This window comes from Coregonus clupeaformis, unplaced genomic scaffold, assembly GCF_020615455.1.
Source record: "Coregonus clupeaformis isolate EN_2021a unplaced genomic scaffold, ASM2061545v1 scaf0922, whole genome shotgun sequence".
Classification (NCBI taxonomy): Eukaryota; Metazoa; Chordata; class Actinopteri; order Salmoniformes; family Salmonidae; genus Coregonus; species Coregonus clupeaformis.
This window is the reverse complement of record NW_025534376.1, coordinates 38,691-110,779: the sequence shown is the minus strand read 5'-3', so window position 1 is coordinate 110,779 and position 72,089 is coordinate 38,691. Positions and strand designations below refer to the sequence as shown.

The following is a 72,089-nucleotide window of genomic DNA, read 5'->3' as shown; positions in this document are numbered from 1 at the left end:
GTATGACAGTCAATATTTGTGGTTGAACGGGTAAGATGTTTTTAAAAAATGATTTGTGTCAATTAAAGAATTGGCTAAAAACACCACAAAGCGATTATTTGAGAGGTACCTATAAAGTCCAACGATGTGGTCCTCTGTAGCTCAGCTAGTAGAGCACAGCGCTTGTAACGCCAAGGTAGTGGGTTCGATCACCGGGACCACTAATAAAAAAATTATAATTAATTTTTAAAAATGTATGCACGCATGACTGTAAGTCGCTTTGGATGGGAGCGTCTGCTAAATGACATATTATTATGCGTGTGTATGAGCTTTCGCACTCAAACGTAGACGTACGTTGAGTGAGAAAGTAGAGAATATTAGCAATTTTGGTCAGTTGGCAGACGCTCTAGTCCGGAGCGACTTGAAGAGCCAATAGAGGTTTGCATGGAACTATTCTGTCGTGTTGGGCATTTGAATGGCAGAAGGTAAAATGTGTGTATGAGGAAATTCAACAGCGGGTATGAATGATAACCGGATACTACTTAGTATTTGGTTGGTTAAATGCTAAATAAAAGATTTGAGGCGTGGTTATGGGGTAACTAGGAAGACGCACTTATTCAAAAAGGAATGGGTGGAGAGAGTTTTTTTACGTGTATTAAAAGTTGCATAAGATAACTAGTAGTATTCTAAATAATCTATGAAAATATGTTACAAGTACGAATGGCATTATTTCCTAAGAAGGTAGATTGTAGGGAAGTTTCCCGCGCCTCCCCCATAATGTAGGAAGGAGCAGGAGAGGGGGGGTGAGAGACAGGACATCGTTCAAATGGTAGGAATGTCATTAAGTGTATGCTGATAAAATATCAAGCATTTGTTTTATTGATTGGGGCCGAATCAAATAACTTAAATATTTTGAATAGCGAACAGAAAATGAAAGGCATGGAATACAAATAATTGGAAAATTTTAAAACGATATAATTTATTTTCGTTACAAGGAAGCAAGTGGCATTGGCTGTTGTGCTGGGGGAATAGCGCCAGCCTGTGGTGGGTTCTGGATTTGTTATAAATAACTTTATATTTTAAACTAAAATGAATAGACTACAATTGGAACATCAGAAAAAGGACAATATAATTCGTAATAGTTATTATAATAATTATTGATAGTTATTGCAGTTATTATTATCCTGAGTGGCGCAGTGGTCTAAGGCACTGCATCGCAGGGCTAACTGTGCCACTAGAGATCCTGGTTCGGATCCAGGTTCTGTCGCAGCCGACAGCGACCGGGAGACTCATGGGCGGCGCACAATTGGACAGCGTCGTCCAGGGTAGGGGGGAAAATGGCCGGCAAGGATGGAGCTCAGTTGATAGAGCATGGTGTTTGAAACGCCAGGGTTATGGGTTCGATTCCCACGGGGGGAGGCCAGAAAAATAAATAAATAAAGATTAAAATAATAAAAATGTATTCACTAGGTTGCTCTGGATAGGAGCGTCTGCTGGGTGACTAGAATGTAAATGTATTATCATTGATTCAGTAATGATAGGAGGGAAGTAGCGATAGAGCTGAGAGGTTTGAGAGTTGAGGAAAAGGGAGTGATTTGTGGCTCTGGTTGGCGGGAAAAAGGAGAGACAGACTTAGAGAGACAGAGGAAGTTAGAGAGGGAGAGAATAAAAGAAAAGAGAGAAGGAAACTGTTTAGGTTTGAAAAACAAGCAGGCTGAGAGACAGAGATAACAGTTTCTGGAGCTTGAAAAGCAGAGACTAACAGAGTAAGAAAAGGAACAGACGAGAGCAGAGTATTTAATGGCCACTAGGGGAAATAGCTAAGAGAGGTACTACTCCAAAATGGAAGAGGAGAGAGATTTTACTAGGGGATGGATCAAATGATTGATAATGGATCATTTGAATGAGATCACATGTAGCAGATTTAGAGTAATCAATTAAATAATCATTGTATACTCGAGGAATTTTATGAAGTTAGGCATATTTAGGTCATAAGAGGGTGCTACCAAATTAAGTTGAGCCTAACTATCTTTGATTGTTATTTTTCAATTGGGTTTTTCAAATAAAATAAAAACACACCCAGCATGATGTTTATAAAGGGTTGTTATGTTGAATTTAGGGAATTTTCAACAGTTCATAGGTGGTGTTTACTATGCTGTGGGATGGAACGGTTTATTGGGTGATATTTGAAACTAAATTCATGGAATAAGCTGCAGTAATCAGAAGAATGTACAATCTAAGGCGAGACAACTATTGCCTAGATCATTGATTTAGAAATAGGGTGAGGTAGATAAGGACTAGAAAAAAAAAAGCTTGGGTCGTCATTATGTACTGCATACGGAAATCAAGTGATCTTATCTATGGGAAGGCAATGGCACCCCATGGTAAAATCATTTGGGACTCTGAGGAGGAAGAACAGGTTATGTTGTTGCTCTCTTCCCAAACAGTCTTAGCTTTTAATAAATATATCAGGGATGTTACCCAAATGGTAGAGAGTAAAGAGGGATGACATTGGTCGTGGTTTAAAGATGAGGTTTTTTTGGTGGGCTATTAGAGATAACTGGGTTAATCACGAACATAGAGGTTTTTATTCTTTGTTGCTAGGCAGAATACTTAAGTGACCTAAAAAAAAAATGGACTTGTCATGTCCAACAATCAGTCTTCAGGTCAAGCCCGGGAGAGCCGGGGTAGAACAGAGGTTGAACTAAACATGTGTTTTTACAAGATAAGAGGTTGTTTGATTGGATTACTAATTGATTCTGAACTGAATGAAAGTCGAATTTAGCCGCCATAAAGACAAAGGAAGTGGGAGGAGCAATAAAGAAGCAAAAAATAATCTAAAAAATGAAAGGCATGGCAATCGGTTGATAAATAACCTAAGGGAATGTTTAGGAAGGTGGAAAAAATTGACACATAAGCAGAACTATGTGTCAAGAGGGGGGAAGAGGCTAATTGTATTAGATAATATACGAAGGAGAGGACAAAATACTTTTAAAAAAAAACATTTTTTTAGATAGTCTAAAAAAGAGAATGCAGTCAAAAAATTGTTACATTAATCTGAACATGTGTGAAGATAGTTTATTAACCACACCCGTATGTCAGAGGTTTTGTGCCCCACAGGTGAACTAAAGGAGAAGGTGACCCACTATCTAACCAGGTGACTGGTGAGCATCCAGTCACTAGAAGGAAAACTGGAAGCAGGCCTGTTGGGAAGGGCCCTATCAGGTTATGTTGGTAACCACCTTGGCCATTAGAATAGCAGAGAGAGCAACCTGGGTCCATTTACCCACTGCAAGAAGGTAGGACCACATACAAGCACCGCTTAGCACACGCAGAGTTGACGAGCGGATCTGCGCCACAGGGTGCGGGGTCACCTCTGTCAACGAAGATCTCCTACCCAGACCTATCATCACTGTAGTGTGTTCCTAGGGTGTGAGTATGGGGTGGTACCGAGCAGAAGGACTCAAGACAGGAGAGGGTTGGGGTTTTTTGGGAATATGGGTGACCCTGAGCTGCATCATAGTCTCGGCAATAGTCGTGGTAGGTCAAAATCCACCACCACCACCTCGCACCAATTACGCTATGGCCTTACCATTATTAAGAAATAAAGGGAAAGCGACCCGACATACTGACCATCAAGGGCGAGTGATCTACAAAATAGGAGTCAGAGAAGGGTGGGGAGTAAGATTCAAAATTATGATTAGGGATCTTATCAGAGTGGATAAGCAAGCAACATGGGATTATAAGATCCCGTTGTATTTATGTTCAGCCCCCTCAGCGGATTGTTCCTGGGCTCAGGTATTTAGACATACTGGGGGAAGGAGATATGAGACGGGGGGGGGCTGGACGTCCAGATGGAGTCAAAAGATATAGAGGGAGAAGGTACTGTCATTAATCCATTAATGACAATAGACCGAGTAAATCAGTCAAGGGATGACGGAGTCAATTTGACTAACCCGTCCCACTATGAAAGATTTTCTCCTCCAGGAATGGAACAATGGGGAAGTGGAGGGGGTCCCTGATGAGAATCTCTGGTTAAAGTGGATGAAATACACGGCTAGGGCCTTGGGGGAGACCAATTGTTATGCATGCTCCATTGGGCGACCGACAATGTTGACCGCCCCAATGCCAAAGGCAATGTTTCCCTGTGTATTAGACCTGGGGTCCAATCAAAAAGAGCCAAATTGCACAGGGATTGGGCTGGCAAAATTGACATACTCGGCCAGCCCACCTAGATTCACTTTAACTCCTGGCGAATACCAGTGTTACAGACATAGAAATGGCACCCGTAACTTGGGTGATTTTGATGGCTGTAAGGAGATAATTAATGTGACTGATTTAGATAAGGAAGGAAGAAAAAATTTTTTAGGAACCTAACCATCCCTTTGACTGATGTGTGGTGGGCATGCACTAACAAAGGGAGCATTCGGCAGACATTACCAGAGGGATAGGTGGGTACTTGTGCACCAGTATTGTTGGTCCAACCTGTAAGAATTGGTCATCAAAGACCAGTGACAGGAAGAATAATTAGGAGAAAAATAAGTCAGGAAGGAAATAGCCCAATTTGGATAGATGGTATAGGCATCCCCAGGGGTGTTCCAGACGAATACAAAGCTATAAATCAAATATAGGAGAGTTTTACTACAACATTTTTCTGGTGGGGACAAAAAAAAAATATGGATTGGATAAATTATATCTATTACAACCAACAGCGATTTATTGACAAGACTAGAGATGCAGTAAGGGGATCTCTGAGCGATTATCCGCCATTCCGCTCATAACTTAGTAGAGGTTGGTTCTAGATCAGGCAGAAAGTGCCGGTGTCTATAGAAAGATAAGCCATTGTTGCATATTTATCCCTAACAACACCACACTGGATGGGACAGTCACCAGAGCTCTTGCAGAATTAACTGCACTAAGTGAAGGATGAACTGAACTCAGAAGTTAGTACATTGTGGATAGATGGTTTGATGAAATATTTGGTAAATGGAAAACCCTAACAGCCACCATCTTAGGAGCGATCAGTGTTTGTATGGGTATTCTTGTATTATGTGGTTGTTGTCTTGTCCCCTGTGTCCGAGGATTGGTGAGTCAGGCGTTGGTGAAATGCAGTATCTAAACAATGATGAGAGATGGACTGACTCCGGACTCTGACCAGGGGAATGTGAAAAACGATCCTCCAGGCTTGGTGGATGACGAGGATTTGGACCCTGAAAGACCGCAATTGGATGAAACGTTTATTGGTTCTGATGTATGAAGGTCATAGGGAAAATCCTAAAAAGAAGACCTATGATTGGATGTAGATAAATAGAACTGATCTCTGAGATTAAACATGTTTGTAAATACATTTATCCTGAAGATGAAACCATTTAGTCAAAAGGGTGGATTGATAGATGAATTTGTGTATTAAAAATAATGACTAAAGAATTTCACCCCAAACACAGTATAAATGTTAGAATTATCATGTAGTGTCAACCCACTAACAGAGGGGGCGTTACTAACCATTCAAGGGGGAAGGCGGGAACTGTTTAAGAAAGGTGGGAGGGGCATAGTGCCTTTGTTTGTCAAGGAGTATAAAAAAACAGGATATTTGTGTTTTTGAGCAGAGCTCTCCATGAATAAATGAACTAATAATTACTTGTGGATTGTGGACCTTGAATCATTGATGATTAAAACCGGAGCTTTACAACCTCTGGTAATGATTCAAGCTTAGGGTGAATTAGAGATAAAAATTCACATGACAGTAACGAGCTGAGATTAGGAGCACACTCTTAAAGGGAGTGCTCCTAATCTCAGTTTGTTACCTGTATAAAAGACACCTGTCCACAGAAGCAATCAATCAATCAGATTCCAAACTCTCCACCATGGCCAAGACCAAAGAGCTCTCCAATGATGTCAGGGACAAGATTGTAGACCTACACAAGGCTGGAATGGGCTACAAGACCATCGCCAAGCAGCTTGGTGAGAAGGTGACAACAGTTGGTGCGATTATTCGCAAATGGAAGAAACACAAAATAACTGTAAATCTCCCTCGGCCTGGGGCTCCATGCAAGATCTCACCTCGTAGAGTTGCAATGATCATGAGAACGGTGAGGAATCAGCCCAGAACTACACAGGAGGATCTTGTCAATGATCTCAAGGCAGTTGGGACCATAGTCACCAAGAAAACAATTGGTAACACACTACGCCGTGAAGGACTGAAATCCTGCAGCGCCCGCAAGGTCCCCTCTGCTCAAGAAAGCACATATACAGGCCCGTCTGAAGTTTGCCAATGAACATCTGAATGATTCAGAGGAGAACTGGGTGAAAGTGTTGTGGTCAGATGAGACCATAATCGAGCTCTTTGGCATCAACTCAACTCGCCGTGTTTGGAGGAGGAGGAATGCTGCCTATGACCCCAAGAACACCATCTCCACCGTCAAACATGGAGGTGGAAACATTATGCTTTGGGGGTGTTTCACCGCATCAAAGGCACGATGGACGGGGCCATGTACTGTCAAATCTTGGGTGAGAAACTCCTTCCCTCAGCCAGGGCATTGAAAATGGGTCGTGGATGGGTATTCCAGCATGACAATGACCCAAAACACACGGCCAAGGCAACAAAGGAGTGGCTCAAGAAGAAGTACGTTAAGGTCCGGGGAGTGGCCTAGCCAGTCTCCAGACCTTAATCCCACAGAAAATCTGTGGAGGGGAGCTGAAGGTTCGAGTTGCCAAAGCGTCAGCCTCGAAACCTTAATGAGTTGGAGAAGATCTGCAAAGAGGAGTGGGACAAAATCCCCTCCTGAGATGTGTGCAAACCTGGTCGCCAACTACAAGAAACGTCTGACCTCTGTGATTGCCAAGGGTTTTGCCACCAAGTACTAAGTCATGTTTTGCAGAGGGGTCAAATACTTATTTCCCTCATTAAAATGCAAATCAATTTATAACATTATTGACATGCGCTTTTCTGGATTTTTTTGTTGTTATTCTGTCTCTCACTGGTCAAATAAACCTACCATTAAAATTATAGACTGATCATGTCTTTGTCAGTGGGCAAACGTACAAAATCAACAGGGGATCAAATACTTTTTTCCCTCACTGTATCAACATAATCTGAAAGGCCGCTCAGCAAGGAAGAAGCCACTGCTACAAACCGCCCTAAAAAAGCCAGACTACGGTTTGCAACTGCACATGGGGACAAAGATCGTACTTTTGGAGAAATGTCCTCTGGTCTGATGAAACAAAAATAGAACTGTTTGGCCATAATGACCATCGTTATGTTTGGAGGAAAAAGGTGGTTGCATGCAAGCCGAAGAACACCATCCCAACCGTGAAGCACGGGGGTGGCAGCATCATGCTGTGGGGGTGCTTTGCTGCAAGAGGGACTGGTGCACTTCACAAAATAGATGGCATCATGAGGAAGGAAAATTATGTGGATATATTGAAGCAACATCTCAAGACATCAGTCAGAAAGTTAAAGCTTGGTCGCAAATGGGTCTTCCAAATGGACAATGACCCCAAGCATACTTCCAAAGTTGTGTCAAAATGGCTTAAGGACAACAAAGTCAAGTTATTGGAGTGGCCATCACAAAGCCCTGACCTCAATCCTATAGAAAATGTGTGGGCAGAACTGAAAGCGTGTGCGAGCAAGGAGGCCTACAAACCTGATTCAGTTACACCAGCTCTGTCAGGAGGAATGGGCCAAAATCCACCCAACTTATTGTGGGAAGCTTGTGGAAGGCTACACGAAAGCGAAACGTTTGACCCAAGTTAAACAATTTCAGGGAAATGCTACCAAATACTAATTGAGTGTATGTAAACTTCTGACCCACTGGGAATGTGATGAAAGAAATAAAAGCTCTAATATTATTCTGACATTTCACATTCTTAAAATAAAGTGGTGATCCTAACTTCCCTAAAACAGGGAATTTTTACTAGGATTAAATGTCAGGAATTGTGAAAAACTGAGTTTAAATGTATTTGGCTAAGGTGTATGTAAACTTCCGACTTCAACTGTATATTCAAGATGCAAACATCTACATTTGGCCTATTATACCGTATGCCACAAACTGGTGCATGGCGAATTTGCGTCCTACAATTTTGGGCTCGAAAGAAGCGCATCAACTGGGTACATAGGGTAGGCTACTTTAGATTCCACTGGGTTTTGTATTTTTGTTTATTTGACTGGGTTTTTTGACTGTGATGTCACAAATATTTACCACCCATAGAGCAGGTTTAAATATGAGGGCATGCAGTTCAACACAGGTAGGTCACATTGAGTGCGTTCAGTAAATTCACTCTGGCTATCTACTCCGATTTCAGAGCACTTTCATCTGTGTGCCAGAGCACAGAATAACTGATGAATTTATGAACGTGCAACACCTGCAAAAAAAACAGTTTTTCGTGATATCCAATTGGTAGTTACATTCTTGTCCCATCGCTGCAACTCCCGTATCGGACTCGGGAGTGGCGAAGGTCGAGAGCCATGCGTCCTCAGAAACACAACCCTGCCAAGCCGCACTGCTTCTTGACACACTGCTCGCTTAACCCAGAAGCCAGCCTCACAAATGTGTCGGAGGAAACTGGCGACCGTGTCAGCGTACATGCACCCGGCTCGCCACAGGAGTCACTAGAGCACGATGGGACAAGGCCATCCCAGCCGGCCAAACCCTCCCTAAGCCGGATGACGCTGGGCCAATTGTACGCCGCCTCATGGGTCTCCCAGTCACAGCCAGCTGCGACACAGTCCGGGTTCAAACCCGGATCTGTAGTGACGCCTCAAGCACTGCCATGCAGTGCCTTAGACCCGCTGCACCACTCGGGAGGCCCCAATTAAATTGTTGCCAGCAGCACAGTTAGTCACCAACACTCTAGATAACATGAAAACAGCCTAACCTGCTCTGCTAGGGCGAGTAAAATGGTCAGAGTCAGGTGTTCTCTCATTTGTGTCTAGAAGTAGCTAGCAGGCTAGCCAACTTTAACCAGTTGCTTGTCTGCCGTTGTGAGTTCAAAACACTCAGATCAACCCTAGTCCTGGGCCAGAGCATCCACTGTGCACTCTGAACTCACCAAGAGCGAAACGCTCTGAATTTATGAACTGACAATCTGACAAGCTCTGAATTTACAAATGCCCAGAGCACACTCTGAGCTCACTCTGGCACTCCACAGTGAATTTATGACCACAACCATTATATCACCATTTTGCACAGTATTGGTCCATTATGACATCACAACTATAGCCATGATGTCACAATCAACACATTCCAAACATTACGTTGGAACATTCTAGTGTGGTGCCTGACTACTGAACATAGAACACCAGTATCAAGACAATCTAACAAATGTATCCTGAGATAGTTATCACCATAAAATATAGAACATGCTACTAGATGAAAACTTGAGGTTGAAGACCAAGGTAACAGAGATAACAGTTTTTAATGTGTAGTGTTGTATTCACATGGCTGAGGCAACTCAATGTATTTCCAAGATGAAGCCATGTGAGCCCTGTGGCCGGTGCTTCGATCCAAACAGTCTGGAGAAACAGCGAGATCTATGCCAAGGTCTCCTCCAACACACCAGAGGGATATATGACCACCAAGCACCGATTCAAGGGCACCAACTTTTTTAAGAACAGAAATGACTGCTTTTTGTACTTTGGATTGGACACAGACCACTGAAGAGGAAGTACTGCTAAAAGGAAGTAATATTGTATCCAGAACCATCCAAATCAACTGTGTACAGCAGTTCCTCAAATCCAGATTAACACCTGTATTTATTTAATGAATGAACGATTCAAAAACATTTCTGTAAGTTGTTCAAGCAGATTTGTAAATACTGCAGAAAGGTAGAGGAAATTAAGGGAACAAGGGACTGTATGTCAAATCTGAAAATGAAATATATTTTATCTTAATTTGAAATGTATTTGATGTTAATCCCCATCTTAAATGGGGAATGTAGGAGTCCAACTATCTATATTATAATACCATAGGCCACAACCTGGGGTGGACTTGCATCTTACAATTTGACAGTTTTCTTAATTTTGGCCTCAAAAGAAGAGTCACCAGGACCATGGGATAGGCTCCTTTTCTACTGGAACGCATCCAACTTTGAGCTAACAACAAACAGGGTCGTGCTCAGTAGGGCACAACGTAGCAAAAATGTTTTGCAACGGAAAAACAAATATGTGCATTCTTATTATACAAAGTTCAGGTAATTCCGTTTCAATGTTTTCTCTATTGTAAACACAACCCAAGTAGCATATGAGAACATAACCCAAGACACAAAAGACATGACAACAGTTTGTTCATTTCCAGGCTAACCTACTGTTTATTTAATGCAAATTACAGTACCAGGTAACTATTTCTCTGAACCAAGTCACATAGACAGAAATATCTACAGGGAGAGGGGACATTAAGCATACCTTCACAGAAAAAAAAGTTTATATTCAAAATGAAATCAAAATTTCAGTCACAAACAGAGGCATTCAAGTAGTAGTAATGTTATAGTTTTTTGTTGTAAATTCTTAATTTCTGAATATAACCAGTCCTTTTTTTATTTTTATATTGTTTTTTAAACATTGTGTTTTGTACATATTATATTAATCCTTAAAGTCACAAGAAGTGGTCACATTGTTTGTTTTACAGGCCAGGTGATTGGATAGCAACACATCTACGAATGCAAATATTACAAGCAAGCATACAAATATATGCTTTAAAAAAATAAAATAAAAACAGGAAGGATTGGTGCTACATGACATCTCTCCCAGAGTGCTGTTGAGAATGTGGACACACAAATCCTACAGACAAATTGTTTATTGCCATAGTTGAGAAAGTAATACTGAATACGATAAGACCCCCCGAACAGTGTGGGGTTGTACGTGCATCTCATAAATCCATAAAAACATATTTTAAAACAAACCTTCCTGAAAAGAGAATGATTTTCTCAGATCCTTTAAAAAGACAATGAGACAACTCCCCCAACCAACCACAAGCAAAGGGGATCCCAAAGTCAAAGACACAGAGCCAATCATACAAAAAGAAACAGTGATGAGGTGGAGGGGTGATGTGATGAGAGTGTGGTCTGTGTGGCGCCTGGCTATTGCAGTGCATTGTGGTACATGAAAGATCAGAGGTGGAAAGGGGAAGTCAACAGCACTCCAGGAAGGAAGAGGGTGAAGTTGCCCTGTATGCTGGTCTCGAGCCAGTTTTGCATTTTCCCCACTAAAGTTTATGGTTATAGGTTTGCCAAGCTGATCTCTGCATAAGGGCAATTTCACACCGGAGCCTCCAGCTAGGACCATGGAGGGAGGGAACCTGGGGAAGAGAGGAGAGAACGAGTGGAAGCAAAGGCACTCCAACCTATAGATACACTATACATTACTGGTTAGTCTTACAATGATACAGCTGGCACCTACTGTACAGTCGAGATTGAACTATATGGCTGGAGGAAAAAAAAGCAAAGCTGATCTACAGTTTGACTATACAATAACTTTTAACCTGAATGTTATTTTTTTGTATTCTTCTTTATATCGTTCGTCTTTGTTTTTGCTCGTTAACAGTTCTTGGGTCTGCCTATTTACATACCATACATACACAGGAAGACACGCACACGTAAGCCAGTTTGGTGAGGAGCATCTACATACATAAATACATACACATTTGTGTGTACTTTTTGTATAGGTCTTCAAAGTGTTGTGTTGAGGGATGGGATGGAAGGACTTTCAGTTTCAAAAGGAAAGCAGGAAAGGCTGAAGTCAAAATGAGAAAGGACTTCCAAAAGTGGTTTAAAATTACATGGGGCTGCGTCTGAAATGGCACCCTATTCCCAACTACTTTTGCCCAGAGCTATGTGGACTGTGGTCAAAAGCACTGCACTAAATTAGAGGGAGCAGGGTACATTTGGACACAGAATGGTAACAAAGAGAGATCGTGATGAAATGCAGCACAATCAACAGCAGACTCCTTCATCTAAGCATCCTTCATAGCCAGTCCCCAAACCCACCCTAACAAGAAACTGAACAATACCAGGCTTTACTAGTCACAATGTCTATCTGACAAGCAGCAGGAAAAGTAAAACAGAGGTCCTGGTCTGAAAGACCAGCAGAATCTCTTTCTTGCTCTTAGGTCTGTACTGGCAAAGTTCTGTCGGTACTGCATTACCCTTCGGAGAAAAACGGGGTAAAACTCATTTATGCACCGTTTCTGGGAGCTAAAAGGGGGACGAACCCAAAAAAAGTGATGAGGTGCGAGACAACTGTTGCCTTACGAGCAGAATCACAAAATGGTGCTGCATAGCAGAATTATGATTTCTGAAGTGGGAGAGAGAGTAGCTGACACAATTCTACAACATATCAACTGTGTATGTGTACATTGAACACAGACACAGATATCGAGGTCAACCATTACAAGTCACGACGTCATCAAGGTCCTCAGATGTATATACATGAATGGGTGGATGGGGTCGACAGGGGCCCCAAGGGGCCACAGTCTGAACGTAAGGCTGTTGCAAGACGCATGTAGGGGCCTCTCCTACACAGAGAGTGGGATGACTATAGCTAGCATAAGAAAAAAGGGAAGATTGTCTATGGAAACAAACACGTCAGAGTACTTTTGTATACTTATATAGCTATACATTATCTCTACACTAAACACACCCGCTTTCGGTCCCCTCCTCTTCAAAGCACAGAAAGATGCAGAGCAGCTCTGAGAACGTATCACGGTTGTCCTTTTGTACAAATAAATAAACAAACATTAAAAGCGATGGGAGAGGAGAGGTTCGGGTGGAGGTGGTAGGGGAATCATGAAGTTCCGATTCGGTTTTCTTGTGTTCATCTTTGTCACGCGTCAGTTTTCTTGCTTTGCTTTATTAGTTGGTTGGTGTGCAGCCATTCCACTGTTGTTGTCCAGGAGCTGGGGCATGGGCAGCGGGCAGACGGGTCAGGAGGAGGTCTCAGGTGGAGGCGTTGGAGGCGGAGGCAGCGTTGGTGGTCTGGCCGCGGTCTCCGCTGTTGGCATCTGGAATGGGAAGCAGTACAACAACACGTTACACAACTCGCCTTTAATGAGGAGAGCTCTGGGCCCTTATTCACAAAGCGTCTCAGAGTAACATTGCTGATCTAGGATCAGGTCCGCCCTTTCCATATAATGTCATTCATTATTATCTAAAGTGGAAATCTGGTCCTAGATCAGCACTCTAGACACTATACTCTGGGACGCTTTGTGAACACGGGCCCTGGTTAGTACTGGGGAAGAGACTCCTAGCCAGGAGTACTGAGAGGTAAGGGTGAGGACAGAGGAGGAGAGAGAGGTTCCCAATCCTCCACTGCCCCTAGCCCCTGCCACAAGAACTCTAGGTTACACCTATCCAACCCTGTCAGATCTACAAATGTGTCTAGGGGTCGATTTAGGAATGGCAATAGAGGGAGAGGCAGAGAAAGGGTTAGAGAGACAGAGACAGGGTGAGAGACAGAGACAGGGGTGAGAGGGAGAGAAAGAGAAAGGGGGGTGGGGGGTGTACTGACCTGAGGGTGCGGAGGCGTTGGTAGGGGTGGAGGCCCCGGGCTGATTCCCGGGCGTGGGGCGGGGATGAGGATGGAGGCTAGGGAGGGGTTACTGGACAACTCTGGGGAAGCAGAGAGAGAAAGAAACAAGACGTCAGACACAATCACCTATAGACAGACAGCACATCTTCTATTTACAACTACAGACCCAACTATCACATTCACCACCATCCTACCTGAGTCACAGCATGCATTCACTATGATTATATCGTAATCAATCACCATCATCAAATTCAGTAAGTCTATGGACCAAATTTACATACACCCAAAGTTTGCACTTGCACACTTGGATTGGTGTAAATAGTGACTAGAGGGCATTTCCAACAATATCACATCCATGACAAGAAGTGTGAAAGTGCACACTTTGTGAGAATGGTGGAGAGTCAGGATACAACCACATCTACCATTTACAACCACAGACCCAACTACCCAAACACAGTTACCTATCGACACAAATTCTACCATTTGGCCTACAACTACAGGCCCAACTTTCACATTCACCATCATAGCATATTTAGCCTTTATTTTAGCAGGGGCAGTCCCATTGAGACCAAGGTCTCTTTTACAAGGGAGCCCTGCATTACAAAGCAGCAAGGAATAGTGACACAATTACATCATAGTCACAGCATTAATTCGCTGTGATCAAATTTAAATCATAATCCTCTAATGGAGTAATAGCCACATACCCCATTATCATGTATAGAAATACAATTACTAGAACGGACATTCCTATTCAAGTCAAATTTCTGTGATGGGTAAACTGGCATCCATATTGAGTGGTCCCATGAGTGTTTCAGTCGATTTGCAGTGGTCTGAGGGGCTTTGTCCGTTCTAGTAATTCTGTAGGCGATACAGAGCTATGTCTGAGCTCCATCCATACCATGTGTGGAGAAGTTGAAGAGCAGGGGTTTCTCACGCCCGTTGGGCAGCTTGAGGTTGGGGTCCCGGAGCTCGTCGAAAAAGGTGTGGGCACAGGCCTCGAGGGGCGTGAAGCGCTGTGGCGTGTACTCCAGCAGCCGCGAGCACAGAGCGATGGCCTCAGGGGCGTGCGCGGCCGGAACACCTGAGAGCCAATCACACAAGGCTGAAACCGGTCAATGACACAGGTTAGAGGTGACACGTCAGCTAAAGCGCCTGGGTGAAGTTTCCCCCTAGGTACAGATCTAGGATCAGCTTCCCCCAATCCTAACCGTAACAATTAATGGGGAATATGCTAAACTGACCCAAGATCAGCGTCCAGAGACAACTTCACCCTACACCTGCTAAAACAATGACAGCTAAATATTACACAACGCCTGTGCAAAAACCCAATGTAATGATTTTTATTTATTTCAATCTAAGGCAGCAAAATGTGAAAACTGTGCAAGGGTGAAGACTTTCACTAGGCACTGTATATACGACACTACAGGTAGAATGACAGGGTTATAAAATGTGGTCCCACTTTAAACAAACAACTTCACAAAGCCTTATATAGCATTCATTACATTTTCATAAGCACTGCATATATGCTTCCCATTCATACACTACCGTTCAAAAGTTTGGGGTCACTTAGAAATGTCCTTGTTTTCGGAATAAAAGCAATTTTTTGGTCCATTAAAATAACATCAAATTGATCTGAAATACAGTGTAGACATTGTTCATGTTGTAAATGGCTATTGTAGCTGGAAACAGCTGATTTTTAATGGAATATCTACATAGGCGTACAGATGACCATTATCAGCAACCATCAGTCCTGTGTTCCAATGGCACGTTGTGTTTGCTAATCCAAGTTTATCATTTTAAAAGGCTAATTGATCCTTAGAAAACCCTTTAGCAATTATGTTAGCACAGCTGAAAACTGTTGTGCTGATTAAAGAAGCAATAAAACTCGCCTTCTTGAGACTAGTTGAGTATCTGGAGCATCAGCAATTGTGGGTTCGATTACAGGCTCAAAATGGCCTAGAAACAAAGAACTTCCTTCTGAAACTCGTCAGTCTATTCTTGTTCTGAGAAATGAAGGCTATTCCATGCGAGAAATTGCCAAGAAACTGAAGATCTCGTACAACGCTGTGTACTACTCCCTTCACAGAACAGCGCAAAATGGCTCTAACCAGAATAGAAAGAGGAGTGGGAGGCCCGTGCACCACTGAGCAAGAGGACAAATACATTAGTGTCTAGTTTGAGAAACAGACGCCTCACAGGTCCTCAACTGGCAGCTTCATTAAATAGTACCCGCAAAACACCAGTCTCAACGTCAACAGTGAAGAGGCGACTCCGGGATGCTGACCTTCTAGGCAGAGTTGAAAAGAAAAAGCCATATCTCAGACTGGCCAATCAAAATAAAAGATGGGCAAAAGAACACAGACACTGAACAGAGGAAGATTGGAAAAAAGTGTTATGGACAGACAAATCAAAGTTTGAGGAGTTCGGATCACAAAGAAGAACATTTGTGAGACGCAGACCAAATTAAAAGATGCTGGAGGAGTGCTTGATGCCATCTGTCAAGCATGGTGGAGGCAATGTGATGGTCTGGGGGTGCTTTGGTGGTGGTAAAGTGGGAGATTTGTACTAGGTAAAAGGTATCTTGAAGAAGGAAGGCTATCACTCCATTTTGCAACGCCATGCCATACCCTGTGGACGATGCTTGATTGGAGCCAATTTCCTCCTACAACAGGACAATGACCCAAAGCACAGCTCCAAACTATGCAAGAACTATTTAGGGAAGAAGCAGTCAGCTGGTATTCTGTCTATAATGGAGTGGCCAGCACAGTCACCGGATCTCAACTCTATTGAGCTGTTGTGGGAGCACCTTGACCGTATGGTACGTAAGAAGTGCCCATCAAGATTGTGGGAGGTGCTTCAGGAAGCATGGGGTGAAATCTCTTTAGATTACATCAACAAATTGACAACTAGAATGCCAAAGGTCTGCAAGGCTGTAATTGCTGCAAATGGAGGATTCTTTGACGAAAGCAAAGTTTGAAGGACACAATTATCTCAATTATTATCAAATCATTATTTCTAACCTTGTCAATGACTACATTTCCTATTCATTTTGCTATATTTCCTATTCAAACTAATTTCATGTATGTTTTCATGGAAAACAAGGACATTTCTAAGTGACCCCAAACTTTTGAACGGTAGTATATATATATATATATATATATATATATATATATATATATATATATACACACACATACATACACACACGGCATAATCCTATGAATGGTTTCAGAAGCATTTAGACTTAAAGGGTTTATAAGTCGCTCTGGATAAGAGCGTCTGCTAAATGACTAAAATGTAAATGTAAATGTCAGTGACTGTTTAAAGTGGGACCTAAAATGTCTAGTAGATTCACTTTTATTCAGAAGCCCACAGGCCAGAGGACAGTGCAGTACTACACCACCAGAGGGAGTGTAAACATGTCTTAAAGGCGCTGCATGATCAATCCGATGTCTGCATTGGCCGTGCAGCATTTAAGGTTATATGGCCTCTGCAGAAGTCAGGGCATTCATACTTCTTGCACTTCACAGAGCAGCACAAAGCTGTTGAAGGAAGTTGTCAAGGAAGTGAGTTTGTGTTTATACAGGACCTCCCACCCTCACCTACCGTCAACCAATCATGTCAATGCGGAGCTATACGGAGCCCTCCGCATTGTTACAACATTTGAGAGGCGCGCATAGATGCGGTATGGAGCTCAAGTTGGCCTCTGAGTTCCTCCGTCGGCTCCGCAATTGCGTCACACCATCCATACGGCACCTCCGACCACATTTTCGGATCAAGCATAAATTGGCTCTTACAGAGGGGAGAGCTGGAGTAAAACTGTGGGACAAATACGCGGTCCCAATTTGCTCCCTACCTTTATCCCTTCCCCTTGGCCCTAACCCTTCGATGTTTGCAGATTTGTAAGATGGAATACTTTCCCAACCCTTCAGATCTGGAAACATTGAAGGGTTAGAGCCTATGGGGAGAGCAATAGTCAGCGGATTTGGACCAGCTGTCCCTTTTGCCACCAATGTGGTGAAGTACATGCTGTTCAACCTGCAGATTCTAGAACAAGCTCTGTGTGAGTATGTGTGTGTACCCTGCTGTTCCTCTGCTTGCCCCTGGGGCTGGTGAAAGCGTTTAACATGCTTAAGAACACTGGAGTTCACTGATGCATGAGTGAGATTTGAAGACGGGGGAGAATCCGAACTTTCTCTTAAATTACATTTTCACTCAGTGACAGAGTGAGAGACAGTCAGATGTAGGCGACAGAGATTTTAAAATAGTAAAAACGGTTCCTGTACCTGTTGACTCACCTTAGTCCATGGGTGTGCCTTGATCTGAGGGAACTTAAACTCAGTGTAGTTGGGATTCATCTCTCTGATCTGCTCCCGAGTGGGAGTGCCGAGAACCTGGGGAGACACGGAGACAGAGAAACCGTTTGCCCATCGATACGTACAACTATGTACATTTGAAGTATTTGGTGTGTACTTAGTACTTGCATGGCAAAACAGAAGTTTATCACTCATTACATTACCAACAGGGTTGTTCTCAATTCAGAATTTGGGAATTGACTCCCATTCAACTCGAGTTGAAATTCTAATTGGATTGGCCACACCCCACAGGATGTAGAGTTTGAGTGACATGAAATATAATTTCATTCAGTACAATTCAAAGAAATTCCACTCAGTCATAGAACATGGGAGTTTCATTGAATTTGACAGGTCACACTTCCAGACACCAAAGAATACATCACTTTTCTCTGGAAACAATGTTCATACTCTTTTAACCTTAGTGCTTAGAATAGCCAATTATATTTCCACCAACCATTTAATTTGTTTGGCTTCTTTTCGAAGGCTTTAGGGTCAACTTGAGGGATAAACAAATGTAAGTGATTAATGAAATATAATAACTTAGAATACTCGCATACAGGTTTTGTTTAGCTTGAAAATCAATTGTTTCATCAATATTTTATATGCATGTATATAACGAATGTTTTATGTTTTATGTACAATATGTACATTGAACAAAAATATAAACGCAACATGATAAAATGTCAACGATTTTACTGAGTTACAGTTCATATAAGGAAATAAGTCAATTTAATTAAATAACTTAGGCCCTAATCTATGGATTTCACATGACTGGGAATACAGATATACATCTGTTGGTTACAGATACCTTAAAAGAAAAGCTAGGGATGTGGATCAGAAAACCAGTCAGTATCTGGTGTGACCACCATTTGACTTATGCACACATCTCTTTCGCATAGTTGGCTTTTGATTGTGGCCTGTGGAATGTTGTCCCACTCCTCTACAATGGCTGTGTGAAGCTGCTGTAAATTGGCGGGAACTGGAATAAGATGTCGTACACGTCGATCCAGTGCATCCCAAACATGCTCAATGGGTGACATGTCTGAGAGTATGAAGGCCATGGAAGAACTAGGACATTTTCAGCTTCCAGGAATTGTGTACAGATCCTTGCGACATGGGGCCGTGCATTATCATGCTTTAACATGGAGGTGATGGCGGCGGATGAATGGCACGACAATGGGCCTCAGGATCTCGTCACGGTATCTCTGTGCATTCTTTTGGTTGACTGTCTGTTTTACAGACTGTCTGTCTAAAACAGACTGTCTGTCTGGCTTACCATCTGTCCGTCTTACGTCTGTCTGTTGACATTTGAAGGCAGGTGTTTTTACCTTGATGATCTCCACCAGCTGATCCACCCCACTGTCGCCGGGAAAAATGGGTTGCCCTAGCAACAGTTCTGCTAGAACGCAGCCAGCGGACCATACATCTGCAGAGGATGGAGAAATACTGTGAGGACTCACACACAGACACACTAGTAGTGGGAGTGTACCCTGGAGGTGTAGTTGGTGTAATATGTAGGTAGTCAGTGTAAGGTGTTAGTAATGGGAGGTGTAGTCAGTGTATGGTGTTAGTAGTGGAAGGTGTAGTCAGCGCAAGGTGTTAGTAATGGGAGGTGTAGTCAGTGGAAGGTGTTAGTAGTGGAAGGTGTAGTCAGTGTAAGGTGTAGTAAGTGTAAGGTGTTAGTAATGGGAGGTGTAGTCAGTGTAGCGTGTTAGTAATGGGAGGTGTAGTCAGTGTAGCGTGTTAGTAATGGGAGGTGTAGTCAGTGTAGGGTGTTAGTAGTGGAAGTGTACCTATGCTGGAGGTGTAGTCAGTAGTGGAAGCGTACCTATGCTGGAGGTGTAGTCAGTGTAGGGTGTTAGTAGTGGAAGCGTACCTATGCTGGAGGTGTAGTCAGTGGCCCCAAAGATGAGCTCGGGGGCTCTGTAGTACCGTGAGCAGATGTAGGACACATTGGGCTCACCACGGACCAGCTGCTTCGCACTGCCAAAGACAACCAATGATGAGTGAAGGAAGGAAGGAAAGGAATGAAAGATAGCGGGTAAGGATGGTCAAAAGGAGGATTTAAGACTTCAAGGATTTGAGTTGAAACTGCGCTTTCTTTTATGTATACCAGTTAGTAGTTTCCTCAATTCCTCTCAAATAAAAAAAGGACGTAGGAAGCAAGGATTTGACAGCTAGTAATGTTTTCAGACACAGCCCCAACCTAACCCAGCTCATAGAAATATAATTACTAGAACTGAGGGGCTTTGTCCATTCTAGTAATTATATTTCTATGAGCTGGGCTAGGTTGGGTCTGTGTCTGAAAACATTACTAGCTGTCAAATCCTTGCTTCCTCCATCAATACGGCTCCATTGTATTTCAATCTTCCAGCCCACCTGCCAAAGTCACAGAGCTTGAGCACGGCTGTCTCCGGGTCCAGCAGCAGGTTCTGGGGCTTGATGTCCCGATGGCAGATCCCAAAGGAATGGATGTAAGCCAAGCTCCGGAAGAGCTGGTACATGTACAACTGCAGAGAGAGACGTGGAGACACACACACAAATTAGTACATGCTCTAAGCTAGCTAAACATAATGACATGAGTCGTAGGCCTATAGAGCAGCAGCAATTCCTCCTGCCTCGTAATCAATGGGCTAAAAATAACAGCGTGCCAGTGTCCAAATCCCCAGAAAGCCCCAGCCAGCAGGTAGCGGTCCCTGGCTCTGACTCCAGTCCAGTCCTTTGTTTATGCCACTACTTCCACTTCCTTAAGTGGCAAGTTGGAAAGGCAGAGACGACGGGGTGCTATAATAAGGCCGCTGACGCCATCTCAACTGGCCGCTACACGATGACGCAGGACAGCATGGTGAGGAGGACATGCCCAGAGGAGTCTGTCTGCCCAGACACACATAACCACATGCACTTTTGGGACAATTCTGTACCGAGCAAACGAAATCAAGAGCAGCTCAAGTATTTGACATTCGTATTTGACCCAGGTCTACCACATAGTGCATCTAGAGCAGTGTTTCTTAACTCCAGTCCCCCAGTACCCCAAATAATACACATTTTTATTGAAGCCCTGGACAAGAACATCAGATTCAACTAGCCAACTAATCATCAAACCCTCGATGAGTTGAAACTGGTGTTTTTGTCCGGGGCGACAACAAAAATGTGTGCTGTTGGGTGCTCGACCTGAGTTGAGAAACACTGATCTAAAATGAACATACAGAGAGAGTAGTACCTTGAAGGGATAGACTCGAGGTGGTCTTACCTTCACATAAACCATGGGGAGGGTCTGCTTGGCTCGGCTGTAGTGTCTGGCCACTCTGTACACCGTCTCAGGAACGTAGTCCAGAACCAGGTTGAGATACACCTCGTCCTTCTGTAACACACACAGACAGAGAGGACATTTAGAGTATGGGTCAGACTTTGGGAAAGTGGGCTGAGGAGGTTAGAAGCATATATGAATTCCTTTGGAGTGATCACAATGTAACATGGTTCATGTTCATTAGGCACCAAACGAAAGAAAACGGACTGAAACATTGGAGGGGCTAACGGGTCTTGTCCAATAAGAAAGGCTCATTTTTCGTTTTCTGTTGCAAAATACACGTTTCATTGTGTGCCTAATGAACACTACCCAGGCCTCGCTGGGTGACTAAACAGGCCAGACCGAGAGAAAGAAAAACGGTTACTGTTTGATCTGGCAGAGACACTAAGCTAGACTTAACATCAAGGGAGTCAGATGTTGTTTTCTTTGGCAGGGCAACAGACGAACAGATGACTGTTCTAGTGAGGGCAATGGGATATCACACTTTCTCTATGAATCCATCCCTGCAGATGTCTTCAATGAACCGCTAAAAGTTCAAGAACGATCACATATACACGCAGTGTAGAAAATATTAAGAACAGTGAGTTGCCCCCTTGTCGCCCCTCAGAACAGCCTCAATTCGTCGGGGCATGGACTCTACAAGGTGTCGAAAGCGTTCAACAGGGATGCTGGCCCATGCTGACTCCAATGCTTCCCACAGTGTCAAGTTGTCTGGATGTCCTTTAGGTGGTGGACCATTCTTCATACACATGGGAAACTGTTGAGTGTGAAAAACCCAGCAGTGTTGCAGTTCTTGCCACAAACCGGTGCGCCTGGCACCTACTACCATATCCCATTCAAAGGCACATCAATATTTTGTCTTGCCCATTCACCCTCTGAATGGCACACACACAATCCATGTCTCAATCTTTAACCGGTCTCCTCCCCTTCATCTACACTGATTGAAGTGGATTTAACAAGTGACATCAAGTGTATATACAGTACCAGTCAAAAGTTTGGACACACCTACTCATTCAAGGGTTTTTCTTTATTTTTACTATTGTCTACATTGTAGAATAATAGTGAAGACATCAAAATTATGAAATAACATATGGAATCATGTAGTAACCCAAAAAGTGTTAAACAAATCAACATATTTTTTATATTTGAGATTCTTCAAATAGCCACCCTTTGCCTTGATAACAGCTTTGCACACTCTTGACATTCTCTCAACCAGCTTCACCTGGAATGGTTTTCCAACAGTCTTGAAGGAGTTCACACATATTCGAGGGGCACTTGTTGGCTGCTTTTCCTTCACTCTGCGGTCCGACTCATCCCAATCCATCTCAATTGGGTTGAGGTCGGGGGATTGTGGAGACCAGGTCATCTGATGCAGCACCAAACTACTTTCCTTCTTGGTAAAATAGCCCTTACACAGCCTGGAGGTGTGTTGGGTCATTGTCCTGTTGAAAAAATTCTAATGAAATCACAGACAGTGTCACCAGCAAAGCACCCCCACACCAGAACACCTCCTTCTCCATGCTTTACGGTGTGAAATACATATGCAGAGATAATCCGTTCACATACACAGTGTCTCACAAAGACACGGCGGTTGGAACCAAAAATCTCCAATTTGGACTCCAGACCAAAGGACAAATGTCCACCGGTCTAATGTCCATTGCTCGTGTTTCTTGGCCCAAGCTGGTCTCTTCTTCTTATTGGTGTCCTTTAGTACTGGTTTCTTTGCAGCAATTCGACCATGAAGGCCTGATTCACACAGTCTCCTCTGAACAGTTGATGTTAAGATGTGTCTGTTACTTGAACTCTGTGAACCATTTATTTGGGCTGCAATTTCTGAGGCTGGTAACTCTAATGAACTTATCCTCTGCAGCAGAGGTAACTCTGGGTCTTCCATTCCTGTGGCAGTCCTCATGAGAGCCAGTTTTATCATAGCGCTTGATGGTTTTTGCGACTGCACTTGAAGAAACTTTCAAAGTTCTTGACATTTTCCGTATTAACTGACCTTCATGTCTTAAAGTAATGATGGACTGTCGTTTCTCTTTGCTTATTTGAGCTGTTCTTGCCATAATATGGACTTGGTCTTTTACCAAATAGGGCTATTTTCTGTATACCTTGTCACAACACAACTGATTGGCTCAAATGCATTAAGAAGGAAAGAAATTGCACAAATTAACTTTTAAGAAGGCACACCTGTTAATTGAAATGCATTTCAGGTGACTACCTCATGAAGCTGGTTGAGAGAATGCCAAGAGTGTGCAAAGCTGTCATCAAGGCAAAGGGTGGCTATTTGAAGAATCTCAAATCTCAAATATATTTTGATTTGTTTAACACTTTTTTGGTTACTACATGATTCCATATGTGTTATTTAATAGTTTTGATGTTTTCACTATTATTCTATAATTTAGAAAATAGTAAAAAATAAACAAGAACCCTCAAATGAGTAGGAGTGTCCAAACTTTTGACTGGTACTGTATGTTTAAACTGTATATCATCTGTTCCTACAAACAGGAAATAAAAAAGGCTAAGTCAGGCTTAGAGGTGTTTGCTCCCTGTGCTCAGCCTTATTAAGTCTTCTCAAGACACACACAGTCACACGCACGCACGCACACACACACAGAGACACACACACACACACACACACACACACACACTTTCCGATAGACCCATGCACTAAAATAAGCCCAACACAAAGGATTGCTCACTCTCCTGCCTGCCTCACTACGGCAACAGCAGCTCCTAAATTACCCCTCTGATTGGCTCATCGGCTCACACAGAAGGCAGGTGATTGGATCCACGCCTTGCTCCCTCCTGACCATGTAAATAGCTGATTGGTTTGACAGCAACAGGTAGTGACTGCTCAGTGCTCTGCCGCAAGCGACAGTGTGTGTGGTCTCCTCCTGTCTATTTTCTGCATTTGCCAGTATTCGCTAAATGAACTCAGAAAAACATAGGTCATCTGTTAATCATGTGGTAGGCAATGTTATTAGACTGGAAAAATGTGGCACAAATGTTATAAAAATCATTTCCTTTTTAGATGGGGTATGTAGTTTGTGTGCCAATTTGTGCCATGGCTGCATGAGTCTAAATGAGATTCTGTTTTACAGAGTCTCACTACAAGCCTTGTATATACTTATAATGACACAATGCTGTGCTTCCCCAATCAAGTTAGGAAAGGCAAATCTGTTTCAACCAGACTACGAAGAACCCTGATTAACCATTAGATGGTGGGAATTAAACAGTAAACAAGTAGCAATTTTGTGTATTTTCCGGAATGGTACAGTTAAGCAATAACGCCCGAGGGGGTGTGGTATATGTCTAAGGGCTGTTCTTATGCACGACGCAAAGCGGAGTGCCTGGATACAGCCCTTAGCCGTGGTATATTGGCACTATACCACAAACCCCGGAGGTGCCTTATTGCTATTATAAACTGGTTACCAACGTAATTACAGCAGTAAAAGTACATGACATATCACGGCTTTCAGCCAATCAGCAATCAGGGCTCGAACCACCCAGTATATAATAGATATTAGATACTATAGGAGAAAAATACCTGAGGGGTGGGATTAAAGAGCTTATGTTCAATAATGTATTATTGTTATGTGATTGCTGAATATAAAAGTACCATGTACACTACCAGTCAAAGGTTTGGACACACCTATTCATTCAAGGTTTTTTCTTTATTTTCACTATTTTCTACATTGTAGAATAACAGTGAAGACATCAAAACTATGAAATAACATATGGAATCATGTAGTAACCAAAAAAGTGTTAAACAAATCAAAATATATTTTATATTTGAGATTCTTCAAATAGCCACCCTTTGCCTTGATGACAGCTTTGCACACTCATGGCATTCTCCAAACCAGCTTCACCTGGAATGCTTTTCCAACAGTCTTGAAGGAGTTCCCATATATGCTGAGCACTTGATGGCTGCTTTTCCTTCACTCTGAGGTCCGACACATCCCAAACCATCTCAATTTGGTTGAGATTGTGGAGGCAAGGTCATCTGATGCAGCACTCTACCATTCTCCTTCTTGGTAAAATAGCCCTTACACAGCTTGGAGGTGTGTTGGGTCATTGCCCTGTTGAAAAACAAATGATAGTCCCACTAAGCCCAAACCAGATGGGATGGCGTATCGCTGCAGAATGCTGTGGTAGCCATGCTGGTTAAGTGTGCCTTGAATTCTAAATAAATCACAGACAGTGTCACCAGCAAAGCACCCCCACCACCATAACATCTCCTACTCCATGCTTTACGGTGGGAAATACACATGCAGAGATCATCCATTCACCCACACCGGGTCTCACAAAGACACAGCGGTTGGAACCAAAAATCTCAAATTTGGACTCCAGACCAAAGGACAAAATTCCACCGGTCTAATGTCCATTGCTTGTGTTTCTTGGCCCAAGCAGGTCTCTTCTTCTTATTGGTGTTCTTTAGTTGTGGTTTATTTGCAGCAATTCGACCATGAAGGCCTGATTCACACAGTCTCCTCTGAACAGTTGATGTTGAGATGTGTGTTACTTGAACTCTGTGAAGCATTTATTTGGGCTGCAATTTCTGAGGCTGGTAACTCTACTGAACTTATCCTCTGCAGCATAGGTAACTCTGGGTCTTCCATTCCTGTGGCGGTCCTAATGAGAGCTTGATGATTTTTGCGACTGCACTTGAAGGAACGTTCAAAGTACTTGATATTTTCCGTATTGACTGACCTTCATGTCTTAAAGTAATGATGGACTATCGTTTCTCTTTGCTTATTTGAGCTATTCTTGCCATAATATGGACTTGGTCTTTTACCAAATAGGGCTCAAACGCATTAAGGAGGAAAGAATTTCCACAAGTTAACTTTTAACAAGGCACACCTGTTAATTGAAATGCATTCCAGGTGACTACCTCATGAAGCTGGTTGAGAGAATGCCAAGATTGTGCAAAGCTGTCATCAAGGCAAAGGGTGGCTATTTGAAGAATCTCAAATATAAAATATATTTTGATTTGTTTAACACTTTTTTGGTTACTACATGATTCCATATGTGTTATTTAATAGTTTTGATGTCTTCACTATTATTCTACAATGTAGAAAATAGTAAAAATAAACAAAAACCCTTGAATGAGTAGGTGTTCTAAAACTTTTGACCGGTAGTGAATGTCTGCTGCAGAGAGACAAGAGAGAGCATGAGAAAACGGGCTTTAATCAGTCATGGAAATAAAAGTGCTGAAAACAAATTGGCTCACTATTTAAAAATAAGATGGAGAACAAGCTATGAAGGAAAAATAGTGGAGTTTTGGTGCAGGTACAGCAGACTAGCGCAAAAATAATATTGCCATATTGTCTAAAATAATATCTGGAGTCAAAAATAATACCCCGATAGCTGTATTAACTTTTTCTCCCATCACAAGAGGAGGCGAGGAAGCCACTTGAGAAGCACCCGTGGTCAGCCAGAGAGACGTAATCCCATCACTGGGCAGAATAGGACAGCAGCCTGTGGTCTGGTCACATAGCAGGCTCCGGTTTCCTCTGGCCCACATCCAGAGGCCAGACACCCAGCGTCAGCATACCCACCACATTGTGCCAGGCTGCAGGATCACATCACATTAAAACACATACGCTACAGGTCATAATGGCAGACTGGCTGTGTCTCTCAGTCTACGGAAATAGACCTACACTGCACACCACCATTGGCCAGGTCAGTCTGTCTAGCCACAATGACACAAATACCATATACATTAGGATTTACTTCCCCAATCCTAATGTCCCTTTGTTAATGTATATCCGAACTAGGGCTGTCCACGACAAAAAAAAATATCTTGGTCGTCTGTTCTTTCGACCAATCGATTGGTCAACATTTTTAAACATGTATTTTTTCATATATTGACACATCCTATGTGTTTTAATCAAATCAACTATATTCACTGAGCTTGTCTGATGCTTTAAGCACACTGTTTGACTAAATAATTAAGACACACAAATGACTTGAGGGAGTCCGACCAGCAATTGATTTGATTGTGCCGGGCCGGGCTCAGACTTGCTGCGGTGTAAAAAAAGAAATGACCAAGTGACTGTGTGACTAGCACCCGTTGTCGCTCTCTCCTCCCTGCTGCAGTCACCACCACAGAACATCAAAGTGTTTATCGCGCTGTCCATGTTGCTGAAGCTGCAACATAATTACAGCCATTTCTGACTGAAAAGTTCTGTTACCGAAATCCCTCATTTGTTTAGGAAAAACATTCCCTACTCCCTCAACCCTTGCTCTCTTTACGTGACATGTATGCATCGCATGCACATGACCAAAGACCTATTTGCACGGGACTAGTATTACTAGAGAACGTTGGTTATGTAATTATTACTCCAGAATGTCCGTTATTCCAGCGGACGGGATCAGTTTTTTTCCAAACTGCCCCCTGTAATTATATATTTTTTTCTAAATTCACAGTTACGACGGAAGCCTGGAGGTTTTTATTTGAGGCGTAAAGATACAGTATTTCAACATGTCCAGGTGATTGGGCCACAATGATAACTTGAGCTTGGTTCCCAAGTTTCTAAACCATACCAAACCATCTTTGGTATAGTGTCGCCATAATATTTGAATTGAGGAAGTGTGATCATAATCATTAGGATATTTTAGCGATGCGCAGTATGTCCTAAATGGCCCCGAGCCTTCAGATGTGAGCTAAACAGTGCAATTGCACTTGAGATGCGTTTTAAGGCTATGGATGAGAAAGTTAACTTTTCATTTCCAAACGTTTAGGTCAGTTGTATGCTGCTTTGCGATCTATTAACAGCAAAGGCTGCATTAAACAGGCTCAATATTTTATACTGATGCATTTGGCAATATTCAATTCATATGCACAAAACATAAACAACTGTGAAAGTTGATAGGCTACATGTAGGCCATTCATATACAGCTTATGCGCAGCACTTTATCTAATCAGTTATTGTTTTCTTGCGCAAACCGCAAGCAAAACCTGCCAAACTCAGATATTTCTCTCAAAACACTGGGATGTCGATTCGCTCGGGACTAGTATTATCAGAGGACCTTGGAGTTCGCCAAAAAAACAGTAGGTTATTCTGGCTGGAATTGTTACTCTCCTGCCACGTAACAATTACTGCCATGGTAGATTTGGACGGGACAAAGATTACAGATGTGGTGTTTTGTGCTCGTACACATAATTACATTACCCAACCTCCCCCAGTAAAACTAATCCCATCCGAATAGGGCACAATAGGGCATGACCTATAGCATATCATAATAACATTAATAAATTGGTTATAACAAACTCTGAACACCGTAACACGTGACAGCAAAATGGATGCAGAGGACGTGATAAATAAACTCGCAACGGGGGAATGTTTACTGGTGGCTCAGGAGGTAAAGGGAAAGTAAGTGTTATGGTTATTTGACTAGTTGTGGAAAATACTGGAGATCAAGAAAAAAAAAGATAAGGAGCAAGCGCTGTTTTTTCTGACCGTTTGGAACACTAAATAAATTATAAGCGTACCAGAGAGTCTGTTGTAAAGTTTTTTTGGTAAGCCTTTATTACAGCAAAGACTAAAAACAGTTGCATTCATTCGTGAATGTAATTTCTGAAATGGAACGGTTTATTTATTGTTTAAGCTAATTATTCAAGGCTAGCTTTATTTTAAAACTAAAATGCTTGATTGCATTTAAAATCATGAATGACTCGTATGCTGTGTGATGACATGAACGAATGAATGATTGATACAGTAGCCTATATAAGTATTGAAATATAGGCCTAAGTAAGTTACTGTATTAAGACTAAACAGGATGCGCTCTTAGGCCTACAGCTCAGTGGTGGTTACACAAGGCTGCTATACTAAGCCTACTAATGAGAATGACATTACTTATTATAATAATAATAATAATAATAATAATAATAATAATAATAATAATAATAATAATAATAACAATAAGAAGGAGATCAAGGAAAAGGAGCATTATTATAAATATACTTTTCTGGACAATTTGGAACAGTGTAAACACTAAATAAATTAGAAATAATACCAGAGGCTGTTCTAACGGGAAAAAAGTGTAAAGCCTTTATTACAGCAAAACAAAGATTAAAAACAGCCGAATTTGTGAAATTGTTTACCTGACATGTTGTTGCGTGAGTACGGAATCAGTAGGCTATTAAACAAACACTCAAACTGGCAACAAAAGCAGGATCTGTCTTATTTCTATAGATATATTGATGAAGCCAGGCACATTTAACAGTTAGGCTATTAATTATAGACCTAATTAAGTTGGGGTTTCCTCTCTCCTCTTAGACAATAAGGCAACGGCTTAGTGGATCAGTCCACTCAGCGCCAATCAGACAGATGATATTATTATTATTTTTTTGCTACTGCTCGACTAAAGAAATCTCGGTCGACCAACAGCCTATTGAACAAACAATCGGCCAGTCGACTAAATGGGGTCAGCCCTAATCCCAACTATATAAAAGAGTATAAACCTAAACAGCTTAACTTAATATGGAAATCTTCACAATGGAAAGAATAAGTGGTATAAACAGTGTCAAACAAAAACTTGGCGAATAGTGAGTCTCCATCATCTGCAACAACACACAGAGACAGACAGACGTATGAGCAGCGACCACCCACCTTGTCTCCACTGGAATAGAAGAAGTAGCGTAAACGCACTATGTTGCAGTGGTCCAGTTTCCTCATGATCTGCAGCTCCCGGTTCTGAGACGTGAGGGAGAGGGGGGGAAGAGAAAAGGAAAGAGAGAGAGAGAGAGACAGAGAGCGAAATTGAGAAAATCTGACAACCAGTGAGCATTAGAGAAGTCAAACAGGCTAGGGAAGCTAGCTTCCCGCTGTGAGCTAGCTGCACTCTTACAGACAGTATTTCTCCCAGAACAAACTTTCCTCTGATTCTGGACCAGTCAGACACACTCTCTTAAATTAGTCTTAAAAGGCTTTTGAGGCTCATCTGAGAGGGGCTGACTGATCCAGGATTAGAGAAAAGACTGTTCAGAGGGAGAGAGCGAGACCGTAACATGGAGCATCCAGACTTCTCCCCCAAAGCCCTCAATCAGTGTTTCCCAAAACGCTCCTTGAGTACCCCCCAGCCTAGCAGCTCCACTTATCAGATCTAATCCAGTACTAGCACACCTGGTTCAACTTGTCAACTGGTGGGTTAAATCAGGTGTGCTAGTATTAGAATAGATCAAACAAGGGGAATGGCAAAGGGTACTCGAGGAGAGGTTTGGGAAACAGCTAAAACACAACCTTGGGTGTCTATCACACAGCTAATGAAACGTTCAAGATAAGAATCTGAGAATATGCAGACTGAGTTTGGCACCCTATCACTGTTTTGAATTAGAAGCCCACACATGGTTCATTTAGGGCAGCTACAACAATCATAGAACATTGTAACACAGTGACAGCCATAACTGAATGGGGGTCAAATCATGTCAGTGATATCTGAACAGGAAGCAAATGACCCACAGAGACACATTATAGACATCATTATAAGCTATTTCAAACACTGGCACTATGCAGCACTTGTTTAACACAGTTATGTCAGTCATACTGTAGGCTACATGCAGTCCATTCAAGATGACTGAGGAAATCCATGGGTTGAGTCTCCTTTAGGGTGTGACAATAGAAGAGATGAAGAACTATTCATCAACTCAACGCTTGAGCTGAAGCTGGACTAGGGAGGGACGAGACTCCGCCCGTTTCAGCTCCAACAGGGAGGGGTGTGTTTCACGAGACATGACATCACTGGGGACTAGGGGTGTCATGCTCAGGCCGACTTCCAGGATGATTACCCAAATGCCTATCAGTGTGGTACGGCAGGCAGTGCTATGCGATCACCATGAGAGCAGTCTCACAGTGGTAAGTGACCTGACTAACCTCCTAAAGTCCACTCGTTCGAAAGACAGTAGAAAGACTGCTCCATTTAAATGTGAGCTCATATGAGCTACGGATAAAAGAAGGAACAAAGACACATTGTAGAAAACACTGAGAAGGCTCTTCATTTTTTGGGGAAGAAAATCTAAACACTGTTCCATCGAGGGATCTAGTTTCAGTGACGTCATACTGACCGCGACTCAATGACCCCAAGACAAAGAACTGTTGTTACTCAAAAACACATGGTGCAACAAGAACTGTCATAAAAATACATAACAACTGATGTAGTCTTCTCTGCAGTGAAGTGGTCCTCACCTTGAACCTCTTGTCCTGCAGAACCTTCTTGATGGCTATTAGCTCCCCAGAGTCACACAGCTTGGCCTGGTAGACCACGCCGAACGAGCCGTTACCGATGACCTTAGTGTCTGTATAGCTGACTTCCTGCGGCCGGTCGGGGCCCTGGCCTGGAGTCGCTACCACCGTGGTCACCTTACTGCCATCTTTGTCTCCTGAGAGAGAGGGAGAGAAAGCAAGAGAATAATCAATGTCATACAAGAGGTGCAGTATAGGACAACTCATTCACCCACACAGTCTTTACACCAAGACGCTCCTGTAACATTTCTCATCCTCTCTCATCACTGCAGCTCTACACGTAGGCTCAGACTAAAGCCTGTAAGCCAGAAATAGGAAGCTGTACTAACCCACTTTTCAGCTATGAGTAATTTCCAAGAAGCAGGGCTACCCATGTTAACTAGCTCTGGCAGACACAAATGACGACAGCCTGAAAGTACAGTAGAAGGATAAAAGGCGTAAAGGTTGTGGTGAAAATGAGGATGTAGTTTTAGTCTCAGATACCGTGTGGGAGGGTGCACTGGAAACGGCTAAGCACTTTTCTAGTACTGTTCCTATTTTGAAGCAGCGCTGCAGGCAGCAAACGTTTCCACACATAACACCTCCAATTCAACACCTGCACTTCGCAACTTCTGACAACATGAAAATGAAAGTCTACTGGAGGTGTAGCTTAAAAGACAAAGACGAACACTAACAGCCGGTCCCAAATCGCTCTTTACCCATCCCGCTTGGCCCTAACCACACGTTGTTTGCAGATCTGAAGGGCCCTTCTAACCTACCGTTTATGGCCGGCACCTGGTCGTGGACCTCAACACAAACCCAAAGAGCACCAAACAATCCTAGATTGCTGTAAGCTTTATCAATAGCAGTGACTTAACCTGTCAATCACAAAAGTACAAACTACTCTTCTACCAACTAAAATGTGGTTTAACGCTCCAAGAAGTGCGTCATCATGACAACGTCTACCACAATGCTGTTTCTGGAAATTGACAAGCCAAAACGACATTACATAGCCTAAAACTGCTAGCAAACTCCACCAGCGTGCCCCATCAGTAGTCATGCAACATTCCAATTGGCATGAAGAGCATGAAAGACACCAGTGGCGAAGTACTCCGTAAAGTGAATGATATGCTGAAGGAGTTTGGTCTTCAAACATAATGAATGAAAAACCAGATCTCACAAGAACAGCTGGAGCTCTGTCCATGAGTGACTTCACAGTCCCCCTGCATAGGAATTAGCAACATTAGAAATGGAGAAGATCCATTTTTAACAATGAGCCTTTCTACGCCAAGGAAGACACGCGGAGAAGTTTAAAATCCATTACTTGTTTGGAAAATATTAGGCCTGTGTATCCATTAGACACCAAACGGAATAAATAGAAAACACTCTGGAACAAGGAGGGACTACCTGGAAATGTCCAATAAGAAAAGCCTCATTGCATTCCTTGGCAAAATGTTTTAAAGCATTCCAGATGCAAGTCTTAATAACCACTCTCACCAATTTACTAGAGATAATTTATCTTCTCAGATCTTGTAAGGAACGTAGGCAAGTGGGCTTGGTGGTTTGTTAAATACAGGGGGATTCTTTTTTCCATTCAATTTAAAAATGGCCACTCCATACTTTAAAGATTTAGCTCTAGGCCTATATTCTAGGGATTATACCTTGTAGGAGCGTTGGTGCAGCACTGACCTCTTAGCAACCTGCAATCTGTTTTACAACCAGCACTTACATAACTCTGCGGTGTGCACACACACACACAGTGTCCTAATGCCCCTCTAACAGTGACAGGGTCACCTGACCTCCGATACTACTGCCTTGGCTACTGCAGAGGCCTGACAAGGGAAGAGACAGTGCAGCAGCAGAATTTCACAACAGGTCCAACACAGCTATGTCGAGGGATCCAGCACTGAACTCTGCACTCTCTCCAGCGTTGCTACCGTCTGGGTCAGAAGTCAAGGGATAGAGGAAATACTAGAGTCTTAACAAGCTGTTAAATACACATTATCAATGTGTCAATCCTGTCTGAACAGTATGAAGCCACTGAGCTCGTAATGCGGTAGAATATATGGGAATTTGGTCTTGGGGTCGGACCACTTAAGGTCACACACACTTCCTCCCTTTCTCTGCTGAGTAGCAGGAAGTGGAGCAAAATGTCAGCGCTGCCAAAGCCTAACGGAGCAGGGTGGGACGGAGCAGAGTGCTGCCAAATTAGGCATCTCCTCCTCCTCTGAACACACACACACACAAAGAGAGCAAACACCCAACCGGAAGCCTGACACCATGTTACTACTGCAGGGGATGGAATTGTAATGAGGACGATGCCGATTATGATGGTGATCGCTGAAGTTAGAGATCATGACAATCAGAGATTACAGATCTGATTAACTTTTTCATTATCCTAATGCGTTTGACAGTGTCTAAAGTCAATGACTATTGTTTACCCTCAAAATGTCAAAAGAGAAACCCGACACCAGGGAGTAGGCCGCAACACCTCTCCCTGTGGTAAATCCTCCAAAACTACCCATGCCTTGGTCTGAAAGGAGACAGGGCAAAGCACATTAGAGCAAAAGGCCCTTAATGACCGCTGCATCACGCCCTGGGCAGCTGTGCAATAATCCTCTAGTCACACACTGGAGCGTCTATCCATTGGCTGCTCTCTCTCTCAGCTTAGCACTGCATGAAGAGATTGGGTCTGACAGACTGGCCAATTGGATTCCTACCATAGAAATGCAATTACTAGAACAGACATTCCTATTCAAGTCCTGTTCTGCGATGGGTGGGCCTGGCCGATGGTCATATTGAGTGTACACGTAAGTGTTCCAGTCAAATTGCCCTGGTCTGAAGGGTCTCTGTCCCTTCGAGTAATTCTATTTCTATGGACCTGCCCCTGAGTCTATCCATCCACTTTAGCCAGTCAGTCGTCACCACCACCTGACTACTGTGCAGTATGTCACTGCGACAGCTGAGAGCCAGCAGTCAGACTAGGCTAGCCTACAGATCACATGATCTGATCATTAGTTCAAAGGCCTACTGACCGCCCAACCCTCCCTTCATTCCTACGGGGGACTGACTGACTGGCCTTATAATAGCAGGAGAAGGGACATCCCCTAACACAGACAGCTTCCCATTTCCTTAGAGGAAATTACCCCTAGTATGAGGAATGATTTAAGGTCAGGGCTAGGATGTGGTCAGCCCCACAGAACACATGGAAATAATTGACCAGATATAGCTTTGTACCATATCTGATCAAAGGGTTTAGTATTATTGCTCTGTCAACAGGTTTACACCCCTTGTTGTGGGACACCCTTAAGGCTTAGATCGGAAAGGCTTAGTTTAGACTGCCTCAAGTCCAGAGAAAAATATTACCTCTTGCTGAACAGACTGAGATACTGCCTGGCTGACAGTCAGCGTTACAGGACTGTCTCAAACAGTGTCACAGGATATATTTTGCCATATTATGTTGATAACTTCAGATTAATATTATCCCCCATGAATTATCATGGGGATTAATATTGAGATAATAATATTACTATGTCTAAAAATTGTTATGTCACCGATACACTTTCCATGGAATGCCCAACGTTCTGCTGTGACCTACACGTGAAAGCCTGGCATCTTATAACTTTTAATTAGACATTTTTCAGAGTTGTGTAATGGAAAGGTCATGCGAAACCTCTTGGATTGCAGAAATCATGTACTGTGTTCCTGGTAGTACTGAGTTCGGAGCACAGATACCTACATTTACCTCCCACATTCCAGAGCCTGGCTGGTGGTGAGCCATTTCCCCCTCCCTACAGGGGCCAGAGGATCGGCCCACGTCAACAACTACATCAAAGCCTTTCATTTCCTTCTGTACACTGACTCACACTATCATCATCATCCCATCACACTGGCTACCCTTATCAACACTGAGTCAATACGCTACCCAGACGCACATTATCAACACTGAGTCGATACGCTAACCAGACGCACATTATCAACACTGAGTCGATACGCTACCCAGGCGCACATTATCAACACTGAGTCGATACCGCTACCCAGATGTACATTATCAAATGTACGCAGGGAGGGATGCAAGCAGAGAACCATTCACAGAGAGTTGCAGCCGGCGCAAACAAGCGGACGCAGACAACACATGATGCTCTTCGGTTGGAAACGATAGAGATCTGGTTTCAGAGACACAGCTGCCATGTGGTCACTCAGTTCTCGAAAACATGCTTCGCAATCAAAACGGTCTTCCTCCTCACACAAACACAGGGTTGGGGAGTGAATTATTACATGTAATCTGACTACAAAACAACAAACTAATCAGTTACGTTACCAGCAAAAATATTGTAATCAGATTACAGACACTTTTGAAAAACTAGATGATTACTTCTTGGATTACTTTTACATTCAGAAAGGATGTTTGCGAAAAATACATTATGGCACCTTTGTTTTCTCAATGACATTCAATTCAGCTTTAAAACAAGGCCCAAGTCAGAGACCACTATGATGACACAACAAATATGTTTGATAGATCCTTTTTGTCTTCTTCTAATGCCTGATGGAAAGTAATCCAAAAGTAACCAGTGATCAGATTACATTACCGAGTTTGAGTAATCCAAAAGTTACGTTACTGTTTACAACTGTGGACATGTAACTAGTAACTAACATTACATTTAGAAAGTAACCTACCCAACCCTGCACACACACATTGACTACAGTATAGATTGCGTTTTAAGAATCTTTATAAGGGCAGGGGATAAAAGCTAAATACTTTTTTTGTTCTTGGCCAGCTGCTTTGGAAACTCCTCAGAGGGGGCAGGATGCAGAGCGAGTAACTAAGCAAGCGAGTCTCAAGTTGTTCTAGGTTTGCAGCTGCATCATGTTGCTGCTAATACCAGTTCTTCAGATCTGGGGTCGCGTTCCCAGCCGCCACGTTCAGCAGACAGACTGAGACCAATGCGTTCACACAGACAGACAGAGGGATGCAATTATGATTGGAGCGCAGGCCTGCAGGGCCACAGCTGGGCCTGAGCACTATACAGTTAGCTGTTATATTACAAGGGGCTACCTTCGGTACACAGCAGGGCAGTGCACTGGGGAGAAGGTGAAGCCCAGAGTGGGGGGTGGGGGGGCTCCATCGCACACGACAGCTCATCCACTGGAAAATGTGTCACTTCAAAGAGGCGAGAGGATGAATGCAATGACTGTTTGATTTGCTTGAGCAATCCTGTAAAGGTATGGCTTGTGTTTTTGTGTCTTAGCCCAATACTGCCAGAAGCTGGTGTGTGTGAAGAGAACTGAAACAAGTTGGTGATACTACTGTAGGCGTGGGTGTGTGAGTGTTTAACGTTGCCCTCCAGCATGTGTTTGATTAGGGCCTCTGGATCAAGGGCTGTTCCTTGGACAGCCAGGTGAGCAGTGACGAGGAGCCTGATACCTGCTCAGCACTTTGCTATGTGACGAGTCAGTGCAGAGCCTGTGACAGCACAGGCACATTTCCCACCCACCCTATCTCTGACACACACGAGCTAGGCTGTGAACAACCTTCTTCATACAGAGCCACCTTTTTTTAACCAGAGGGTATTGCTATTATCATCCAATTTTCTAAGCTTTTTCAGTTTACCGGTGAGAGATGGGTGGAACCAGCCTTTTCTTGCCCTCATTCAGAATGTTGATGAGCAATACTCATAAGCTATCAGACAGAAATTCATAGAAATTATGAATTTCAGCTTTTTTATACGAGAATGTATCAACACATTGGCATCCTTCTCCAACACAAACCATACCCAGGTGAGGATGTACCCTAATGCTGCTTGGTTTGTAGGTTGCCATGGTGCTTCTGCCACGGTGAGTCAGCAGGTGATTCCCTCTGATAAGGTGCGGTTTAGCACAACGGGGAGGGAAAGAGCACCCGTACCACTAAGTATAGTGTTATAAGGGGAGGATGCTTCACTGTTGCTACATACACACATTCAGCCCAGACTACTGCCCTGTAGGTGAGGCCAATCCCTTGAAATAAACAGAGATATACCCCATAAACTGAGACCAAGGGCTTAACACCTGTGGGATGTAATGCAGTAACTGCTCCCCCCAAAATTCCAAAACCCTTTTCTTTGACATTGTGTAATGTAGGGGTGTAACGATTCGTTTTAACAACGATTCGATTTGTATCACGATTCGTGGTTGTCGATACGATTCAAGGGACGATATTGGTTCATTTCGAACGATACGATCCGAAACGATTCAGTGACTTGAAATCGATTCAGTAACCTTTTAGCCAAAAAATTCAACCAGTGTGACTGAAATAAATACCTGGATACTGGACAGTGCAGGTGAAGTTTCCTAGATTCCTGTTTCTTGTAAGGACCGCAATGGTGGCTTGATAATTTCTCGCTCGTCGGCTTCTCCTCTGTCGTCCGCCATGCTATGTTTTGTTGTCTTGGCGCCTTTGCGCTGCTGCTGGCGCGATGACGTCACGGATAGGCAGACTGAATCGAGTAATGTTTAAAGCCTTTATCATTAAAAGTGCTAAGAAAAAACATCCATATAAAGTCTGACGTGCTTAAATCCAATGGGTTATTTCCTAGTATCGATACAATCGATTTATTACATTTTAAAACGATGTTAGATCGATATATGTTGTCCAAAAGGCCAACTCGCCGAGCACAGATCGATGTAGTTGGATCATAGGAATATAAATCGATACATCGATGTAGTAGATGGATCGTTACACCCCTAGTGTAATGTGTATATTCCGCCAATAAGGACCCCGATATATTTGCGGTTCCCAGCTGGGTTAATCCCAAAGGCCACGGGAGAAGCCCTGACGCCGGAGCAGCAGTAGCTCGGCAACAGGAAGGATACAGGACACCAGAGGAGACGCACGACCCCGTGACAGTCAGGCCGTAGTAAGCCTGCTGAGAATAAACGGCGAACGTGAAACCTACTTTTCATTCAAAGGAGAGTAAGTCAGTGCGAAAAAAAAAGGCCAATTCAACGAGCCAGACAGCTAGCGACAGTCTTGAAGGATTTGCTGAGATCTCATGTCTGGCTCCAATTTTCTCCCCTTAGAGTTACTAACATGCTGACTAGACCGGGCACACCCGTGGCGTCCCGCATGTTGATTTTGTCCAACCACACCAGACGCGATCAGGACGCGCAGGTTGAAATATCAAAACCACCTGTATTAATTTGGGGCAGGCTCGAAATGCATGAAACATTCATGGCCATTTAGCTAGCTAGCTTGCTGTTGCTAGCTAATTTGTCCTGGGATATAAACATTGGATTGTTATTTTACCTGAAATGCACAAGGTCCTCTACTCCGACAATTAATCCACAGATAAAAGGGTATACCTAGTTAGTTTCTAGTAATCTCTCCTCCTTCAGTCTTCTTCTTCTGACTTTATATGGCGATTGGCAACCAACTTTAAGGTGCATTACCACCACCAACTCGACTGGAGTGTGGACCTCAGTTCAGCTTTCAATCACCCACGTGGGTATATGGTCCTAAAAACCAATGAGGAGATGGGAGAGGCGGGATTTGCAGCGCATCAAGCGTAAAAATATAACCAAGTTCTATTTTAGCGCCTGGCTACACAGACGCTTGTTTACGAACGCAAGCAGTTTGGATGAAATGATTGAATAACATTTATGTGTACATGTATTTTGTTATGCGAGCGGTGTGGTCAGCATGTAAGAGTAGATCAAGGGCAGCTGAAATGGAATTACATAACGGCACGTCTCTTCTTTATGAGTATCTCACACTGCGTTATGCTGTTAGCATAGCCAAGACCACATGGAAGAATGAGACAAATTAAGAGCTTTTTGATGATAACATCTGGGCGTAAATAATATACGATGACTTGAACAAACCATAAAAAAGGCTATTTTTGAAAATGTGGTGGACTTTGGTCTTCTCATATGATCCGAGGAGATGAGGACTTTAAACTTACATTTCCCTTCAGTAGACTCCCAAGTCAATTAGGGTTCTTTATCAACTGTTTTAACTGCATCACCAAGGCTGCGTTTACACAGGCAGCCCAATTCTGATCTTTTTTACACTAATTGGTCTTTTGACCAATCACATCAGGTCTTTTCACAGCTCTTTTTCAGAGCTGATCTGATTGGTCAAAAGACAAATGAGTGAAAAAAAGATCAGAATTGTGCTGCCTGTGTAAACACAGCCCAAGGCATGTTAACAGACCTTCATTACCATGGTTATGTTCAGTAGGACACACCATAGCAAACAAATGAAAATTTGCATTTCTAATTGGACAGGTCCAGGAAGTTCCTCCAGCTTTAGGGAAGGGTAAACCTAGTCAGTTGCACAACTGAATGCATTCAACCCAAAATGTGTCTTCTGCATTTAACCCAACCCCTCTGAATCAGAGAGGTGCGGGGGGCTGCCTTAACCGACGTCCACGGCGCCCGGGGAGCAGTTGTTGTTCGGGGTTAACTGCCTTGCACAAGGGCAGAATGGCTACTGGCCCAACGCTCTTAACCGCTAGGCTACCTGCCGCCAAGATTAGGGTTTACTCCGTTTTCAACCGTTTGGTGCCTACTGAACGTTTCCCTTGCCTTGGAAATGATGGAGAATGTGTCTAATTAACAGTCTTCTGATCAATGCCGCCACCTCACCCACCCCCATATCACCCAGTCATTCGTCCATTCTCACATACTCAGCCTTCACATCATCCTTCTCCTCCTCTTCCCAGCTGGACATTACATCTGACACTTTCTTCTCCAGATCCCTATTTCCATTTCCTCCTTAGTCCATGTTTCCTTTTCTGCAGTGGCTAGTACACAATAGATTATGTAATACACCACTGGGGGCAAAGCCTTCTCCGAATACAAATGAGGGCTAAAAAGGTCATCTTATGGTGAGCTATTTCCCAACATCTTTGTCCAGGTTACTTAATTTGTACATCAGCAAGCAAGCAAGCAAACACCAAGACCTAGCTAAGTCTGGGCTCGACATTAACGCTTGTCCTATTGTCCGGGACAAGTAAAACAAATTAGTGGACAAGAAGAATATAGATTTAAGTTGTCCGAATGGACAAGTAAAAAAAACTATAAATCGCACAAAAATCACAATATCACACAATTACTCAGATCAGAATAATATTCAAATCTATTTTTCATATTACAAAAGCCTACATGTCAAAGTGTAGGTGATATGCATATCGGCTACAGTCTCATGTCCAAACCGATGCTGATATGAGGAAAGCGCCAGAAAATGTGGTCAAAGTTTAATGAGACTTTTAATTACATAAATATAGGTTAAATACCAGTCATGTTTGACAAATATAATGAAGGATAATTAACATTAATGTCTAAAGGCTTGACTCTGTCGACATACTCGAGGCACGGTTGGTTCAGATCAAATGGTCACAAGACCGGAGAGTGAAGGACAGTGCCTGTTGCACACCGCACATCATTCACCTTGAATCTGAGCGGGGCGGTCAGCATTTTGAAACTATTTAACCATAAACGTAATTGTTTAACACCTGAACGTTTTATGTCATTTTATGAAGCATATCTTACCTTGTGACAAAGTAGCCTAGCTTAGCCAAAATACAACCACAGAAATGTTGAGGGAATTATTTTATAAACACTTAATATGCCATTGAAACCACCATTTATCTCATGTTCTATTGGTTTTCAAATCTATTTTATTTTATTGTCCAGCAGCCAAAAGGTATGATCCAAGTCATATTAGTAACCCATGCTAGTTGATGCATCTTTAGATCTCCCCTCTTTCTTAATTTCTAAAGGATATTTATCTCTGTCACATGAAACCACTCGTGCATGCGGTATGCTTTTGAGACAGTGTTTTTCCGCTTATTGTATTTTGGAACCTGGCCTACAGCCAGGTGCGCATTTTGAACGTATAAATGAATAAATAAATATTTATCAACATTTTAAGCTAAACGGTCTGACCTGCTGCATCAGCCTCATTGCTGTGCAGTGGTTGTATGAATTTTGGATCCGTCATCCCAGAACTGTCCCACAGTCTGTTTTGAACTGTCCCTTAATTTCAAGACATAAGTATTTGGTTGTAATTGTAATGTTGCAATATTTTATAGGCTACCAAGGGTGGCCAACCATCCTCCAGGAGAGCCTTAAAGAGGCAGTGTTGCATTTTGAGACAGGCTTGAATATGCACAAAAAAAAGCAAATAGGCAGAGTGTAGCCTACTTTTTTGTCTGATTCTCTATGGTAAAAAAAGATAGTAATGTATTTTATTTTGTAAAGTGGACAAGTACTTTGAGCTTTAGGACAAGTAAAAAATAAAATAAAAGTCCTACTTCTCCAAAATGTGGCTAAAAAGTTCATGTCAAGCCCTGTAAGTCTACACTGATGTGTGAGAAAAGAGCATAGCCCACTGTCATCTTATGTGCACACATAAACAGGATGACTCTCCAAAGATGGTAACTTGGTTTTGGCCTATTTTTAATGTCATTAAGTCGAAGTGTTGAAACTAGACAGTTATCCGCTCTCCAAGGGTTGACCAGGCTTTTCAGTAGACAGACATTTTAAAAAACACTAGTAGGTCAGGAGGACTGACTGTGTGGAGTCATATGACCAACCATGGATACCTTCAGAAACGTAGGCAGACACCAGATTCTGCGGACCAATCAGAAAGTCCCGGTGCTGCCCCCATTGCCTGGGGTTCGCTGATGCTGCACGGCAGAGCATTGGCCAGCAGCACTCCATCCGCTGAGCAACTCGTCAATTATTGAGCTGAACAAAGTGCTGATGAGCTGTGTGACCTGGCTGGCTGGCTGTGTGAAGCTCCAACAGTAGTAGACTGAACTTCCCTAATTTACCAGATGTTGAAGCTTTATTAGAAGTAGACCTATGAAGCCAAAGCATCCAATATAGAGATAATTTAGTAAAAGGCTGATGCTCCTATGTGCCAGTTATTCTTTTGATGAACTAAGCAATCTCATATTGGCATTAGATTTGAGTATAATGACATGGAGCTACAATGGAATCCTATGGAAAAGTTAAGCAGCGTTTTAGGTTTTTATCCCACTTTGACAAACCCTTTGTCAAAGACCAATGGTCAGACACCGTGGGTCACAACTGACCCAACAGTCTAGCAAAACCGACCTGCTCTTTAAGTCCACTGATCTGGATACATTCTGCAGCCCTGAGGCTTCATCTAACCAGCCATGTCTGACCTACCCCTGCTCGATACCCGAGAGTGCTCGATCAACACACCCGTGGAGCTGCATGCTGGGATATGAGAGGAGCGGACATGACAGTGTTCCTCTATCCATGCCCTATCAGCTCTTTCACCAATCCATTATTTCAGTGGTCCCAAAAACCGAGGGGTCCATAGATGGTCAAATCTCTAGAGTCTAGTAGGGATGGCTTAAATGCAGTGATCACCAGAGGCATTTTGAGTAGCTTACACATGGAGCACTACAAGCAAAGTTACTGGTTGATAATAATAATCATCAGTGATCATTTGGAAAGCTCCAATGGTATCTTACCACCCATTTACATTTTGTATGATCACGTTTCTCAATAATCCCAGACATATGCTAATAACATAATGTAAAATACCAGACAGTGGCTCTAAGTGCACTGGTTGGGTCTTGGTGACAACGGTTAACTAAGCAAAAGACTTGGACAGTGAATGGGAGAGTACTGTCTGAAAATATGGGGTTATTCTATGTATGGACCCATTTGGCATTTCAGTATTAAATGTGCATTTTAATGAGTTAGGCTAGGCCTAGTCCACTCAGATAAATATTTACCCTTGTATCATAATAACAGCAGCAGAGTATTATGACAGAAAAGCACATAGAAAATGTCAGAAAATGTTTTGTAAGCTAGCGTTTAGCTCTATGGTCATACTTACTGCTGACTTTCATACTGCCAAATGCTGAGGGCTGCGGCAGTGCCTTGCAGCTCTCTGCAAAGGAGGTGGTTCTGGGCCGACCCGACATATTCCAATCCAAGATATCCCTGCTTCGTCTTCAGTCGAATCGTACTTTTCCCAGTTCTATTAGTCTTTGACTGTCCTCTGTAGAATGCTTTTTAAAAATAAATTTGAAAAGAAAATTGGTAGCTAATTCCACGATAGAGGTCTGCTTCTTCCTATATCGTTCTAGCACGAGCTAGCCAGCCAGCTAGCTAGCAAACCAATTTCGAACTGGTCAGCTGTGTCAGGTCTCGAGCTGTCGTCCAGCCACATTCAGCAAGAATCTGTCATTTATTTTATTTTGTATGTTCTTTTCACTTACCTAGGCTAACGTTATAAAGGCATTCTATAAAATAACGGCCTGAGCCAGGTGTCTCATGAATTGGGCCTCTCAAAGTTGCCAGTACATAAAAAACACAGCCGTAAACTGGAATAGGCTACCTACACTGGCATGAACGACAAGTCTGCTTACGTTTAATGATTCTCCAAAAAAAACAATATCAGGTCCAATAGCTAATCCTCATATTCTTATATTGAGACTAAAGGATCCGACAGCACCAGCCATGGCGGCTCCCAGTCTCAGACCGACCAACATTCAAATCGGACGAAATGAACAAAATTCCCGATTTCAGGCCGAAAGAAACGCACGGACGTTTCTTTGACAACTTCGCCCCCATAAACACGGAAGTAATTGTCGATAGTCCTTGCTGGCTGACGGCGACGTGAAAGACTATCCCAAATGTATTTTTTTGTTCAAAATAGTCATGATATAGCTCTACTAAATGTGAAATTCTCTTTTGATTCCTTCTTTCTCTGTCTGCTATTTCTCTTTGTCAGACTACGACCAATACAACGCAAATTACTTAAACTATTGAGTGGGTGACTCTCTTTGACGGTTTCACTAGATAGCACAGCCACAAAGTCAAAGTGCCTATATCGTAAAGATTCAAGAAAAGAAAACATAGCTTTTTTTGGTCTTCATTTAAGGCTATGGTTAGGCATATGGTTAGCTGTGAGGTTTGGATTAAAAACAAATGTTAAGAAGATACATTTTAGAAGTGGGCGGGGTTTGTGACTTTGTGGATGTGGTAACTAGTGACGACCCTCTTCGACGGCCTCTACGCAAATCTTAAACTACGGGAATCTCGAATTGTGCACGCGCAGGCAGACGCGAGGATGTCACGTCGACCAATCCAAAGCGAATCCATATGAAATTTGGGTAGAGACCGCAAGCCCAATGAGCGCGTTGATGTCGATAGCCTACTGCCGCTATTGTCAAGAAAAAGAAAAGGTATTTCGACATAACCACAGAGTTTATAATGGTGCAGTAGAGTGTATTCATGGATGCCAAGGAAAGCCAGGCGTCGCCAAATATTTGACAAATAAAACAATTTAAACATTCTCTTTCGTCTCTCTCTCAATAATTTTCCGTCAATTCGCAAGTGTCACCGGAAAAAGCATCCAAGCGAGGGAAACAGCGCCCCTCTGTCTAAGTATGTGTAGCCTATGTATCTGATGCTGTCTGGACCAAAATACTATGTTACCGCCGTAGCATCTGATTGATTGATGCCAGCAAGCGTTTGGCCTCCTTTGATTAAATAATTAGCCAATCAGCGTTGAGCTGAGCTCAACTGTGGGTTGTTCTGGTGCAGCAAAACGCCCCCCAAGGGAGGCTTGGTTTTACACCAATAAGTGTACATTTCCTAAACATTTGATGGAGATGGGGAGTTGGGCTTAATTCTCTGTACAGGCCAATGATTATGACGGCAATTCTGATCTAACCATTAATTAATATGTTGTGCCACTGGCCTGAGACGATTAAAGTTCAATATGTAGCTTAGTAGGCTTATTTTTTTATTTATTTCACCTTTATTTAACCAGGTAAGCCAGTTGAGAACAAGTTCTCATTTACAACTGCGACCTGGCCAAGATAAAGCAAAGCAGTGCGATAAAAACAACAACACAGAGTTACATATGGGGTAAAAAAAACATAAGGTCATAAAATACAACAGAATATATATATACAGTGTGTGCAAATGTAGCAAGTTATGGAGGCTCACGTTAACTAGTTAGCTAATTTAGCAGGTTCATTGTTGCCCATGCAAGGAAGTTAGGCTAGCAAGCATTTTTAGCTAGGTAGCCTATGACAACAAAAAACTTAAAGTGTACTGTATGACAGAGCCAAATACCATTTTGCCAACATGAAAGAGGAGGATAGCATTTGGCGTTCAACTAGTCTATAAGGAGGATAGCATTGGCGTTCAACTAGTCTATAAATAGGGTGAGTCAAAAAAAAAAAGTTTTTACTTGCACAAACACAGACATAAATCAGTACCATGGACAGCGGCATGATAATTAGCTAAGTTGATTGGACCTGTCATTCAGGGCAGGTGGGGCAGAGATTGGCTCAGTGTTCTGTCACTCATGGGGACACTACGTCACAGCAAAATCTAGGGGTAGAGCTCGATAAATTCAAGCCCCTTGGGTGCTTCCATAGACTTACATTAGAAGTGCCCATCCAAGAAGGCTCAAGGTCATTGGCCACGTTATATCGACAGTAGCTTTGATTGGATTGATCATGTCAACATCATACTTTCATAATCTTAGCTAGCAAGCTAGCAGTCATCATCATGAATCATCCTTTTCAATCCTTGTCATATGAAGATAAATAATGTTATATAAATGATAGATAAAACATATCGGTACTCATTGGCCATTGAACATAAACATTACACAACAAGTTGGAAATCGCAAATTCAACAATGAGTGGTTTGGAAGAAATCAGTGGCTAACTGCATGCATTGCAAAGCAATCACTAGCCTGCTATTCAGTGGAGTGGGTGTGTGGTCCAAGTCTGGGTTTAAGGGTCTCTTTTCAAATCAAATCAAATGTTATTGATCACACACATGTTTAGCAGATGTTATTGCGGGTGTAGCGGAAATGGTTGTGTTTCTAGCTCTAACAGTGCAGTAATATCTAACAATTCACAATACACACAAATCTAAAAGTAAAATAATGGAATTAAGAAATATATAAATATTTGGACGAGCAATGTCGGAGAGGCATAGACTAAAATACAGTAGAATAGAATACAGTATATACATATGAGATGAGTAAAGTGAAAATATGTGAACATTATTAAAGTGACTGGTGTTCCATTATTAAAGTGGCCAGTGATTTCAAGTCTATGTATATAGGGCAGCAGCCTCTAAGGTGCAGGGTTACGTAATCGGATGGAAGCCGCCTAGTGATGGCTATTTAACATTCTGATGACCTTGAGATAGAAGCTGTTTTTCAGTCTCTTGGTCCCTGCTTTGATGCACCTGTACTGACCTCGCCTTCTGGATGATAGCGGGTGAACAGGCAGTGGCTCACATGGTTGTTGTCCTTGATTATCTTTTTGGCCTTCCTGTGACATCGGGTGCTGTAGGTGTCCTGGAGGGCAGGTAGTTTGCCCCCGGTGATGCGTTGGGCAGACCGCACCACCCTCTGGAGAGCCCTGCGGTTGCGGGCTGTGCAGTTGCCGTACCAGGCGGTGATACAGCCCAACAGGATGCTCTCAATTGTGCATCTGTAAAGGTTTGTGAGGGTTTTAGGTGCCAAGACACATTTCTTCAGCCTCCTGAGATTGAAGAGGCGCTGTTGCGCCTTCTTCACCACACTGTCTGTGTGGGTGGACCATTTCAGTGATGTGTACGCCGAGGAACTTGAAGCTTTCCACCTTCTCCACTGCGGTCCCGTCGATGTGGATAGGGATCGCTGTTTCCTGAAGTCCACGATCATCTCCTTTGTTTTGTTGACGTTGAGTGAGAGGTTATTTTCCTGGCACCACACTCCCAGGGCCCTCACCTCCTCCCCTGTAGGCTGTCTCGTAATTGTTGGTAATCAGGCCTACTATTGTTGTGTCGTCTGCAAACTTGATGATTGAGTTGGAGGCGTGCGTGGCCACGCAGTCATGGGTGAACAGGGAGTACAGGAGGGGGCTGAGAACACACCCTTGTGGGGCCCCTGTGTTGAGGATCAGCGAAGTGGAGGTGTTGTTTCCTACCTTCACCACTTGGGGGTGGCCCGTCAGGACGTCCAGGACCCAGTTGCACAGGGCAGGGTTCAGACCCAGGGCCCCGAGCTTAATGATGAGCTTGGGTGGTACTATGGTGTTGAATGCTGAGCTATAGTCAATGAACAGCATTCTTACCAAGCTTAAAGGGATAAACATTCAACATTGGCCATGCTGTCAATCCAGCATGATTTCTGCCGCGCTCAAAACAACTGGAAACTCAGAACTGGGAAATCTCAGACATCAGTGAGTTCAAGACAACTGGGAACTCGGGAAAAAAATGAGCTCATCCAACTCGGGAATTGCAAGAGCTCCGACCTGAAGATCATTGACGTCATCGTGATTCAACCTTGTTTTTTTCTCAGTTCCCAATTGTCTTGAAAGCACCATAAATCCAGAGAATGCCAGACTTTGATGAACAATTTTATGACATAATTTGCAGAAGAACGACTGCTGTGCCACCTTCCTGTTCAAGTGAGCACAGCACAACAAGGTGAGTCCAAAAATGTATTTTATGCTGCTGCATAAATGATGTAATAATATGCCAGGGAGATATGTATACTGTAGCTAAGAAAGTTATACAAAGTGTATGTTGTGTAGTAAGCAGTTAGTAGCCCATGTGCCTCACCCTAATAATTTGGTATATTTTCCCCTCTTCATTTTGCCTACTGTTCTGACTTGGTGGTGCACATGTAGCCTATAACCTGTTTTAGAGAAATGTAATCATCTAATATTGTAAGAACTTTCATTGTCTGCTTATATGCCCCTTTATTTATCCTACATTTCTGACTTGGTGTACAGGGAGAATACTGTAAGAACGGCCCATGTTCTGAATTCTGTCGCTGTACATTTCAAAAGTGCTGAACAAATAGTTATATTGACCACTTCTGTCCTAGCTCGCTCATTAATGTCTTAATCGAAATTACGGATTGCCTCTTCTCCGTTCGTCGCTCCCTTTATGCTATAGCTTGTACATCTCAATTGTCATTAGAAACCACATTTGTTTAAGCAAGTCAGCCATATCAGCTATACTACCGGTCAAAAGTTTTAGAACACCTACTCATTCAAGGGTTTTTCTTTATTTTTACTATTTTCTACATTGTAGAATAATAGTGAAGACATCAAAAATATGAAATAACACATATGGAATCATGTAGTAACCAAAAAAGTGTTAAACAAATCAAAATATATTTTATATTTAAGATTCTTCAAATAGCCACCCTTTGCCTTGATGACAGCTTTGCACACTCTTGGCATTCTCTCAACCAGCTTCATGAGGTAGTCACCTGGAATGCATTTCAATTAACAGATGTGCCTTCTTAAAAGTTAATTTGTGGAATTTATTTCCTTCTTAATGCGTTTGAGCCAATCAGTTGTGTTGTGACAAGGTAGGGGGGGTATACAGAAGATAGCCCTATTTGGTAAAAAGACCAAGTCTATATTATGGCAAGGACAGCTCAAATAAGCAAAGAGAAATGACAGTCCATCAATACTTTAAGACATGAAGGTCAGTCAATACGGAACATTTCAAGAACTTTGAAAGTTTCTTCAAGTGCAGTCGCAAAAACCATCAAGTGCTATGATGAAACTGGCTCTCATGAGGACCTCCACAGGAATGGAAGACCCAGAGTTACCTCTGCTGCAGAGGATAAGTTCATTAGTTACCAGCCTCAGAAATTGCAGCCAAAAATAAATGCTTGGGCCAAGAAACAATGGACATTTGTCCAAATTGGAGATTTTTGGTTCCAACCGCCGTGTCTTTGTGAGACGCGTTGTGGGTGAACGGATGATCTCTGCATGTGTATTTTCCACCGTAAAGCATGGAGGGGGAGGTGTTATGGTGAGGGGGTGCTTTGCTGGTGATTTATTTAGAATTCAAGACATACTTAAACAGCATGGCTACCACAGCATTCTGCAGTGATACGCCATCCCATCTGGTTTGGGCTTAGTGGGACTATCATTTGTTGTTCAACAGGACAATAACCCAACACACCTCCAGGCGGTGTAAGGGCTATTTTACCAAGAAGGAGAGTGATAGAGTGCTGCATCAGATGACCTGGCCTCCACTATCTCCGACCTCAACCCAATTGAGATGGTTTGGGATGAGTCAGACCGCAGAGTGAAGGAAAAGCAGCCAACAAGTGCTCAGCATATGTGGGAACTCCTTCAAGACTGTTGGAAAAGCATTCCAGATGAAGCTGGTTGAGAGAATGCCAAGCGTGGGCAAAGCTGTCATCAAGGCAAAGGGTGGCTATTTGAAGAATCTCAAATATAAATTATATTTTGATTTGTTTAACACTTTTTTGGTTACTACACGATTCCATATGTGTTATTTCATAGTTTTGATGTCTTCACTATTATTCTACAATGTAGAAAATAGTAAAAATTAAGAAAAACCCTTGAGTTAGTAGGTGTACAGTTGTTGTAAAGTCGGAAGTTTACATACACTTAGGTTGGAGTCATTAAAACTTGTTTTTCAACCACTCCACAAATGTATGGTTAACAAACTATAGTTTTGGCAAGTCAGTTAGGATATCTTTCTTTGTGCATGACACAAGTAATATTTCCAACAATTGTTTACAGACAGATTATTTCACTTATAATTCACTGTATCACAATTCCAATAGGTCAGAAGTTTACATACACTAAGTTGACTGTGCCTTTAAACAGCTTGGAAAATTCCAGAAAATGATGTCATGGCTTTAGAAGCTTCTGATAGGCTAATTGACATCATTTGAGTCAATTGGAGGTGTACCTGTGGATGTATTTCAAGGCCTACCTTCAAACTCAGTGCCTCTTTGCTTGACATCATGGGAAGCTTGTGGAAGGCTACCCGAAATGTTTGACCCAAGTTAAACAATTGAAAGGCAACACTACGAAATACTAATTGAGTGTATGTAAACTTCTGACCCACTGGGAATGTGATGAAAGAAATAAAAGCTGAAATAAATCATTCTCTCTACTATTATTCTGACATTTCACATTCTTAAAATAAAGTGGTGATCCTAACTGACCTAAGATAGGGATTTTCTACTAGGATTAAATGTCAGGAATTGTGAAAAACTGAGTTTAAATGTATTTGGCTAAGGTGTATGTAAACTTCCGACTTCAACTGTATGTTTTTTTTTAAAGGCAGTAAATGAGGCTGAATGAACTGTTTCGCTGCCAGACAAGGCTCCGCTGATAACCAGGTGTAGTGGTGGTAAGGATTCACTCCATGGTGCTGAAAAGAAAGCTCTCAGTTTGTGGGCACCGTTTGTCACCGTTATAGTGGCAATGAATGTATTGCTTAGTGTTATCTAGTCGCTTCGTTGGCATGCATCTAAAAACATATATATTTTGTCCCACCAAGATTTACATCCACCGGATTGGATTTACATTTTTTTTTATCTTTAAGTTTGTTTTCAGTGTATTAAACTAAGCATATATGGCCTTATTGATTTGATGATGTTTAAGTTAAAATGGTGCTGGAATAGCGGAGGCAGTGCTCCTGTTGTCTTTTTGCTGACTTGTGGTAACTCCGTGGTTCTAAATCAGTAGTTGTTTAGTAAATATTTACTTTGTGGACTTCACCGGACAGATGTTGCTCTCCGGTTTTGGGATGAAGCAAATGCATGTGTGTAGTTGAATTTATTCCACCACTGTGTGACTGTTGTATTTTTGTTGTCACAGGCTTATTGTATATCACGGTGGGTATGAACGAATGGGTTATAGAGCAAACAACGCAATTATCACAACATATGGCTTTTTTACTGGCTTGATTTGGCTTCCTCAGTGATTTTACCCACACACCGCTACTGTAACAGTGCAACCAGGTAGGCTACATGAAGGATGTAGACATGAAGGATGATGCTACACCAGCCGGACTGCACTAGTGGAATAATGTTGCTGTACTACATAATTCTTTAAATATGTAAACCTTGTAGTCTGAAAGATAATCCAGAAGTAAACTGTGTTGTTTATTTCCCTCACCCTGTTTTATTAATTCATCCGTTCATTGTCCATTCTGGTGTGAGTAGACCCTTAATTACTTTAGGTAGGCTTAGTATCCTTATGAGTAACAGGCAGGCTTATGGGTTTCCTCATAGCATCTTCTTCAAGGATGACAGATGCGGGACACATTAAAGTTTAATGGAAAATCTTAACGGAGAGAAATGTTCTTATCGTTATGCTACGGATTATAATGGCATGTGGCACAGGCTAGACCATTTATGGTGGCATTCTTGACACATCGGGACTTGGACAACAGGATCATTTAAATTAGAAAAAGAATCAACAGTAGCCTTAGATTTAGATGCATGACTTTATTTAGTTATCCAATGTTTAATAGGCCCAATGAAAACTGGGACTGGGATTCCTGCTGAGTCATATTGTCGAGCCAGGGCAGCAACGAGTTCCATAAATCATGTTCCATCAAAATGTCTAAATGCCAGGAGGATCTCCAGACCCAACCGGGAGTACCTCAAAATCCACAGAGCCTAAGAAAATCATGGGTGGGAACCTGCTTTTAAGTGGTGCTGATTAGGCCTACTCTATATTTGAACTTGGGAGGACTGCTTTTAAACCAAATAAGTAAATATATTGCTGCAGTAAAGTCAGGCCTGCTAGGTCTACTCATTATAATGTTGAAGTGTTTTTAGTCCATTTACAGAGAGCTGCTGAAGCGTAGCCCACTGGGCACAGACATCAATTCAACGTCTATTCCACGTTGGTTCAACATAATTTCATTGAAATGACGTGGAAACAAATTGATTCAACCAGTGGGAGGTGTTTTTCAGTGAAACAACTAGACAGGCCTTGGCATTCATGCAGTGTCAGGACCTGAGGAATACTGTCCCAGCATGCCATGCTGACTCTTTATGAGGCTGTTCAATACAGTCAAATCTATAATTGCTACAATCCTTTCTCCTGCAAGGTCTGTGTGCTCCTCTCATTCCCTCTTTCCCTTCGTCTGAGTGTATCTTGTCAGAGAATATTAATTATGTAATTTGGGAAACTCATAACAAAGCACCGTAACGACAGGTTCTTTTCACAGAGTTGCACAGCTAATTTACCATTGATTCATGCACAAGGACAAGAACAAGAATAAGTGCTCGTTGCAATACGAAAAACCTCCCTCTTCTTACAGCCCACAAGAAGATCAAACCATTGACAGTAAAGGGGTCTGGATCTAACAACACATGTGGGCTCTCCCTAACCGAGTCTGTGGTACCTACATGTTTCAAGCAGACCACCATAGTCCCTGTGCCCAAGAAAGTGAAGGTAGCCTGCCTAAATGACTACCGCCCCGTTCACCCACGACTGTGTGGCCAGGCAACACTATCATTAAGTTTGCTGACAACACAATGGTGAGACCGACAATGAGGAGACAGCCTATAGGGAGGAGGTCAGAGACCTGGTAGTGTGGTGCCAGGACAATAACCTCTCCCTCAACGTGAGCAAGACAAAGTAGATAATCGTGGACTACAGGAAAAGGAGGGCTGAACATTCCACCATTCACATCGACAGGGCTGTAGTGGAGCGGGTCGAGAGTTTCAAGTTCTTTGGTGTCCACATCACCAACAAACTATCATGGTCCAAACACACCAAGAAAGTCGTGAAGAGGGCACGACAACGCCTTTTCCCCCTCAGGAGACTGAAAAGATTTGGCATGGTTGTAAGGGCTGGTGAGGTGTGACCCAGGTGCCGTGCAGGATAGACAGTAGGCAGAGATGGTGAAACAAGGATCTTTACTGGTGGTCCCAAAACCAGGATACAAAATAACGGACTTGTCACGATAAAATAAAGGAGGAGCAAATTGGTCTCCAAAAAGGCTGACAGCAAACATAGGAAATACTAACTACGACTGAAAACAACAATGAAACAGGGAGAACACTTCTCAAGTACCTGTACATACGTCTCGCGATCAGACACTGATTAGTACTGTTTGGCATCGAGAAACTAGCAGAGAAAACAGAGCAAGGGAACACAGGGAAGTGAGGGCACAAATACACAGGTGAACAGGTAGACACAGGTGACACCAATAGGATAATAATTAGTCCAGACTGTGAGTGAGGAGGGCCTAAAGTTGTCGGAGGATGACACCTAGTGGGTCGCTCCGGAACTGCGACCCCCTCCTGTAACACATGGGTCCCCAGATCTTTACAAAGTTCTACAGCTGCACCATCGAGAGCATCCTGACCGGTTGCATCACCTCGTGGTATAGCAACTGCTCGACATCCAACCGTAAGGCACTACAGAGGGTAGTGTGTACAGCCTAGTACATCACTGGGGCCAAGCTTCTTGCCATCCAGGACCTATATACTAGGCGGCGTCAGAGGAAGGGCCAAAAAAATGTCTAAAGACTCCAGTCACCCAAGTCATAGACTGTTCTCTCTGCTACCGCACGGCAAGTGGTACCAGAGCGCCAAGTCTAGGTCCAAAAGGCCCCTTAACAGCTTCTACCCCCAAGCCATAAGACTGCTGAACAACTAATCAAATGGCCACCCGGACTATTTACATTGACACCCCACACTGAGCTAAGCACAAGTTCATTAGCAACATCATCTAACACTTACCCATGTAATTAAATACATTTCTGAAATAATGCCCTAACGATGTGGTTACATCCACTTTGAAGCAAGTTTAGTTCTTACTGTGCTGTAGTACATATTAAAGGAGCGGTTTACTTTTTTTTAACCAAATCTTTTAACCATGTTTTTGCGATTTCACTTGGTTTTGAGAAACGTACCCCACCAGCAGTAGACTTCCTCATTGCTCATTCTGCAGTATGGGGGCCATGGATAAACATCAACAAAGGCTCCAAAAACACCCAAATACTTCCTTTTAGAAACGGCAAAGCTCTCAGTATAGTGATGCAGGTCTTTAGATGTTGTACACAGTAAAAATAAAGTACTACTTAAGTCGTTTTTTGGGGTATCTGTACATTACTTTACTATTTATATTTTACTTTTCCTCCACTACATTCCTAAAGAAAATATGTACTTTTTACCCCCATACATCTTCCCTGACACCAAAAAGTGCTCGTTACATTTTGAATGCTTAGACAGGACAGCAGTATGGTCCAATTCACACACCTATCAATATAACGCGTTGTAATTCCTACTACCTCTGATCTGGCGGACTCACTAAACACAAATACTGCATTTGTAAATTATGTCTGAGAGTTGGAGTGTGCCCCTGTCTGTCCGTAAAGATAAAAAAAGAAAATCATGCTGTCTGGTTTGCTTAATGTAAGGAATTTGATGTATAGCATTTACCTTTTCATTTTGAAGTATGACAATTGAGTACTTTTTTCCACCACTGTACTTAAGTACATTTAAAACCAGATACTATTAGACTTTTACGCAAGTAGTATTTTACTGGGTGACTTTTACTTTTACTTGAGTAATTTTTTATTAAGGTACAGTATCTTTACTTTTACTCAATAATGACAATTGAGTACTTTTTCCACCACTGGTTTTACACATGAAGTTTCAAATGCCACGTGTAACATGTCCCACCCACTGTAGTCAGCACGTTCCCATATCTGCAGTTCTGCACGTTCGTGCTGTCTTATCTATAGAAACTCATAGATAATGGAGAGAAGATTATCTCAGGTATCTTCATGAGCCATACCATCTTCAACTATCTTCCCACGCAGCTGCCTCCCAGTTGAACACTACTGAAATATAAGTGCCCAGGTAGATGTACTGTACTTCAGCCAAGACACAAATGTGACTGTATTGCTATGGAATGCATAATTGAAGCAATTCAACTCCATAATGAGATAACACTTTCCTGATATCAGAATTCTACAGTTCCAGGAATTGATTAACATTAATGGTGAGAGCCTTCCATGGGTAGTTTACAAAAGATCTCACAATAATTATCCATTATATCCAAATTACAATAGAAATCCTATACAATTGTCTTTGGACTTCCCTTTGCCAACTAAGCCTTCTGTCCTCACCCCTTGAAATTAGAAGACATGGGGAATTATTTCACTCACCTCTAAGTATATCTCAAAAGAGATGTGTCATCATACCACTGGCACTGCCACTTCAGTTCTGAAGGGGTGAAGAGTGCAAGCCAGGCACAGACAAATGGGGGATTTTTGCGAGAGCATTCAGAGCAATCTCTTTATCTGCAGGATGACTTTACCACCCAATCAAGAGCTGTTTAAGAGCACGTAAAAGGGATGGCCATGGTATAAGATTAGGAATGCTTAAACTTTTGTTGCTATCTTACATGTTCATCAACAATATGGAAGACAAAATCACTTTTGTATGTGACGGTTCTGAAATAGGTTATATCCATGTAGGTGCAAAATCCCTTCAAAGGGGTTGGCCTGAGAGGTTTAACGCAACCCGGACACAGACATAGAATAAAATGGGACAACACAATATCATGAAATATTACACTTTATTATGAATGAAAGTACATCATGCTAAATTCTTCACATTTGAATGATTATTGCCACAGGTATGAACAGCATTATCTTATGTATCCAGTTAACAGAACAGTACTCATATCAATGATATACTGTATGTATAAATACACAGATATAATATAAAGATATTAATTTAATTTTATTCAAATGAATGATTTATTGAAATGAATCAAACCAATGTAAAATATTTAATTCACAGTACAAGCTCTGGATTAGTCTCTTTTTGCAAGAGATCATCACATTAACATACACAACTTTCCCCTTGGTTTGTAACACCAAAGAGTTGTTTTGTGAGATAAGGGAAGGCATTAATGGTGTGTAAATGCTACAGGTGACAGAGACTATATTAGCACTGCATGTGCAAGCAGCCAAAGTGTCAACAGAAGTATAATGATTAAAGGGTAACTTAAGAAGAGAGAGGTGATTTAAGCATGGAACACATTCTGCGTTTCTGAATCTAAATTATATTGTAAAGAAAATCCATTTGACATCCAATCCATTCATCCCTTCAATCATCCCTTCATGTTAACACAGAAACTAGAAGCTGAGGATCTACATAAAAATACATTTCATGAGTGCTCTACAACTAAATCAGTACTCCATGAGCTTCAGTTAGATGTTTAAAACGCTGTAATAACAATAATAATCTGTGGTTCATTTATGTTACAATCAGTCCTTGAGAAATCCTACATCTCATGTTGAAAGTGGCACTCTATTGTAAGTGAACTGCTCAGTGTCAGTGTTTATTGTGTTTGGCACAGGAGAAGTTGGGTTAGTCAGGTCAGTTGGGAGTCATGGAAACTGTCCATCATCCAGTATGTGTTTCAGTGAACTCGAGGGTCCTTCCACTTCCTTCTATCCCAGAAGAACTCTCTGCAGCCTGCCGGCCGACACGCCCTTCTCGTCCTCCGACTCAGCGTCGCTCTGCAGGTTGGAGCTGCAGGGAGAGGTGCATTCTGGGGAGCACAGCTAGTGCATGAAGGGTAGCCGATACTTCCCACAGAAGTCCACAAACTTGATGTGCCTCACACGCGAGTCAAAGTACACACCTGAGAGGAAGGAGACAAGTAGCACAACAATATGAGAGCAATAGAAATTTCTCAAGGTGTGATTTTATTTACAAAGAGGATTTATGAATATCTTTAATTTGAATTTTTCCTCAAATTATTGAGGAGGACCAGCCTCCTCTTCCTCCCTGGACGAGCCTCCTCTGATCCACTCACAAATACTAGTACATAAGTATGTAACCTAAACTTGTCCCCTCTCCTCCACTTACCGGTACATTTAGGGTTGGGACACTTGCTGGCCAGGTCCAGGTAGTGCCCCAGGTTTCCAGGCAGGTAATTGGGGTGGTAGGGGCAGGTTGCGGGACTTGATGGTCCGTCCGGCCAGCTCCAACAGGGAGGGAGGGTCGTAAGTCATATCCTTGATGAAGCGGACCACCAAGGGGTTGCCGCGGAGACTGAGCTCCTGCAGGTGAACCAGGCTGAGGATCTCCCTTGGTAGGTAGGTGAGCAGGTTGTTATGGAGACTGAGGCAGCGCAGAGAGTAGAGTCTACAAACAGACATATTCAGACATGGCTGTGAATCATGGCTTTAGCTCAGGAGGCTAACACAGTCTTATGACACACAGGAGACCCAAGTTTTCTTTTAAAACAGTCAGTCACATGAGCGAGCTACTAACTTTCACATTATGTAAAGTCAGTGTTGGATGGCCCTCACCTGGTGAGTTGGGGCAGTACACTCTGTATCCGGTTGTCACAAAGGACCAAGTATCTGAGACCGTGAAGGTTGGCCAGCTCTGGGGGGATGGAGGTGATGAGGTTCCCACCCAAATAAAACATCTTCAGACTGCATCAGATCAGAGAAAATTGTTTTTCTTCATACTTGGAATGACAGGGAACATTGCTAAATTAACATACAGATATAGGATCTTTATTTGAACCAGTTTTCTACAGCATAAAAATAATCCTGCAGCAACAGGAAATGTGATTTATTATGTGGATTGTATATAATGCACAATGTTCAAAGATCAATAATGGCCAAACAGTTTGAGTCTAAATCCAGAAGAAGCATGTGGGTTCAAAGATCCCTGAGAACCAGCTGTATTGGACTGAGTGATCTGTTTGTTTTTGGAGAACCGCTGTGATAAGTTTACACACATGCACATTCTACACTCTTGAACACCTCCAGAACACCTGCCAACTTTCTCTGATAAAGCTGACAATAGAAGAAAGAGAGAGGAGATAGAGGGAGACTTAGCTAAGAATTTAACTCCAGTGTTTGACAATTTTATGTCAACGGAAGAGACAGAAGAAGAGAACAGATGATTGTAAAAGAACTCTGATTGTAAAACGTATTCTCTTTTTAGAGAGAGAGAGAGAGAGAGAGAGAGATCCTATGATAAAGGTCAAGAGGGGAGGCCTTATGATGCAAAGCACAGCTGCTAACTTAGCTACAATACAGTCTGAAACTGCTATAGGCTTTTGGGTGGTGTCCAATGGACCTTTTCATCCTGTCTTTATTCTATACATTATTCACTCTGTTACAAATCCTAAACCCCCATTTTCCTCTCACGGTGCCAGTTCCCCACTGTGGCAAGGCAATATGTCAAATGACCTGGTTTTGTAACATGGCACACAGCCAGCCAGACAGGCTAAGCCACACTGATGAGCCGACTCCAAAGATGTGTCAATGCAGCAACAAGATGGAGGAGACTATGGGCTCCTGTACCATCATGCAGGACATAATCAGGAACCACATGCTCATGTGAAACCTATCTGGGTGAATACAGCAACAATATTTTATACTAACTTACTTGCCCGTTATCTTAACCCTCATTATCTAGTTCCTGCATGCACACCATGAAATTACGGCTGCAGTTCTGGAGCCCCAGTCATTTCATTAAGACAGCAACAGAGCTAAATATCCTAGCCTACTACTGCATAATGGTTATTATGAGCATGCTATTATCAGGTAGGGCAGCAAGTAGCCTAGCAGTTAAAGAGTGTTGGGCCACTAACTGACAGGTCGCTGGTTCGAATCCCTGAGCTGACTAGTTGAATAATCTGCTAATGAGCCATTGAGCAAGGCACTAAACCCTAATTGCTCCTATGACTCGTTCTGGATAAGTGTTTGCTAAATGCCGAAAATGTAAATTATATTTGATAAGGGGAACATAACCTTGATATTGGGTAGTAGTGTGATGTTGTTCCCCTAGATTTCCCCCTTTGTGTATGGGTGGTCCTCTGTAGCTCAGCTGGTAGAGCACGGCGCTTGTAACGCCAAGGTAGTGGGTTCGATCCCCGGGACCACCCATACACAAAATGTATGCACGCACGACTGTAAGTCGCTTTGGATAAAAGCGTCTGCTAAATGGCATATGATTATTATTATAGATGATGCACCAAATTGCACACAAGGACAGTTCAAGTAGGCCAGGTCAAGAGGGGATGTTAATAATAATGAAATGTGTTTTCTTTATTTAATTACAGCTGCATAGCTAATGTTATTTTTTGGTGTACAAACATTTTTATATATCTATATTGTAAATACACCTAATTGTAAAAGTTTTGTATATTTTGGTTTGGTCCATCGCGGGTTATCTGTACTTAGTACCCTATTATTGTTCTCTTTTGCCTGACCTTCAACTAGCAAGGTGCCCGAGAGCTGTGGCTGCACCAAGGGCTAACATATTGTGTTGTCTCTTCGTGTACAGGTCGAATAAAAATGATCCAACCATCAGAATTCCAGTTGTGGCAGTGTCCTAATTAAAAGTACACAACGCAGAACGAACCACGCTACAATATTGCAATTTCTTTATTCACATTTGAGTGTCCCAAAGATGGGTTATTAGAAGCTAAGAGCTTAGAAGCTCACAAGCTTAAAGCTCATCATAAGTTTCAACAACCTCACTTCGTCATGCATAGCTGTATACAGATAGTTGTTTGTTAAATGTCCGCCTTTATATTAAGTGGCTATAAAACTTATGATTACATGGTAATTACATGGTTTACTGCCGTGTGGGTAGTTAGTTGCATTGTAACACATACCGTTAGTCTACATTGTTAAAACTCTGTTACCGCTATGATGTATCCGTAGTCTATTTTACCTGGTAACATTTTCTATCTCTATGGGGATAGCTTTGAGTCTGTTACCCCCAAGAGACAGATATTTTAATCGCTGCAGTTTTAGAAACTGAATGGGCACCTCTTCAAATATGTTCACACTGAAGTTCAATGTGTCTATCTGCATGGACCCAAATTCATTTGGGAACGAAAATTCGTTCAAACGTTTGTTCTTGGCTATGAGTGTTTTGAGGTTTGACAAACATTGAATGTCCTCACAGAGAACCGTTAATCCATTTTTGCTCATATCCAGAACTTCCAGTTTGGAGTATAGACATACTGAAGCGGGAAACACTGTCAGTCGGTTGTTGTACAGGTAGAGTTGTTGGGTCACTCCTCCGTTCGTCATCGACAGTGTCCAAATTTAAACTCTCCAGATTCAGATGGGACATGTCCAAAATGCAACCCCCCTGATCAACTGTTGCAAATAGCTCCATATTCAATTCCAATGCTATCCAGCTAGTTCAAACATATGAATGAATTACAATGTGATTTAAAAAAGCGTAAGGTCTTTCAGTACTGATCACGACCGGATAAAGCCTCTTTATGCAGTCACACGACAGACATCACATGCACAGCTGTCACATTTGCACCAAATTGACATGTAGTCGGTGTTACAAGGCTGGTCAAGTGTTACAGTCTCCGCCCCCAGTTTAAATTAACCCGTGTATGCCTGCTTGCTCCCGTGCCACAGAATGTCTCCATGTCCAGATATCGAGCTTGCGCGCTCGTGTGGATGCTTTTCACATTGAAATACATGGTCAATTAACTTTGCAATTGGAAACCCCAGCTATCATTTCTGTTAGCCTACGAGGCCGGGGGTGTTAAGCATATCCCAGTTTAGGTCATCAAGCAGTACGAACTCTGAGGATAGATGGGGGAAATCGATTCTCATATGGTGTCCAGGGCACAGCTGGGGGCTGAGGGGGTCTGTAGCAAGCGGACAACAGTGAGAGACTTATTTCTGGAAAGGTGGATTTTTAGAAGTAGGAGCTCAAACTGTTTGGGCACAGACCTGGATGGTATGATAGAGCTCTGCAAGCTATCTCTACAGTAGATTGCAACTCCATCATAAAATACATGTGAAATGATATAATGACCATTATAAACGGGGTGGTTCGAGCCCTGAATGCTGGCTGATTGGCTGAAAGCCATGGTATGAGATCATATATCACGGGTATGACAAAACATTCATTTTTACTGTTCTAATTACGTTACTAACCAGTTTATAATAGCAATAAGGCACCTCAGGGGTTTGTGGTAGGGCTGTATCCAGGCACTCTGCTGTATCCAGGCATTCTGTTGTGCATAAGAACAGCACTTAGCCGTGAAATATTGGCCATAGACCACATCCCCTCCTGCCTTATTGCTTAAGTATCGAATAAACACATACACACACACACACATTCAGTCAAATGTGTATCAATAACAATTTGCAGAACCATTTCAGTAGGTCTATTAAATGTATTTATTGACATGTATAAAGCTTGCATACCTTTTTGACAATATAGTAGTCTTAATAATCAACAGGGAGTAAATGTTTTACTAAAAGACTACTGTAACAGCGAACAAAGTGAGTTGGTATTATTCTAAAATTGAGACAATAACACATAACAATAAAAATAAACACAGGTTTTTAACTTCAATTAGACCATACATGGTTTCATAGTGACAGCCATTGCTCTAAGAGAATGACAGCAGGATGTCCCATAGGTCTTAGTGAACATTTAAGGCACTGAATACCACACATTATAAAGACATTGAAGTCAAATATAGACATACAGGACATAGACAGTTCTAAACAAAGAAAGGAAAGCTCAAGTCCAAGCTGTGAACCTACTTTCTAAAAGTTACTACACATACTGTACTTCAGGTATCTTGCATTTGAACTTTGGTTTCAGTAATGCCATCTAAAATGTTTTTTAGAGGTTGTTTTGGCAGTTTTTCCCAATCCTTGTGCCGAACAAAGTCATCCAATCAAAGCACCTATATCCTGAGAGACCGACATGCATCAGCTTCCAAAAGAAACATCAACGATCAAATGAATTGCAGTAATGTTGGCAAAGCATGCACAGATTATGTATGTCTCAGACGGACCAGACAATTGTGTATTTCAAACTAGTAGGAGGGACCCATAGCACTTGAGTACTTGTGTTATCAAATACTGTTATCCTGTTCATTACAATCCAAAACTAAATTTCATCCACTCCATCAATATATTTTTCTAGGTAGTCCATGTCTGCAGCATCCTTGAAATATTTTACCCCGAACATTCTAGAATTGATCAATGTTATTGCTGGTTTTGAGAAGGAGACACAAGCGTTATCACAAACTCTCCTAGCAATACAGTACTGTCACTACAGTGATTCAAACAAGCACCATATATGTGTTTTGGTAGCCTGGATCCATACTGAATTCTTCAGTTTCACTTCACAATCCAATTCAGTATCCAGGATTGTGTTTTGGCATTATATTAATTGTATGGAGTAATAACTCTACAACCCCATGATAGAAAAGCCATTTGTAAATAGATGGACAACATTACCTCATCAGTGCAGACATGTAGCCTACAGATTGAACCCTAGCATCATCACTTCACTTGAAAAACTAGGAAACCCTGCACACATCTAATCATAGATTATTGTCATATTTTTGGTGCATAGACCAGAAAATAGAGATCGAAAAAATATTATTGTCTTTCACTGCAAAGACTGAGTGCGGACCTTCCTCATTTTCCTTTTCCTAACAGATTGAACCCTGGCACCATCAGATATTATGGGTCAATGGGTTTTACTGTATATATGATATGAGTAGTGACACTGCCAGGCAAGTGCAATCACACTGTTGATGAATTTATAATGGCATTCAGGCACATTTACAATTCAGCCATGTGTTCATCTTTGATGTGATTTACTGGCCCTATAAAATACCCAGGTGTCTGGAATAGCACCCTGTATGGTCAATGCATTTGATAAGACTTTCTCGCTGAATTGCTTATCTCAATCCTCTATGATGTGGTTGGTATGTGACGTGGCAACTATGAAGTCATTTTCTTCTAAAAGTAGTTATTTACAACTTGTGCTTTCTTTATAGCGCCAAGTCACAAACTCTTGTCTTTTCTACAGATGAGCTAATTTGACTGGCAGAAACAGCAACAAAAACAACAAATCAACTAAAAATAATGAAATTATCAACCCACCACTAGGTGATGGGGATTCTTGCCAAGGCTTGGGAGTGTTACTCAAATAGGATAACAGTACTGTGTTTGTAGGTACACATAATTCAACTAGTCTCCCCTCTACACAATAATATACATTGGTACAGTTTAAAAAAATCATAATAATGAACATTGTAAAATATAAAAAGAATAGTGATGCTCACTTTCATCTTTTCCACAGTTTCCTAACAGGAGTTAAATGAACAAGATTATTGGCTACTGTAGTACAAGTACCGTTATGGTACACAGTGTATATAGTATGGGTTCATATAGTTTTTCCCCTTTCAATTACATTAGCTGCTCTTGATTGAGCTTGCCTGACACAATGGAACCAATGGAATAGTCCCAAATGTGCAAACACTGCTCATCTGCACCCCAGGCAGGCTCAATCAAATGCTCTTAGTATTAAAAAGAAAGCAAAACCCAGGTCTGATGTACAGTAAAGATGCAGCCAAAAAGTGAGACATACCTAGCAGCCTGGGCATGTAAACTATGCCAAATATAGGACCTGATTATTACAGTAATTGACTCATAAAGTTCTAAGTACAGGTGTGTTTGTTGTATAAGTACACAGACTCATTGACCTATACTGTTACTTAAAGGGGCAATCCAAAGTTTAAACAGCCACTCTCCGTGTCCACTCCTCCTCTGTCATCTCTTGGTCAGCACCTTCAGTCTTCTCCACAGCAGGCACCTTCTTTGTGCCTGTAGGGAGGGAGGAATAGAGAGAGAGAGAGTCAGAGAGAGAGAGAGAGAGAGAGGGAGAGAAAGAGATAAAGAGAGGAGGGGGGGACATGGAGTGAGAAACAAACCATTATGGACAGAGAGAGTAACAAAAAGACAGAGATAAAGCGAGGGAAGAGACAGACATAAATAGAGAGACAGAGAGAGAGAAAGAGAGAAATAACATAATTAGAGCAAAATCCCCACACACTATGACCCAGATAAGTAAGGGCCTACTATAAGGGCAGGTGTGTGACAGCTAGTCTCACCTTCGCAGGTCACAGCTGTGCAGACCCAGTTCCCACAGGCACAGACACAGCGGTTACACTCCACCCGAGTCTCTGCCCCGTCCTCATAGGTCTCATCCTCCAGGACACACTCTACAGGAAGCAAGAAGTGGATAACAGGAAGTCAATGGACATCACAGGAAATTACGTATTGAGCAGTAACAGCACAGAGTTTTCAAACCCAGAGATCAAAGTGGCCAATACTTTCGGGTGCGCCTTGCAGTCTCAAATCAAATCAAATCGCATTTGTCACACGCGCCGAATTCAACTGGTGTAGACCTTACAGTGAAATGCTTACTTACAAGCCCTTAACCAACAATGCAGTGTTAAGAAAAATAAGTGTTAAGTAAAAAATAGATAAGTAAAAGTAAAAATAACAAATAATTAAAGAGCAGCAGTAAAATAACAGTAGCAAGGCTATATACAGGGGGTACCGGTCCAGAGTCAGTGTGCGGGGACACAGGTTAGTCGAGGTAATTGAGGTAATATGGACATGTAGGTAGAGTTAAAGTGACTATGCATAGATAATAAACAGAGAGTAGCAGCAGCGTAAAAGAGGGGGTGGGGGGGGGACAATGCAAATAGTCCGGGTAGCCATTTGATCAGCTGTTCAGGAGTCTTATGGCTTGGGGGTAGAAGCTGTTAAGAAGCTTTTTGGACCTAGACTTGGCGCTCTGGTACCGCTTGCCGTGCGGTAGCAGAGAGAACAGTCTATGACTAGAATCTTTGACAATTTTTAGGGCCTTCCTCTGACACCGGCGGGAGTCTCTGGGGTTGGGGTTTCAGTTCCGGCTCGGTAGCATCCCTCCCGATATTAGCGAGCCCTCCCGTTTCCCGGTTTCTCCGCGCATGAGTCGCAGTGGTAACCTGTCTGGCCAAAGTACAGGCAATGTCCCAGGCACAGACGTCTCTGCTTCTCCATTTTAGACAAGCGCGCATTGCGTCATCCCTCTCTAGTGCACCCTCTCACGACGCCGATTGTCTACCCGCACCGAGAGGTCGACGAAGCTGTCCAGTCGCTCAGCCAGCTCCCTGAAGGCGAGTTTGTCCTTCATCCCCTCCAATAGCCCCTGCGCGTAAAGGACGACCAGGGCGGCCTCCTCCCCATCCTGCCTCTCGAGCCCGGGTCCGGAACTCTGCGGAGTAGTCCGCCACCGAACGGTCACCATGCCGACAGGCCGTGAGCCGCCTCCCGGCCTCGTGCCCTGAGAGGTGTCGAACACCAATGCGCTACGATACTGTACTGCCTCCGCCTGGTCCATATTGGCTCTGTTTTCTGTAAGGGTTGGTGTGAGGTATGACCCAGGTGCCGTGCAGGATAGACAGTAGGCAGTAGGCAGAGATGGTGAAACAAGGATCTTTACTGGTGGTCCCAAAACCAGGATACAAAATAACGGACTTGTCACGATAAAATAAAGGAGGAGCAAATTGGTCTCCAAAACCAGGCTGACAGCAAACATACAAAATACTAACTACGACTGAAAACAACAATGAAACAGGGAGAACACTTCTCAAGTACCTGTACATATGTCTCGCGATCAGACACTGATTAGTACTGTTTGGCATCGAGAAACTAGCAGAGAAAACAGAGCAAGGGAACACAGGGAAGTGAGGGCATAAATACACAGGTGAACAGTTAGACACAGGTGACACCAATAGGATAATAATTAGTCCAGACTGTGAGTGAGGAGGTGCCTAAGGTTGTCGGAGGATGACACCTAGTGGGTCGCTCCGGAACTGCGACCCCCTCCTGTAACACATGGGTCCCCAAATCTTTACAAAGTTCTACAGTTGCACCATCGAGAGCATCCTGACCGGTTGCATCACTTCGTGGTATAGCAACTGCTCGGCATCCAACCGTAAGGCGCTACAGAGGGTAGTGTGTACAGCCTAGTACATCACTGGGGCCAAGCTTCCTGCCATCCAGGACCTCTATACCAGGCAGTGTCAGAGGAAGGGCCAAGAAATGGTCAAAGACTCCAGTCACCCAAGTCATAGACTGTTCTCTCTGCTACCGCACAGCAAGCGGTACCAGAGCACCAAGTCTAGGTCCAAAAGGCTCCTTAACAGCTTCTACCCCCAAGCCATAAGACTGCTGAACAACTGATCAAATGGCCACCCGGACTATTTACATTGACACCCCACACTGAGCTAAGCACAAGTTCATTAGCAACATCATCTAACACTTACCCATGTAATTAAATACATTTCTGAAATAATGCCCCTAACGATGTGGTTACATCCACTTTGAAGAAAGTTTAGTTTTTACTGTGCTGTAGTACACATTAAAGGAGCGGTTTACTTTTTTTTAACCAAATCTTTTAACCATGTTTTTTGCGATTTCACTTGGTTTTGAGAAACGTACCCCACCAGCAATAGACTTCCTCATTGCTCATTCTGCAGTATGGGGGCCATGGATAAACATCAACAAAGGCTCCAAAAACACCCAAATACTTCCTTTCAGAAACGGCAAAGCTCTCACTATAGTGATGCAGGTCTTTAGATGTTGAACACAGTAAAAATACTTTAAAGTACTACTTAAGTCGTTTTTTGGGGGTATCTGTACATTACTTTACTATTTATACTTTTGACTACTTTTACTTTTACTCAAATAATTTTTTTATTTGTCACATACACGTGTTTAGCAGATGTTAGTATGAAAAATGTATGCACTCACTATCTGTAAGTCGCTCTGGATAAGAGCGTCTGCTAAATGACGTAAATGTAAATGTTATAGCGGGTGTAGCGAAATGCTTGTGCTTCTAGCTCCGACAGTGCAGTAATATCTAACAATTTCACAACATATACCCAATACACACAAAAAGTAAGGAATGGGATTTAAGAATATATACATATATGGACAAGCAATGACAGAGCGGCATGGACTAAGATACAGAAGAATATTATAGAATAGAATGCAGTATATACATATGAGATGAGTAGTGCAAGATATGTAAACATTATTAAAGTGACTAGTGTTCCATTTCTTAAAGTGGCCAGTGATTTCAATAGGCAGCAGCAGCCTCTAATGTGCTAGTGATGGCTATTTAACAGTCTGATGGCCTTGAGATAGAAGCTGTTTTTCTTTCTCTCGGTCCCAGCTTTGATGCACCTGTATTGACCTCACCTTCTGGATGATAGCGGGGTGAAAAGGCAGTTGCTTGGGTGGTTGATGTCCTTGATTATCTTTTTGGCCTTCCTGTGACATCGGGTGCTGTATGTGTCTTGGAGGGCGGGTAGTTTGCCCCCGGTAATGCGTTCGGGCAGACCGCACCACCCTCTGGAGAGCCCTGCGGTTGTGGGCGGTGCAGTTGCCATACCAGGCGGTGATACAGCCCAACAGGATGCTCTCAATTGTGCATCTGTAAAAGTTTGTGAGGGTTTTAGGTGATAAGCCACATTTCTTCAGCCTCCTGAACTTGAAGAGACGCTGTTGCGCCTTCTTCACCACACTGTCTGCGTGGGTGGACCATTTCAGTTTGTCGGTGATGTGTATGCCAAGGAACTTGAAGCTTTCCACCTTCTCCACTGCTGTCCCATCGATGTGGATAGGGGGGTGCACCCTCTGCTGTTTCCTGAAGTCCACGATCATCTCCTTTGTTTTGTTGATGTTGAGTGAGAGGTTATTTTCCTGGCACCACACTCCCAGAGCCCTCACCTCCTCCCTGTAGGCGGTCTCATCATTGTTGGTAATCAAGCCTACTACTGTTGTGTTGTCTGCTAACTTGATGATTGAGTTGGAGCCGTGCTTGGCCACGCAGTCATGGTTGAACAGGGAGTACAGGAGGGGGCTGAGCACGCACCCTTGTGGGTCCCCAGTGTTTAGGATCAGCGAAGTGGAGATGTTGTTTCCTACATTCACCACCTGGGGCGGCCCGTCAGGAAGTCCAGGATCCAGTTGCACAGGGCGGGGTTCAGACCCAGGGCCTCGAGCTTAATGATGAGCTTGGAGGGTACTATGGTGTTGAATGCTGAGCTATAGTCAATTAACAGCATTCTTACATAGGTATTCCTCTTGTCCAGATGGGATAGGGCAGTGTGCAGTGTGATGGCAATTACATCGTCTGTGGATCTATTGGGGCGGTAAGCAAATTGAAGTGGGTCTAGGGTGACAGGTAAGGTAGAGGTGCTATGATCCTTCACTAGTCTCTCAAAGCACTTAGTGATGTCAGAGGTGAGTGATACAGGGCAATAGTCATTTAGTTCAGTTACCTTTGCTTTCTTGGGTACAGGAACAATGGTGGCCCTCTTGAAGCATGTGGGAACAGCAGACTGGGAAAGGGAGAGATTGAATATGTCCATGAACACACCAGCCAGCTGGTCTGCGCATGCTCTGAGGACGCGGCTATGGATGCCGTCTGGGCCGGCAGCCTTAAGGGGATTAACATGCTTAAATGTCTTAATCACGTCGGCCATGGAGAAGGAGAGGCCACAGTCCTTGGTAGTGGGCCTCGTCAGTGGCACTGTGTTATCCTCAAAGCGAGTGAAGAAGGTGTTTAGCTTGTCTGGAAGCGAGACATCGGTGATGGCGATGTGGCTGGTTTTCTTTTTGTAGTCCGTGATTGTCTGTAGACCCTGCCACATACATCTCGTGTCTGAGCCGTTGACTTTGTCTGATGTTTTGCCAGTTGAATTGCCTTGCGGAGTGAGTAGCTACACTGTTTGTATTTTGCCATATTCCCAGTCACCTTGCCATGGTTAAATGCGGTGGTTTGCGCTTTCAGATTTACGTGAATGCTGCCGTCTATCCACGGTTTCTGGTTAGGTAGGTTTTAATAGTCACTACTCCACTACGTAAATTGCCATGAAGTATTGGGAGAAAGGGCCTCTTTGTTAACAAAGGAAGTCTTCCCGCCAAGACTCCAACATCCAAAAGTGGATAATGAAACAATATTCCTACTTAAAAGAATGTGGGAAATGGTTGGTGGGGACTTAAAGAACAATTGTGTCAAATTCGTTACTATGTTGTGATGTCATTAAAGACGGTGGAACAACATAACTGTATCTCTGGGGGTGTACACTTCCCTGTTATGAGGTTTGCATCTAATTGATGTATAAAACAAATGATTAAGTATAATAATACTTTTGTGTAGATAACAATGTGATTTTAGCATTCTAGATGAGATTATTGTTTTCCATATTGATTTGTTCTCAGTCAGTGGCCACGCCCAGATGAGCACAAACATGATGGAACGCCCCTTTTACCCCGAGTGCATAAATAGCCTCGTGACGAAATTCACCTCAGACCAGCAGATGTGAAGCGTGAGCTAAACATTGCAAATGGTTGAATTTCTACCAGACCAGGAAGCCCCATGGCTTAAAATGGTTGACACTCTACAAGACCAGCGGACGCTACAAAATGATTTAAAACTACAATTACCATTACCAAAGGAAGACCAAGCATACTACGGTATAAGCCGGATGTTGCAAATGGTTTAATTTCTACAAGACCAAGAAGCGTGAAGCTGAAGCTACACGTTACAAAATGGTTAGACCAGAAAGACCAGAAAACGTGAGACATTAGTCCACACATTTGAAATTGAGAAATTCTGAAACTCTCAACCTCTACACGAGGTGAAGAAGACAATGCACTAGACCTTATCATTTCAGTCTGCAGCTGGCATGTATAGTCGTCTAGAGAACTTTCACTAAAGACACAAGTTGGAAAGGACAATCCCTCTCAGACAACCGCTGGTACATCTGAAGTATCCATTCTAACCACTACTACGACCAGAAACTCTCCGAAGTCATTGGGATCTCTGGTGGGCAAACATGAGTCCTACATCATCAACTCAACTACGAGGACAGCAACACGTAAATACATGTTGCATTTCTAATCCGAATGAACGATTATTAGGGTTCATAAGTATTATGATTACTGTGAGCGTAGTTTCCAAAGTAACTACGATAGTTTGAATCTCTGATTCCCTTCCACACTGACCCTCCTTCTACCCAAGCATTCATACTATTGTTAGTCCAGTCCACTAGGGACCTGTTTTCATTGTATTACGTTAGTAATCAATAACCTATGTGTGTGTGTGTGTGTGTTTTTATTGTGTAATTATTTTGTTGGTAAATAAATAATTAAGCCAATTTGTGTATTGCTGAATCATCAATAAGGTTAGGGTTCTTGCATGCTCAAGGATTATGCGACGTTCAGAATGAGACTGATAAGAGGTAATTATTTAATAAGTGACTGTTATCGATATATATAACATATATATTTTAATTCAGGAGACGGTAACTCGTTAAACAACTTCTTCCGTGGTGCCCCAAATTCCTAATGAGTTAATTGTTACATGATTAATTTAATCGAGTGACAATTAAACATGGTAAGGTGATTGGATAAATAACAGTCATACATTAAAGTAAGTTACGTCACGATAAAATGAATCAAACCAATGTAAAACACATGTTAATTCACAGTACAAGCTCTGGATTAGTCTCTTTGTGCAAGAGATCATCACATTAACATACACAACTTTCCCCTTGGTTTGTAACACCAAATAGTTGTTTTGTGAGATAAGGGAAGGCATTAATGGTGTGTAAATGCTACAGGTGACAGAGACTATATTAGCACTGCATGTGCAAGCAGCCAAAGTGTCAACAGAAGTATAACAATTAAAGGGTAATGTTGAGCTGAATCTCAGGAGTGAGTCAAATAACTACACTTCCCTGAGTGCACCAGCAGCAGCAAACCGGCTGCTTGTCACCTGATCAGTCATTTTCACTGATTTGGAGCACCTGTGAAGGCATGGAGGGGCTCAGTCATTCAGAAGAACAAACTTCAGAGAGAAGACTCCAAGTTCACTCACAGGTTCAGTCCAAAGACGCCAATGGTAAAAGGCTTAAATGGTTAATTCATTTAAGTTATTTAGAATGTTTATTTAAATGTTTAAACTAATTTAAGTTCATTAAAATGTTTAATTAAAATTGTAACTTTTTGTTCTGTCTTTTAAAGGTTTACAACCTAATTTACTGGCTAATTTACTGGCTAATTTACTGGACAGACCAATCAACTGAAAGCAAACTAAAAATAAAAAAGATTGAGTCAGAAATTTGAGTTGTCCCTGTGTCCTTTGGATGGTGAACAAGAGGAGGACTTGACAGTTGTAAACCACGCGGAGCGGCCTGGCCCTGAGGATAAACGGCTTCAGATCCAGAAATAAGCTGTTGACGCAGAGAAAGTCAAGATGGCGGAAGATGTCCTGGGGAAGTCGGTCCAGCAGCTCAAAAAGGAGAGGACCACTGCAAAAAGCAGCTTCACCAGACAAGCCAACTTCATTTCAAGAGGAGCAAGCAGCATGCTTCAAGTGGAGTTAAAGGAGGAATTCGCTAAGCTTTCAGATTGTTTCAGAAAGATGCTCGATGCCAACGATGACTACAGAATTGGACTGGAGGCTGACATGACTGAGGATAAGGAACCAGGTCTTAATGAACAGCAAGAGGCTGACATTGATAGATCTGTAAATGAAGGTGAAACAAAGTTGGCGGAGATAAGATACATTGTTCAAACAAACCTGTGGTCGAGGTATGGAAGGAGTGAACTTCTTGTGGCAATCCTGGAAGCAGAAAAAGCCAATGATAAAGTGGCTGATGTACCTGTGGAAAGTGCCAATTTGGAGGACTATGAAGTGCACCTCGCTCTCTTGGACAAGAGAATAAAAGAGGCCATCTCAGCAATGTCAACATGGGAGCGATGGATCCCTGTAGAATTAAAGGACGAATTAGATGGAAGAGTCAAGGATGTAAGAGCATTCTACTACAGGCTTGAGTTAAGGAGACCTGAATTTGCCACTGCACGGACGATCAATGAGCAAGGCACAGGAGGGAAACTACAACCCCAAACGGCAACATCCACACCAATAGTGAGAATCAAGCCAATCTCTACCTATCTTCAATGGAAGCAAGAGAGAATATCACAGATGGAGGAAAGAC

At 42.6% G+C, this 72,089-nt stretch overlaps 2 pseudogenes; both read right to left on the bottom strand.

Moving 5' to 3' along the window:
- Positions 1 to 12,777: 12,777 nt before the first annotated feature.
- LOC123485980 lies at positions 12,778 to 44,166 on the bottom strand (annotated as a pseudogene).
- Positions 44,167 to 56,652: 12,486 nt separating this feature from the next.
- LOC123485981 lies at positions 56,653 to 60,499 on the bottom strand (annotated as a pseudogene).
- Positions 60,500 to 72,089: the final 11,590 nt, after the last annotated feature.